The sequence below is a fragment of the Condylostylus longicornis genome, unplaced genomic scaffold, assembly GCF_029603195.1.
Source record: "Condylostylus longicornis isolate FDR11 unplaced genomic scaffold, ASM2960319v2 ptg000011l, whole genome shotgun sequence".
NCBI lineage: Eukaryota > Metazoa > Arthropoda > Insecta > Diptera > Dolichopodidae > Condylostylus > Condylostylus longicornis.
Genome location: NW_026577980.1, coordinates 5,537,146 through 5,608,787, shown reverse-complemented (window position 1 = coordinate 5,608,787; position 71,642 = coordinate 5,537,146). Strand labels below are relative to the sequence as shown.

The window sequence follows — 71,642 nt, the reverse complement described above, 5'->3', positions numbered from 1 at the left end:
AATATTTTTGCTACAGCCTATTATCATATATTGGCGGAATCTGTGAACTCCCAGTGATCTCAAAAAATACATAAAATCGCTCTTTCTCTTCTAGTTTAGCCAGAAAACGCGTTTAAAGTTTTGCAAAAGATTTTTTTAAATATCTCCAAAAATATTTTTGCTACAGCCTATTATCATATATTGGCGGAATCTGTGAACTCCCAGTGATCACAAAAAACACTTAAAATCGCTCTATCTCTTCTAGTTTAGGCAGAAAACGCGTTTAAAGTTTTGCAAAAGATTTTTTTAAATATCTCCAAAAATATTTTTGCTACAGCCTATTATCATATATTGGCGGAATCTGTGAACTCCCAGTGATCTCAAAAAACACATAACATCGCTCTATCTCTTCTAGTTTAGCCAGAAAACGCGTTTAAAGTTTTGCAAAAGATTTTTTTAAATATCTCCAAAAATATTTTTGCTACAGCCTATTATCATATATTGGCGGAATCTGTGAACTCCCAGAGATCACAAAAAACACTTAAAATCGCTCTATCTCTTCTAGTTTAGCCAGAAAACGCGTTTAAAGTTTTGCAAACGATTTTCGATATCTCCAAAAATATTTTTGCTACAGCTTATTATCATATATTGGCGGAATCTGTGAACTCCCAGTGATCTCAAAAAACACATAACATCGCTCTATCTCTTCTAGTTTAGCCAGAAAACGCGTTTAAAGTTTTGCAAAAGATTTTTTTAAATATCTCCAAAAATATTTTTGCTACAGCCTATTATCATATATTGGCGGAATCTGTGAACTCCAAGAGATCACAAAAAACACTTAAAATCGCTCTATCTCTTCTAGTTTAGCCAGAAAACGCGTTTAAAGTTTTGCAAACGATTTTTTTAAATATCTCCAAAAATATTTTTGCTACAGCCTATTATCATATATTGGCGGAATCTGTGAACTCCCAGAGATCTCAAAAAACACATAAAATCGCTCTATCTCTTCTAGTTTAGCCAGAAAACGCGTTTAAAGTTTTGCAAAAGATTTTTTTAAATATCTCCAAAAATATTTTTGCTACAGCCTATTATTATATATTGGCGGAATCTGTGAACTCCCAGTGATCACAAAAAACACTTAAAATCGCTCTATCTCTTCTAGTTTAGCCAGAAAACGCGTTTAAAATTTTGCAAAAGATTTTTTTAAATATCTCCAAAAATATTTTTGCTACAGCTTATTATCATATATTGGCGGAATCTGTGAACTCCCAGTGATCTCAAAAAACACATAACATCGCTCTATCTCTTCTAGTTTAGCCAGAAAATGCGTTTAAAGTTTTGCAAAAGATTTTTTTAAATATCTCCAAAAATTTTTTTGCTACAGCTTATTATCATATATTGGCGGAATCTGTGAACTCCCAGTGATCTCAAAAAACACATAACATCGCTCTATCTCTTCTAGTTTAGCCAGAAAACGCGTTTAAAGTTTTGCAAAAGATTTTTTTAAATATCTCCAAAAATATTTTTGCTACAGCCTATTATCATATATTGGCGGAATCTGTGAACTCCCAGAGATCACAAAAAACACTTAAAATCGCTCTATCTCTTCTAGTTTAGCCAGAAAACGCGTTTAAAGTTTTGCAAACGATTTTCGATATCTCCAAAAATATTTTTGCTACAGCCTATTATCATATATTGGCGGAATCTGTGAACTCCCAGAGATCTCAAAAAACACATAAAATCGCTCTATCTCTTCTAGTTTAGCCAGAAAACGCGTTTAAAGTTTTGCAAAAGATTTTTTTTAATATCTCCAAAAATATTTTTGCTACAGCCTATTATCATATATTGGCGGAATCTGTGAACTCCCAGTGATCTCAAAAAATACATAAAATCGCTCTTTCTCTTCTAGTTTAGCCAGAAAACGCGTTTAAAGTTTTGCAAAAGATTTTTTTAAATATCTCCAAAAATATTTTTGCTACAGCCTATTATCATATATTGGCGGAATCTGTGAACTCCCAGTGATCACAAAAAACACTTAAAATCGCTCTATCTCTTCTAGTTTAGGCAGAAAACGCGTTTAAAGTTTTGCAAAAGATTTTTTTAAATATCTCCAAAAATATTTTTGCTACAGCCTATTATCATATATTGGCGGAATCTGTGAACTCCCAGTGATCTCAAAAAACACTTAACATCGCTCTATCTCTTCTAGTTTAGCCAGAAAACGCGTTTAAAGTTTTGCAAAAGATTTTTTTAAATATCTCCAAAAATATTTTTGCTACAGCTTATTATCATATATTGGCGGAATCTGTGAACTCCCAGAGATCACAAAAAACACTTAAAATCGCTCTATCTCTTCTAGTTTAGCCAGAAAACGCGTTTAAAGTTTTGCAAACGATTTTCGATATCTCCAAAAATATTTTTGCTACAGCCTATTATCATATATTGGCGGAATCTGTGAACTCCCAGTGATCTCAAAAAACACTTAAAATCGCTCTATCTCTTCTAGTTTAGCCAGAAAATGCGTTTAAAGTTTTGCAAAAGATTTTTTTAAATATCTCCAAAAATATTTTTGCTACAGCCTATTATCATATATTGGCGGAATCTGTGAACTCCCAGTGATCTCAAAAAATACATAAAATCGCTCTTTCTCTTCTAGTTTAGCCAGAAAACGCGTTTAAAGTTTTGCAAAAGATTTTTTTAAACATCTCCAAAAATATTTTTGCTACAGCCTATTATCATATATTGGCGGAATCTGTGAACTCCCAGTGATCACAAAAAACACTTAAAATCGCTCTATCTCTTCTAGTTTAGGCAGAAAACGCGTTTAAAGTTTTGCAAAAGATTTTTTTAAATATCTCCAAAAATATTTTTGCTACAGCCTATTATCATATATTGGCGGAATCTGTGAACTCCCAGTGATCACAAAAAACACTTAAAATCGCTCTATCTCTTCTAGTTTAGCCAGAAAACGCGTTAAAAGTTTTGCAAAAGATTTTTTTAAATATCTCCAAAAATATTTTTGCTACAGCCAATTATCATATATTGGCGGAATCTGTGAACTCCCAGTGATCACAAAAAACACTTAAAATCGCTCTATCTCTTCTAGTTTAGCCAGAAAACGCGTTTAAAGTTTTGCAAAAGATTTTTTTAAATATCTCCAAAAATATTTTTGCTACAGCCAATTATCATATATTGGCGGAATCTGTGAACTCCCAGTGATCACAAAAAACACTTAAAATCGCTCTATCTCTTCTAGTTTAGCCAGAAAACGAGTTTAAAGTTTTGCAAAAGATTTTTTTAAATATCTCCAAAAATATTTTTGCTACAGCCAATTATCATATATTGGCGAAATCTGTGAACTCCCAGTGATCACAAAAAACACTTAAAATCGCTCTATCTCTTCTAGTTTAGCCAGAAAACGCGTTTAAAGTTTTGCAAAAGATTTTTTTTAATTTCTCCAAAAATATTTTTGCTACAGCCAATTATCATATATTGGCGGAATCTGTGAACTCCCAGTGATCACAAAAAACACTTAAAATCGCTCTATCTCTTCTAGTTTAGCCAGAAAACGAGTTTAAAGTTTTGCAAAAGATTTTTTTAAATATCTCCAAAAATATTTTTGCTACAGCCAATTATCATATATTGGCGAAATCTGTGAACTCCCAGTGATCACAAAAAACACTTAAAATCGCTCTATCTCTTCTAGTTTAGCCAGAAACCGCGTTTAAAGTTTTGCAAAACATTTTTTTGAATATCTCCAAAAATATTTTTCCTACAGCCTATTATCACATATTGGCGGAATCTGTGAACTCCCAGTGATCACAAAAAACACTTAAAATCGCTCTATCTCTTCTAGTTTAGCCAGAAAACGCGTTTAAAGTTTTGCAAAATATTTTTTTAAATATCTCCAAAAATATTTTTGCTACAACCTATTATCATATATTAGCGGAATCTGTGAACTCCCAGTGATCTCAAAAACACTTAAAATCGCTCTATCTCTTCTAGTTTAGCCAGAAAACGCGTTTAAAATTTTGCAAAACATTTTTTTGAATATCTCCAAAAATATTTTTCCTACAGCCTATTATCACATATTGGCGGAATCTGTGAACTCCCAGTGATCACAAAAAACACTTAAAATCGCTCTATCTCTTCTAGTTTAGCCAGAAACCGCGTTTAAAGTTTTGCAAAACATTTTTTTGAATATCTCCAAAAATATTTTTCCTACAGCCTATTATCACATATTGGCGGAATCTGTGAACTCCCAGTGATCACAAAAAACACTTAAAATCGCTCTATTTCTTCTAGTTTAGCGAGAAAACGAGTTTAAAGTTTTGCAAAAGATTTTGTTAAATATCTCCAAAAATATTTCTGCTACAGCCTATTATTATATATTGGCGGAATCTGTGAACTCCCAGTGATCTAAAAAACACTTAAAATCGCTCTATCTCTTCTAGTTTAGCCAGAAAACGCGTTTAAAGTTTTGCAAAAGATTTTTTTAAATATCTCCAAAAATATTTTTGCTACAACCTATTATCATATATTGGCGGAATCTGTGAACTCCCAGTGATCTCAAAAACACTTAAAATCGCTCTATCTCTTCTAGTTTAGCCAGAAAACGCGTTTAAAGTTTGGCAAAAGATTTTTTTAAATATCTCCAAAAATATTTTTGCTACAGCCTATTATCATATATTGGCGGAATCTGTGAACTCCCAGTGATCACAAAAAAACACTTAAAATCGCTCTATCTCTTCTAGTTTAGCCAGAAAACGCGTTTAAAGTTTTGCAAAAGATTTTTTTAAATATCTCCAAAAATATTTTTGCTACAACCTATTATCATATATTGGCGGAATCTGTGAACTCCCAGTGATCTCAAAAACACTTAAAATCGCTCTATCTCTTCTAGTTCAGCCAGAAAACGCGTTTAAAGTTTTGCAAAATATTTTTTTAAATATCTCCAAAAATATTTTTGCTACAACCTATTATCATATATTAGCGGAATCTGTGAACTCCCAGTGATCTCAAAAAACACTTAAAATCGCTCTATCTCTTCTAGTTTAGCCAGAAAACGCGTTTAAAGTTTTGCAAAAGATTTTTTTAAATATCTCCAAAAATATTTTTGCTACAGCCTATTATCATATATGGGCGGAATGTGTGAACTCCCAGTGATCACAAAAAACACATAAAATCGCTCTATCTCTTCTAGTTTAGCCAGAAACCGCGTTTAAAGTTTTGCAAAACATTTTTTTGAATATCTCCAAAAATATTTTTCCTACAGCCTATTATCACATATTGGCGGAATCTGTGAACTCCCAGTGATCACAAAAAACACTTAAAATCGCTCTATTTCTTCTAGTTTAGCGAGAAAACGAGTTTAAAGTTTTGCAAAAGATTTTGTTAAATATCTCCAAAAATATTTCTGCTACAGCCTATTATTATATATTGGCGGAATCTGTGAACTCCCAGTGATCACAAAAAACACTTAAAATCGCTCTATCTCTTCTAGTTCAGCCAGAAAACGCGTTTAAAGTTTTGCAAAAGATTTTTTTAAATATCTCCAAAAATATTTTTGCTACAACCTATTATCATATATTAGCGGAATCTGTGAACTCCCAGTGATCTCAAAAACACTTAAAATCGCTCTATCTCTTCTAGTTCAGCCAGAAAACGCGTTTAAAATTTTGCAAAAGATTTTTTTAAATATCTTCAAAAATGTTTTTGTTACAACCTATTATCATATATTGGCGGAATCTGTGAACTCCCAGTGATCTCAAAAAACACTTAAAATCGCTCTATCTCTTCTAGTTTAGCCAGAAAACGCGTTTAAAGTTTTGCAAAACATTTTTTTGAATATCTCCAAAAATATTTTTCCTACAGCCTATTATCACATATTGGCGGAATCTGTGAACTCACAGTGATCACAAAAAACACTTAAAATCGCTCTATTTCTTCTAGTTTAGCGAGAAAACGAGTTTAAAGTTTTGCAAAAGATTTTGTTAAATATCTCCAAAAATATTTCTGCTACAGCCTATTATTATATATTGGCGGAATCTGTGAACTCCCAGTGATCACAAAAAACACTTAAAATCGCTCTATCTCTTCTAGTTTAGCCAGAAAACGCGTTTAAAGTTTTGCAAAAGATTTTTTTAAATATCTCCAAAAATATTTTTGCTACAGCCTATTATCACATATTGGCGGAATCTGTGAACTCCCAGTGATCACAAAAAACACATAAAATCGCTCTATCTCTTCTAGTTTAGCGAGAAAACGAGTTTAAAGTTTTGCAAAACATTTTTTTGAATATCTCCAAAAATATTTTTCCTACAGCCTATTATCACATATTGGCGGAATCTGTGAACTCCCAGTGATCACAAAAAACACTTAAAATCGCTCTATCTCTTCTAGTTTAGCCAGAAACCGCGTTTAAAGTTTTGCAAAACATTTTTTTGAATATCTCCAAAAATATTTTTCCTACAGCCTATTATCACATATTGGCGGAATCTGTGAACTCCCAGTGATCACAAAAAAACACTTAAAATCGCTCTATTTCTTCTAGTTTAGCGAGAAAACGAGTTTAAAGTTTTGCAAAAGATTTTGTTAAATATCTCCAAAAATATTTCTGCTACAGCCTATTATTATATATTGGCGGAATCTGTGAACTCCCAGTGATCACAAAAAACACTTAAAATCGCTCTATCTCTTCTAGTTTAGCCAGAAAACGCGTTTAAAGTTTTGCAAAAGATTTTTTTAAATATCTCCAAAAATATTTTTGCTACAGCCTATTATCATATATTGGCGGAATCTGTCAAATCCCAGTGATCACAAAAAACACTTAAAATCGCTCTATCTCTTTTAGTTTAGCCAGAAAACGCGTTTAAAGTTTTGCAAAAGATTTTTTTAAATATCTCCAAAAATATTTTTGCTACAGCCTATTATCACATATTGGCGAAATCTGTGAACTCCCAGTGATCACAAAAAACACTTAAAATTGCTCTATCTCTTCTAGTTTAGCCAGAAAACGCGTTTAAAGTTTTGCAAAAGATTTTTTTAAATATCTCCAAAATTATTTTTGCTACAACCTATTATCATATATTGGCGGAATCTGTGAACTCCCAGTGATCTAAAAAACACTTAAAATCGCTCTATCTCTTCTAGTTTAGCCAGAAAACGCGTTTAAAGTTTTGCAAAAGATTTTTTTAAATATCTCCAAAAATATTTTTGCTACAACCTATTATCATATATTGGCGGAATCTGTGAACTCCCAGTGATCTCAAAAACACTTAAAATCGCTCTATCTCTTCTAGTTTAGCCAGAAAACGCGTTTAAAGTTTGGCAAAAGATTTTTTTAAATATCTCCAAAAATATTTTTGCTACAGCCTATTATCATATATTGGCGGAATCTGTGAACTCCGAGTGATCACAAAAAAACACTTAAAATCGCTCTATCTCTTCTAGTTTAGCCAGAAAACGCGTTTAAAGTTTTGCAAAAGATTTTTTTAAATATCTCCAAAACTATTTTTGCTACAACCTATTATCATATATTGGCGGAATCTGTGAACTCCCAGTGATCTCAAAAACACTTAAAATCGCTCTATCTCTTCTAGTTCAGCCAGAAAACGCGTTTAAAGTTTTGCAAAATATTTTTTTAAATATCTCCAAAAATATTTTTGCTACAACCTATTATCATATATTAGCGGAATCTGTGAACTCCCAGTGATCTCAAAAACACTTAAAATCGCTCTATCTCTTCTAGTTCAGCCAGAAAACGCGTTTAAAATTTTGCAAAAGATTTTTTTAAATATCTCCAAAAATATTTTTGCTACAGCCTATTATCATATATGGGCGGAATGTGTGAACTCCCAGTGATCACAAAAAACACATAAAATCGCTCTATCTCTTCTAGTTTAGCCAGAAACCGCGTTTAAAGTTTTGCAAAACATTTTTTTGAATATCTCCAAAAATATTTTTCCTACAGCCTATTATCACATATTGGCGGAATCTGTGAACTCCCAGTGATCACAAAAAACACTTAAAATCGCTCTATCTCTTCTAGTTTAGCCAGAAACCGCGTTTAAAGTTTTGCAAAACATTTTTTTGAATATCTCCAAAAATATTTTTCCTACAGTCTATTATCACATATTGGCGGAATCTGTGAACTCCCAGTGATCACAAAAAACACTTAAAATCGCTCTATTTCTTCTAGTTTAGCGAGAAAACGAGTTTAAAGTTTTGCAAAAGATTTTGTTAAATATCTCCAAAAATATTTCTGCTACAGCCTATTATTATATATTGGCGGAATCTGTGAACTCCCAGTGATCACAAAAAACACTTAGAATCGCTCTATCTCTTTTAGTTTAGCCAGAAAACGCGTTTAAAGTTTTGCAAAAGATTTTTTTAAATATCTCCAAAAATATTTTTGCTACAGCCTATTATCACATATTGGCGAAATCTGTGAACTCCCAGTGATCACAAAAAACACTTAAAATTGCTCTATCTCTTCTAGTTTAGCCAGAAAACGCGTTTAAAGTTTTGCAAAAGATTTTTTTAAATATCTCCAAAAATATTTTTGCTACAACCTATTATCATATATTGGCGGAATCTGTGAACTCCCAGTGATCTCAAAAACACATAAAATCGCTCTATCTCTTCTAGTTTAGCCAGAAAACGCGTTTAAAGTTTGGCAAAAGATTTTTTTAAATATCTCCAAAAATATTTTTGCTACAGCCTATTATCATATATTGGCGGAATCTGTGAACTCCCAGTGATCACAAAAAAACACTTAAAATCGCCCTATCTCTTCTAGTTTAGCCAGAAAACGAGTTTAAAGTTTTGCAAAAGATTTTGTTAAATATCTCCAAAAATATTTCTGCTACAGCCTATTATTATATATTGGCGGAATCTGTGAACTCCCAGTGATCACAAAAAACACTTAGAATCGCTCTATCTCTTTTAGTTTAGCCAGAAAACGCGTTTAAAGTTTTGCAAAAGATTTTTTTAAATATCTCCAAAAATATTTTTGCTACAGCCTATTATCACATATTGGCGAAATCTGTGAACTCCCAGTGATCACAAAAAACACTTAAAATTGCTCTATCTCTTCTAGTTTAGCCAGAAAACGCGTTTAAAGTTTTGCAAAAGATTTTTTTAAATATCTCCAAAAATATTTTTGCTACAACCTATTATCATATATTGGCGGAATCTGTGAACTCCCAGTGATCTCAAAAACACATAAAATCGCTCTATCTCTTCTAGTTTAGCCAGAAAACGCGTTTAAAGTTTGGCAAAAGATTTTTTTAAATATCTCCAAAAATATTTTTGCTACAGCCTATTATCATATATTGGCGGAATCTGTGAACTCCCAGTGATCACAAAAAAACACTTAAAATCGCCCTATCTCTTCTAGTTTAGCCAGAAAACGCGTTTAAAGTTTTGCAAAAGATTTTTTTAAATATCTCCAAAAATATTTTTGCTACAACCTATTATCATATATTGGCGGAATCTGTGAACTCCCAGTGATCTCAAAAACACTTAAAATCGCTCTATCTCTTCTAGTTCAGCCAGAAAACGCGTTTAAAGTTTTGCAAAATATTTTTTTAAATATCTCCAAAAATATTTTTGCTACAACCTATTATCATATATTAGCGGAATCTGTGAACTCCCAGTGATCTCAAAAACACTTAAAATCGCTCTATCTCTTCTAGTTCAGCCAGAAAACGCGTTTAAAGTTTTGCAAAATATTTTTTTAAATATCTCCAAAAATATTTTTGCTACAACCTATTATCATATATTGGCGGAATCTGTGAACTCCCAGTGATCTAAAAACACATAAAATCGCTCTATCTCTTCTAGTTTAGCCAGAAAACGCGTTTAAAGTTTGGCAAAAGATTTTTTTAAATATCTCCAAAAATATTTTTGCTACAGCCTATTATCATATATTGGCGGAATCTGTGAACTCCCAGTGATCACAAAAAAACACTTAAAATCGCCCTATCTCTTCTAGTTTAGCCAGAAAACGCGTTTAAAGTTTTGCAAAAGATTTTTTTAAATATCTCCAAAAATATTTTTGCTACAACCTATTATCATATATTGGCGGAATCTGTGAACTCCCAGTGATCTCAAAAAACACTTAAAATCGCTCTATCTCTTCTAGTTTAGCCAGAAAACGCGTTTAAAGTTTTGCAAAAGATTTTTTTAAATATCTCCAAAAATATTTTTGCTACAGCCTATTATCATATATGGGCGGAATGTGTGAACTCCCAGTGATCACAAAAAACACATAAAATCGCTCTATCTCTTCTAGTTTAGCCAGAAACCGCGTTTAAAGTTTTGCAAAACATTTTTTTGAATATCTCCAAAAATATTTTTCCTACAGCCTATTATCACATATTGGCGGAATCTGTGAACTCCCAGTGATCACAAAAAACACTTAAAATCGCTCTATTTCTTCTAGTTTAGCGAGAAAACGAGTTTAAAGTTTTGCAAAAGATTTTGTTAAATATCTCCAAAAATATTTCTGCTACAGCCTATTATTATATATTGGCGGAATCTGTGAACTCCCAGTGATCACAAAAAACACTTAAAATCGCTCTATCTCTTCTAGTTTAGCCAGAAAACGCGTTTAAAGTTTTGCAAAAGATTTTTTTAAATATCTCCAAAAATATTTTTGCTACAGCCTATTATCACATATTGGCGGAATCTGTGAACTCCCAGTGATCACAAAAAACACATAAAATCGCTCTATCTCTTCTAGTTTAGCGAGAAAACGAGTTTAAAGTTTTGCAAAAGACTTTGTTAAATATCTCCAAAAATATTTCTGCTACAGCCTATTATTATATATTGGCGGAATCTGTGAACTCCCAGTGATCACAAAAAACACTTAAAATCGCTCTATCTCTTCTAGTTTAGCGAGAAAACGCGTTTAAAGTTTTGCAAAAGATTTTTTTAAATATCTCCAAAAATATTTTTGCTACAGCCTATTATCATATATTGGCGGAATCTGTGAACTCCCAGTGATCACAAAAAACACTTAAAATCGCTCTATCTCTTCTAGTTTAGCCAGAAAACGAGTTTAAAGTTTTGCAAAAGATTTTTTTAAATATCTCCAAAAATATTTTTGCTACAGCCAATTATCATATATTGGCGAAATCTGTGAACTCCCATTGATCACAAAAAACACTTAAAATCGCTCTATCTCTTCTAGTTTAGCCAGAAAACGCGTTTAAAGTTTTGCAAAAGATTTTTTTTAATTTCTCCAAAAATATTTTTGCTACGGCCAATTATCATATATTGGCGGAATCTGTGAACTCCCAGTGATCACAAAAAACACTTAAAATCGCTCTATCTCTTCTAGTTTAGCCAGAAAACACGTTTAAAGTTTTGCAAAACATTTTTTTGAATATCTCCAAAAATATTTTTCCTACAGCCTATTATCACATGTTGGCGGAATCTGTGAACTCCCAGTGATCACAAAAAACACTTAAAATCGCTCTATCTCTTCTAGTTTAGCCAGAAAACGAGTTTAAAGTTTTGCAAAAGCTTTTTTTAAATATCTAAAAAAATTTTTTTGCTACAGCCTATTATCATATATTGGCGGAATCTGTGAACTCCCAGTGATCACAAAAAACACTTAAAATCGCTCTATCTCTTCTAGTTTAGCCAGAAAACGTGTTTAAAGTTTTGCAAAACATTTTTTGGAATATCTCCAAAAATATTTTTGCTACAGCCTATTATCACATATTGGCGGATTCTGTGAACTCCCAGTTATCACAAAAAAAAAAAACACTTAAAATCGCTCTATCTCTTCTAGTTTAGCCAGAAAACGCGTTTAAAGTTTTGCAAAACATTTTTTTGAATATCTCCAAAAAAATTTTTCCTACAGCCTATTATCACATGTTGGCGGAATCTGTGAACTCACAGTGATCTCAAAAAACACTTAAAATCGCTCTATTTCTTCTAGTTTAGCCAGAAAACGCGTTTAAAATTTTGCGAAAGATTTTCTTAAATATCTCCAAAAATATTTTTGCTACAGCCTATTATCATATATTGGCGGAATCTGCCAAATCCCAGTGATCACAAAAAACACTTAAAATCGCTCTATCTCTTTTAGTTTAGCCAGAAAACGCGTTTAAAGTTTTGCAAAAGATTTTTTTAAATATCTCCAAAAATATTTTTGCTACAGCCTATTATCACATATTGGCGAAATCTGTGAACTCCCAGTTATCACAAAAAAAAAACACTTAAAATCGCTCTATCTCTTCTAGTTTAGCCAGAAAACGCGTTTAAAGTTTTGCAAAACATTTTTTTGAATATCTCCAAAAATATTTTTGCTACAGCCTATTATCACATATTGGCGAAATCTGTGAACTCCCAGTGATCACAAAAAACACTTAAAATCGCTCTATCTCTTCTAGTTTAGCCAGAAAACGCGTTTAAAGTTTTGCAAAAGATTTTTTTAAATATCTCCAAAAATATTTTTGCTACAGCCTATTATCATATATTGGCGGAATCTGTCAAATCCCAGTGATCACAAAAAACACTTAAAATCGCTCTATCTCTTTTAGTTTAGCCAGAAAACGCGTTTAAAGTTTTGCAAAAGATTTTTTTAAATATCTCCAAAAATATTTTTGCTACAGCCTATTATCACATATTGGCGAAATCTGTGAACTCCCAGTGATCTCAAAAAACACTTAAAATCGCTCTATCTCTTCTAGTTTAGCCAGAAAACGCGTTTAAAGTTTTGCAAAAGATTTTTTTAAATATCTCCAAAATTATTTTTGCTACAACCTATTATCATATATTGGCGGAATCTGTGAACTCCCAGTGATCTAAAAAACACTTAAAATCGCTCTATCTCTTCTAGTTTAGCCAGAAAACGCGTTTAAAGTTTTGCAAAAGATTTTTTTAAATATCTCCAAAAATATTTTTGCTACAACCTATTATCATATATTGGCGGAATCTGTGAACTCCCAGTGATCTCAAAAACACTTAAAATCGCTCTATCTCTTCTAGTTTAGCCAGAAAACGCGTTTAAAGTTTTGCAAAAGATTTTTTTAAATATCTCCAAAAATATTTTTGCTACAGCCTATTATCATATATTGGCGGAATCTGTCAAATCCCAGTGATCACAAAAAACACTTAAAATCGCTCTATCTCTTTTAGTTTAGCCAGAAAACGCGTTTAAAGTTTTGCAAAAGATTTTTTTAAATATCTCCAAAAATATTTTTGCTACAGCCTATTATCACATATTGGCGAAATCTGTGAACTCCCAGTGATCACAAAAAACACTTAAAATCGCTCTATCTCTTCTAGTTTAGCCAGAAAACGCGTTTAAAGTTTTGCAAAAGATCTTTTTAAATATCTCCAAAAATATTTTTGCTACAGCCTATTATCATATATTGGCGGAATCTGTCAAATCCCAGTGATCACAAAAAACACTTAAAATCGCTCTATCTCTTTTAGTTTAGCCAGAAAACGCGTTTAAAGTTTTGCAAAAGATTTTTTTAAATATCTCCAAAAATATTTTTGCTACAGCCTATTATCACATATTGGCGAAATCTGTGAACTCCCAGTGATCACAAAAAACACTTAAAATCGCTCTATCTCTTCTAGTTTAGCCAGAAAACGCGTTTAAAGTTTTGCAAAAGATTTTTTTAAATATCTCCAAAATTATTTTTGCTACAACCTATTATCATATATTGGCGGAATCTGTGAACTCCCAGTGATCTAAAAAACACTTAAAATCGCTCTATCTCTTCTAGTTTAGCCAGAAACCGCGTTTAAAGTTTTGCAAAAGATTTTTTTAAATATCTCCAAAAATATTTTTGCTACAACCTATTATCATATATTGGCGGAATCTGTGAACTCCCAGTGATCTCAAAAACACTTAAAATCGCTCTATCTCTTCTAGTTTAGCCAGAAAACGCGTTTAAAGTTTTGCAAAAGATTTTTTTAAATATCTCCAAAAATATTTTTGCTACAGCCTATTATCATATATTGGCGGAATCTGTCAAATCCCAGTGATCACAAAAAACACTTAAAATCGCTCTATCTCTTTTAGTTTAGCCAGAAAACGCGTTTAAAGTTTTGCAAAAGATTTTTTTAAATATCTCCAAAAATATTTTTGCTACAGCCTATTATCACATATTGGCGGAATCTGTGAACTCCCAGTGATCTCAAAAACACTTAAAATCGCTTCTAGTTTAGCCAGAAAACGCGTTTAAAGTTTTGCAAAAGATTTTTTTAAATATCTCCAAAAATATTTTTGCTACAGCCTATTATCATATATTGGCGGAATCTGTCAAATCCCAGTGATCACAAAAAACACTTAAAATCGCTCTATCTCTTTTAGTTTAGCCAGAAAACGCGTTTAAAGTTTTGCAAAAGATTTTTTTAAATATCTCCAAAAATATTTTTGCTACAGCCTATTATCACATATTGGCGAAATCTGTGAACTCCCAGTGATCACAAGAAACACTTAAAATCGCTCTATCTCTTCTAGTTTAGCCAGAAAACGCGTTTAAAGTTTTGCAAAAGATTTTTTTAAATATCTCCAAAAATATTTTTGCTACAGCCTATTATCATATATTGGCGGAATCTGTCAAATCCCAGTGATCACAAAAAACACTTAAAATCGCTCTATCTCTTTTAGTTTAGCCAGAAAACGCGTTTAAAGTTTTGCAAAAGATTTTTTTAAATATCTCCAAAAATATTTTTGCTACAGCCTATTATCACATATTGGCGAAATCTGTGAACTCCCAGTTATCACAAAAAAAAAACACTTAAAATCGCTCTATCTCTTCTAGTTTAGCCAGAAAACGCGTTTAAAGTTTTGCAAAACATTTTTTTGAATATCTCCAAAAATATTTTTGCTACAGCCTATTATCACATATTGGCGAAATCTGTGAACTCCCAGTGATCACAAAAAACACTTAAAATCGCTCTATCTCTTCTAGTTTAGCCAGAAAACGCGTTTAAAGTTTTGCAAAAGATTTTTTTAAATATCTCCAAAAATATTTTTGCTACAGCCTATTATCATATATTGGCGGAATCTGTCAAATCCCAGTGATCACAAAAAACACTTAAAATTGCTCTATCTCTTTTAGTTTAGCCAGAAAACGCGTTTAAAGTTTTGCAAAAGATTTTTTTAAATATCTCCAAAAATATTTTTGCTACAGCCTATTATCACATATTGGCGAAATCTGTGAACTCCCAGTGATCACAAAAAACACTTAAAATCGCTCTATCTCTTCTAGTTTAGCCAGAAAACGCGTTTAAAGTTTTGCAAAAGATTTTTTTAAATATCTCCAAAATTATTTTTGCTACAACCTATTATCATATATTGGCGGAATCTGTGAACTCCCAGTGATCTAAAAAACACTTAAAATCGCTCTATCTCTTCTAGTTTAGCCAGAAAACGCGTTTAAAGTTTTGCAAAAGATTTTTTTAAATATCTCCAAAAATATTTTTGCTACAACCTATTATCATATATTGGCGGAATCTGTGAACTCCCAGTGATCTCAAAAACACTTAAAATCGCTCTATCTCTTCTAGTTTAGCCAGAAAACGCGTTTAAAGTTTTGCAAAAGATTTTTTTAAATATCTCCAAAAATATTTTTGCTACAACCTATTATCATATATTGGCGGAATCTGTGAACTCCCAGTGATCTCAAAAAACACTTAAAATCGCTCTATCTCTTCTAGTTTAGCCAGAAAACGCGTTTAAAGTTTTGCAAAAGATTTTTTTAAATATCTCCAAAAATATTTTTGCTACAGCCTATTATCACATATTGGCGAAATCTGTGAACTCCCAGTGATCACAAAAAATACTTAAAATCGCTCTATCTCTTCTAGTTTAGCCAGAAAACGCGTTTAAAGTTTTGCAAAAGATTTTTTTAAATATCTCCAAAAATATTTTTTGCTACAGCCCATAATCGTATATTGGCGGAATCTGTGAACTCCCAGTGATCACAAAAAACACTTAAAATCGCTCTATCTCTTCTAGTTTAGCCAGAAAACGCGTTTAAAGTTTTGCAAAAGATTTTTTTAAATATCTCCAAAAATATTTTTGCTACAGCCTATTATCACATATTGGCGAAATCTGTGAACTCCCAGTGATCACAAAAAACACTTAAAATCGCTCTATCTCTTCTAGTTTAGCCAGAAAACGCGTTTAAAGTTTTGCAAAAGATTTTTTTAAATATCTCCAAAAATATTTTTGTCACAGCCCATTATCGTATATTGGCGGAATCTGTGAACTCCCAGTGATCACGAAAAACACTTAAAATCGCTCTATCTCTTTTAGTTTAGCCAGAAAACGCGTTTAAAGATTTTTTGCAAAAGATTTTTTTAAATATCTCCAAAAATATTTTTGCTACAGCCTATTGTCACATATTGGCGGAATCTGTGAACTCCCAGTGATCACCAAAAACACTTAAAATTGCTCTCTCCTTTCTCGTTTAGCCATAGAATTCTGAGAACTCGTAGAGTCTACCAATATGTGATATCAAGTTGTAGCAAAAATAATTTTGAAAATATTTTTAATGTATCTATCAACATTAATACAAGCATTATACCTTATTTTTTTTAATTCATATTAATAACTTTGTTTACACAGTTGTTATTGATTATGGTAATTATATTTCAAAGCTTGGATCACATACTTTTTATTTAAATTAAGAAGATTAGTTTTATAATTTCATTTAAAAATAAATGCATTATTTTGTTAAGAGATTCCGGCAATTAAATTTTTTCCCTTTGGTCAATATTTTTTAGACAGCAGTATATTCAGTGGGAACTTACAAGTTATTATACTTAAATTGTAATTTAAAAAATAATCTTACAAAGTGGCATAGAAATTTCTTTAAAATTTTAAAATACTTTTGTGCTTTACCTTTCTAAAATGCTTTTAACAATGTTTTATTAATTTCCAAACTACGAAAATTCATGATTTAATCTGCCAGAATCGAATTGAAAACTGTATAGAAAATTTGTAATTAATTTTTGAATTAAATTGCCCATATAGAAAATAAAGAATAAAACAATAGGTTTGTTGATTTCTCTTCATGATTTTTTTAATTTTTATTTGATAATGATTACTGATTATAGTAATTATATTTGATCGACCGCGAACAACACCCATCTAATCTATCTTAATTAAAAAATTCACTCATATGTATATACATTTATTTACATATTTAAAAAATATAATGCTCGTATGAACTATGATAAATTAATTTAACTTAAGAAAGCTCTCTAATAACTTGTAGAACAAGGAATTTTAAAATATAAACTATAATAAATGATTTATAGGTAAATTTGTAAGTTCGATAGTGATAGTATGACTTTGCTAATTAATTAAGCAGAGCTTTATAATTACAAAATAGTAGAAATTTACTAAGTATATAAGTCTAATAGATAAATTGAAATCGATTCAGTTAAATAACAAGAAAGAAAGTGATCAAAAGTGCTCATAATTAAAATAATTTAATTGTTCAAAATGTACAAAATTTCAATTCTGCTAATAAGTTTTATATCTTTATGTTTATCATATGACTTTAAGGATTCGGCATTTAGTAAGACTAAATTAAATCGAATTTAATGTTTTTAATTTCAATGAACGCTTTTGTATTTTATTTTTAAAAGATGAATACCTAATTGATGAATTAAAAGATGTGAATTCATTTAGTGCACCAGGATTTCGATTTAAAAGAGATGCATCAGAGGAGAAATGTTCACATCATAAAGGAATGCAATGCTGCAAATCAGAAAAAAATAATCCATCTGACTTTGAAGAAATAAAGAAATTTAAAGCGGAATGCTACAAAGAAATTAAAGGCGATGGTAACACTTTTTATCATTAATATTTTAATTTATGTTAATAAAATATAAAATGTATATTTTAGAGGATTTAAACATAGATCCTTTCGATTGTGAAAGTGCACAAAAACTAAAACAAAATCTGATTTGTATGAGTGAATGTCTAGCTAAAAAATTTAATTTACTTAATGAAAATGGTGAATTAGATCGTGCTAAAGTAATTGAACATTTAAAAAAAAAATTTGCTGAAGAATCATGGAAATTGGAAAAAATTGAAGAAGTAACTGATAAATGTTTAACTGAATCAAATGAAAAACCATCAACTGAAAAGAATGATTGTAATGGTCAAATATTAAAAATGTTCCATTGCACATGGAAAGAATTTATTCAACATTGTCCAAAAGATTTACAAATCGATTCAATGAAATGTAATAAGCTTCGTGAAAAAATTTCTAAAAATGATGAAAACTATTTGAAATTGGCCCAATTTCATCGGCTAGTTCACTTTTTCCAAAAAGAAGAATAAAACTATGGAATTTGATTTTTAAGAAATTTTTGATATAAAATTATTTTTGTAGCTATCTCTATATAACTTTTAATATATTCTATGAAATCAAACATAAAATATATGATAAGTTCTACCAGCATGTAAAGTATTTTTTTGCTTGCTTGATCATACATTTATTACTTTTCAATTCTAAACTATTTTGGCTTAAAGTAGAACGAAGACTATAATGGACAAGCTATACTTAAATTACGGATATTTTTTTCTTGTGATTTTAAGACTTTAACAGTTACAGGCTATTTCATCACATACTCGTATACAAGTATACGAGTATGTGCAAGCATTAATATGAAAAAGCAGCATTTTTTATTAAAATATTAAATTTCTTACAGAATTTGAAATTTGTAATTTTTTATTTATCAAATAGTCCAGATAAGTAGTGTAGGACTACAACAAGCTGTAAATAATGTAATTTTTTAGAATTTTTAAGAGTGACTTCCCACTTCAGAGTATAAAACTCAACAAATTCTTTTAAATATTTAAATACACCATTTAGACTGATAAAGAGCAGAAGCTCTATAGTTCTATTAATTTTTAAAGTTAAGATCTTTGTGTATTTACTTTTGACTTAATTTTACTAAAAATACTATCATTGATGTACATACGACTATTATAATATGTAAAAGCAAAAGTAACAAAAAACTGTACGATTATGAATAACAAAAAAAAAAAACAAAAATTTAATTAACAAAACAGGAAAAAGAAAACGAAAACAAGTTGAGAAAATATGAAAAAAAATTAACAGTTCTCTAAAAATGTAATAATAATTTGATGGCAACACTGATAAAAAAAAATTCATACTGCAAAATATCTGATGAGGTCAGCACATGACCGAGCACAATGCACATTTTATCATTAATATAAACTCTAAAGAAGATTTGTTTTATTATTGGTGCAAAAGTGTTATACGAAATTATAAACATATTTTTATAGATCTTACTTTATATTTTAAGAAAACTTTACGAATCGCTTGTATAAATAGAAACACATAAACGTGGTTCTTACCACCTAAATTCTTTTACAAAAATAGGCAAAAAAAGGAAAATCAAAGAGTAGTAAAAATTCAATTATAGAAATCTGACACACAGCCCAAAATAATTATGAACTTGGAAAATATAAATTTAAATAAAAAGCGTGAAAAAATAGATTTGATAATGTAAACTCTATGATGCACATACGCACTTATTATTCCATATAAGCGAACAAATAAGCCGTAACTGAGTATGGAACAGACTATGACTTTAAATTGCTGTATTATCATATTATTTTATGCAAAATTTCAGTAATTTAATTTCAATAGTTTTTAAGATATTATGACCGAGCAAATATTGAAATAATAGCTACCACGAAGTCAAGGAATTTAAACAAATTTTATCGCACATAATAGCCCCAATAGTATATTTTCTTACGCAAAATTTATATATCAATTTAAATAGGGTTCCGGTATTAACTATTATAAACTATGAATATTTGGTGAGCTTATCTCAATTACTTTTTGAGTTAACATTAGGACAGATGATTAGGACAGGACATACGAACAGACATGTTTAAATCAACTCAAAATTCGACGCTGATCAATATATTTACATGCTTTATGTCTATAACTTAGACTATTATTTCTTAGGGTTACTTATTAGAGAATTTATGCGAGTGTACAAACAAATCGCTGAAAATAGTTTATTTATACTTCGTTCTCAAAATTCAACACATGGAATATATCGCCATTACAATACCTTTTTTATTGAATGTAATACGTTCAGCAAAAAGAAAAAATTAAAAATGTTTAGAAAATTGGGGAGGAAAGAAAGCTAAAATTCAATTCCAAAAATTTTAAATTTTTTTTCATTTTATTACTCTGTTTTTAGGGTCAAACAAATTACGGTAAAAGGTAAAAGAGGTAAACAGAGTGAAAAAGGGATTTTTAAAAAAAACTCTTTTGTTACCAAAAAATAAAAATTTGTTCTACTGCTTTTCATTGGCTTTTTAGAACTTTTCCAAAAAATTTTCGAATAAAAGTACTTATTAGTTTCACTCTGTCTGTCCGGCCGTCTGTCTGTCCGTGTGTCCGTTTACAAAACTTCTACACCCATGAAAATAGAAAGTGGAAATTTTATACGTATATAGATCTTTCCCAGAAACTTATTTTTGTAGAACAAAATTTTTACCTACCTCCCCCCCTCTAAAAGTTATACTCCTCCAAAAACCTAAAAATACCATTCTTCAACTATTTTTGTAGAATTTTGCAAATATAGCGGCTACCTTCTTCTATCACGGCATAACATAACTCAACTTTAAAAAAACAAAATGGTTGTTAAAATTTACCTTTATCTAAAGTCCATTTTTTCCAAATATTTGATCCCGTTTTTCTTCTACACAGTACTTTGTAGGAGTTTGAAATTTTAACAACTTTTATACACTATCAAATAGTTTATCTTGCGGGAAGAAAATTTTTTTTCACCTCCACCCCCTCTCAAGTTATCACCTTTTGAAATTTGTAAAATTTGAATATTTGGCGCCTTATATATGTGAAACCGCAAGCTTTTTCAAATTTCTATATAGTCTCTCATATAAATAAAAGTAATTTTAATATAGTAGTAGAAAATCGCTAGTTTTTTTTTAAAGCAATATTTTCACTTGTTGAAGGGAAAAGTGCTACAATACAAATCATTGGTTTGACTTAATATTATTTCATTCGCCTCTTATACGGTTATTTTAACATTGTTATCCCTTTCACCTAACCTATTGTATACCAAATATTACATTTGATCGGAGTTTACACCTTACAAATATGTTTATGTATTAAACTTTAGTATATGCATAAAGTGTTAGAAAAGGTAATACAGTACAGAAACCAGTGCTCAATGGAAATATGAAATTATGAAATTTATTTTATTTTTCATAATTTTCTAAATAATAATTTTTTATATGTATTACAGCTAGATCGGCTTAAGGATAAATCCGAAAAGAATATTATGAAAACCATAATATTAAATTTTTATTTAAAATTTTTTGTATATTTACTCTTGGTTTGGATAATAATAGTATAAAACTATAAAGGGTATATTAAAAAAGTGGTATACTGAAGGAGCGTGTAATTTACATTTTAAATTTTAAAATCTATATATACAAATAGAAATTATGATGAAAAAAAATTTCGTATTACGTTTATGAATGAGCAGAGCGCAAATTTTAAAAGAAAATAAATTTTTTTTTTTTAAATAGTTATAAGAAAAAAAAAATTCCTTTTTAGTTTTCAAAAAAAAATTTTAGTTTCTTTTAAATTTCAATTCATATTTAGGTAAACTGTACTGTAAACGTTTATAAAAACGCGGCCATAAAGAACGAACTGCGATTGCTGGCCATTTAATAAGGAATATATGTGTACCATCATAACGTGCCACAAAATTCTTTTAAATTACTTGTACTGTTATAAAGTAATTAGCATTCTGAAAGTACTGAAAGTAACTGTAATACATAAAGAAAGGTGTGAAAACCAATTTTTAAGTTTAATGTAATAGTTGAACTTAGCTTCTAAAAAAATTAAATATACACACAACAAGGATTAAACGACATTAAAAAATGTATACTTAACCTTTGTATAACAGTAAGTACTTTGTATAACAGTTAAAAATATATTTTGTCGAATTCTATTCAATGGTTTTAATCAAGTTATATACAAATCAAATTTTCTTTTTAAACTTAAAATTTACCCAATAATAAAGTTTATTTTCGTAAATTTTCATTAAGGTAGGTAACGTATATGTATTTACCTGCCATACATATAAAATATAAAAATATGAACGTATATATATGTAGGTATTTGTTGCTTTATACCGTAATATCTAAATATTATTTTGTTTATTTTTCTTAACAATCAACGTCATTAACTTACATTACTTTTTCTGTATAAATAAAAACAGTAAATATAAGGGTTATACGAACAGTTAAATTAAAAACAAAAACAAAAGCTTAAATATGTACATATGTACAAACATACACATACATATGTACTTGTATATATTTTTACTTTTAAATTTATACTGAAAATGAAATTTAAAATTTTAATGTTGGGTTTTATAATAAATCCCGCTGGTTATGCTCAATTAAATTAACTGAAAGGTAAAGAAAATTAAACGAAATATTTACTTTACTTTTTAATTTAGTAAATTTTGCAAAATTTTGGGAATAAAAGGTGATTAATTATTTTATTTTGTCCATTTGTATATTTTGGCTTGTTTTTATAAAAATTTTTAAAGATTTAAAGCTTAAATTTCTTATGGAACATATAAAGAAGATTAAGATGCTAATAAGGGGAATATTGAATAGATGACGTGGTAAACTCGCTTTCGAAAACGCTTAAAATTGTTTTTAGATCTATATATTTGTAGACTTGTTGTTGAAATATTGTAAAGATTCTAAATGGACCACCGGTTATTATAATTATGTTACTATTGAGAAGGTGAATATTTTCGCATAATTTAAATTTCCTGCCAATTAAATCACTAATAATTTTATTTTACGCGCTCTGCCTAAACTATTTCTTAAACAGTTCAACTAAAATTATTTTATTTATAAAATTAATTTTGAAATAAATGAAATTTATTCCGTCCTCTTATTTCTTTTTAAATTTTAGAGTTAGAAGAGTCATTATAATTGAAGTTTTCCATGGAATACCCAATAGACCGCTATTAATGTTCACACATTCGTAATATTTTCGCAGTAAACGAAAAAATCGGGCAAAATAGAGGGTTAACGGAGTTCACATTCAAGAGATTTCGTTTTTGTATTTTAATTTTCATTAGCTCTTTGTTTACGTTTCAGGTTTGTCAAATAATAAAAAAGAAAAGAAATATTGTTATATTCTTAAATATACATATGTATGTACATTTGCAATATAAAATAATGAAGATTTTATAGAATTTCCCAAAAACATATTGTAAACGTTTTTCTCTTGTGTAGTGATAATGTATGGGATTTCCGTAGCAGATTCTTATACATAAAGAATGTTAGTAATTTTCTAAAACTGTCACAGGAAAAATTCTTAATCCGTTATGTCACTTATGTCAATTTGTGGATTCGAATTCTTTTCTATGTCAAATTATGAACCTCTTAAGAATATTGGTGGTGCGATATTATGTTATTGAAAAATGTGCTTATTTGTAAACCATTAACTTTTATAAAACATTCTTTTTTTCCTTATTTCATTATTCCAAATAAAATATTTAATTAACTTATTACTACGATAATTTAATAAATAATTTAAATTATGTTTTAGTAAGGTTCAAATTATAATTTAATTATAAAAGGGAAGAATATTATTAGAAAATGCAGGTACAATTTTTAAGTAACCTTTATACGTTATTATATAAAACGTTCAAAAAAATTATTTTCATTATATTTTTGGGAAAAAAATTTGGTTGCAAAAAAGTAAGTTTAAGACAGGATTTGAAAACTATTTGTAAGTTTACTTTAAGTTTTCCCAATAATTATTGAATTAATATGAAGGGTTCCCAATAATTAAATTAATATTGAGGACAATACATTTTCTATTAAAAAATTTGTAATAAGACAAGACTAATTTAATTTGTAATAGAATGAAAATTACATAGTTTCCTTTATTGATACCAAAGTTTGCCTCAAATTTGCAGAGCACTACTTGCACTAAATTAACGCAAGAGCAATTCCAAAATACTATATAATGAATCTTAACACTGATAAATTATTTACACAATCCGGGATATTGTGAATTTTTACCTCCTGGACATTTACTAGCAGATGGTCCAGATAAATATATAGGTCTACTTAATACATTAGTAGATGCAAAATTACATGCAAGTAAATATGTGGTTCCTTTATCAGATGGATATTTGTTGAGAGCGCATCCAAGATAGTTATTATTGTCTTTGACCATAGCCGTAAAATGTCCAATCATATTACTAAAATTTATAATAAAAAAAATATTTTTGTTAACAAAGAAATAATGCTTATATTAAGAATATTAAAATACTTACGGTGAATTCCGATAATTATCAATATAAGACATATCACACAGTTTGTATTCATCGAACCAAGATTTAAGTCCATTTAACACAACACTACTAATATTTACATTTGATTTTGTACTCCACATATAATAAAGATTTTGACCAGATTGTCTAAAATTATTTGTATTACGGCATTTATCATGTTCAAATTTACATGTCATAACATTATATTTGGCCATTTGTTCTAATTCTTTATTCCATTTGATTGTTTGCATATTAACGGCCGGTTCATATCCTGTTACTTTGCCTAATGCAATATCATTACGTTTACTATTGAAATATTTAACTATAGCCTCATTATCCAATTTTTGTAATTGTCCTTTACATTTCATATTCTGTAATTTTTCCAATAACTTACTAGATTATTTCGATTTATGTGTTTCTAATACTTACAGCATTTGATTTATATTGACAAGCAATTGAGGTTTCCGATTTACAATTAACAGTTTTACAATAATTTTGAGCTACTTGAGTTGGATTTTGAGCTGAACATATTGCAAAACTTAATACACAAATTAATAAAATTTTAAACATTTTGGAAATTTGAAAATGATACGTTTGCACTTGATTAATGCAAGAATCCTTATGTCGCAGAGTATTTATACGGAATTCATTTTACACCGAAAATCATATTGAATATATTTGCTCAGGTGGAAGTTTTTCCTAATTAATTGTTTATATTCTACGAAAACTTATGCGAAAAATATTTAAGGTATAAGCTGAAAAAGCAGAAGGCTCTAAAATTACATTATGATTGTAAACGTGATGTAAATTGACATTGAGCTTTTCTTTTATTTGAATTTTGACTAATTGGTTATATTGTTCGACCGTTTTTTTTGTAATTATTTGCTACAAGGGAATTTTTTTAACTTAATTCTATTCAATTATTTAAATAAATAAATATCAAGTTCTGAATGCATATATTATTCGTTATACAGTATCGCTTAAAATTATTGTTACAGTTTACATTTTATTTTATTGTTATTGTTACATTTTACAATTATTGCATTTTTGAATATAATCCAAGGTCATATATGAAATTATGAGTCCGAAAAAACGAAGTTAGTTTTGAGATGACAAAGCTATGAAATGCAAACTTAAAATTATTAAAGATTCGTCAAGAATTGGAATAAGATCAAGCTCTAAATTTTAATGAAGAAAATTACTGCTGAAAGTTAGAACTTTTGCAGCAATTTTATTAATTTTAAGGATCAACATGCTCAATACAATTTCCTGGTGCGTCAGTGTTTTATTGTTTACGAGGAGTTATTGCTGAGTTTTACTGTTGAGCAGAACTTAAGAAATAAAGTGAAAAATAAATATTGTACCATAATATTTGCCAGAATTTTCCCTGTTTATGACTGGTTAATAAAATAAAAACGGCTTGTTTAAAATTTTAATTATTGCAATCTTTGTTTATTTAATATTTTTGTCGATATGAATCATTTATCATTTAAGAAATGATACGTCACTTACTTTGCCACATATTTTCTTTATAAATAAGAAATGTTTATTTTATTTTTTATATACAAAATTAATTTAAAAAAATGGAGTATATGGCAAAAATCTCTTGCTTTGAAATTTTCGAATGAACTTGAAACTGCAAATGTAGGGTAAAGTCTAAAAAGTGTAAGCGTTACAATCTTCTACTGACTGTTACTTCATGACGCAACAGACACTGCAAACTCTCCGTTTTCTCTGATTTTCTTTATCGATGAGCTATATCTTAACAGCATGCAGCAAAATGTTGTGACTATATTTACAATAAGAGCTCCTTAAAGTCTTTACAGCTTTTAAAGTCAACGTGTCGGCCGTACAATATTGGATATATCTATACTACATTTGGTCAATCAAAACTCTTTTCGGATTTTTGCAGTGGATTCAAATCCTAGGGGCCAGCAGGAAAACCTTTATACTCGTATTAGTCGTATTAACCATTTAGTAACCTTAACAGCTAGAATTTCTTATGTATTCTTGTGAAGAATACAGGTTGGAGCTAATTTTTAGCCAAATATGGGAGAATCAAGCAGCAAACATTCTCAAAGTTCTGTACTCAAGTTCCTTGCTTTGTATTTATTGTAACAAGTTTTCTTTGTAATTCTTTGTAACAAATTTATATTTTTGATCAGAACCAAAATATTTGCTCTCTTATCATTTAGAATTTCGAAAACAGCATCTTAAGCGTGCTGCAAAAATTTAGAATACACAAATACAAAATTATATATAAAAATATTAAAAAAGGATTATATATTTAACATCACATTTGAAAGAATCACAGATTTCAAAAAATAATAAAAAAAAATTCAAGAAAAAATTAAGGTGCACACAATCCATAATACTGTGGATTTGTACCTGCCGGACATTCGCTGGCAGTTGGCCCAGATATATAAATCGGTTCATCATATATATTAGTTGTAGCAAAATTGCATGCAAGTAAATAAGTAGTTCCACCGTCTGATGGATATTTATTTAGAGCACATCCAAGTCTATTATTATCTTCTTTCACCATTATAGTAAAATGCCCAATCATGTTTCTAAAAATATTAAAAAATTTTATAGAATACAATATTGCAATGATATTTGAAATAAATTCAACTTACGGTGAATTATGATAACTATCAATATAAGACATATCACAATCTTGATATTCATCAAACCAAGCTTGAAGTCCTTCTAAGACTACACCATCAGTATTTAAATTTGAATTTGTATTCCATTGATAATAAAGATTTTGACCAGATTGTACAAAATTATCTGTGTTACGACATTTATCATGACCAAATTTACATGTCATAACATTATATCTAGCCATTTGTTCTAATTCTGTATTCCATTCTATTGTTTCCATTTTAACAGCTTGATCATAACCTGGTACAATACCTAATGCAATATCATTACGTTTACTATTGAAAAAATCAACTATCAGATTTCTATTTACTCTTCTTAATTGACCATTACATTTCATATTCTAAATTATTCAAGTATTATAAAACATAAATGTGTTATAAAAAATTTAGTATTAAATTTATACATTTATTTGCATACTTACAGGATTTGATGTATATTGACAAGCGATTGATTGCTGAGGATCACAATTGACCGTATCACAGTAATATTGAGCCAATTCAGTTGTTTCTTGTGCCAAGCATATTGCAGAGATTAATATGAGAATTGTGAAAATTATGAACATTTTGGATGCTATAATCTTTTTTTTGCTAAAAGTAATTAAAAGTTTATTGGTTTGCACTGAATTGTTATAATAATCCAAAAATCATAGCGTAAGTATTTATATAAAATAGTTTTATATGCAAATACCTCATAAATCTTTTCCACTTGTGTTAATATTATTTATTCAGGTGGAATTCGTACGATTTCTTATTGTATGAATTCTGCGAAAAGTTTTGAGAAATGCAAATAAAACAAGGGGTCCCATTGTTTCCTTGAATTCGTTATGTAACTATCCTATACGGAGTTGTTAACTCTTTATATCAATTTATTATTTAATAGTAGAAACATTTTTACATATGCCTTTACAAAAGTTCATTTTTAATGCATGACCTAGTTCGAATTTTAGTTTAATTTTGATGTGAAAGTAAGGGTTCTGTAAAATACGAATATAAGCAGTATAAGGTCCACGTACATGGTACTAGTTTTGACTAAAAGTCAAAATTATGTAGAATTCATATGAAACGAATGTTTTCACTGTAAATTTATTACCTAGAAAGAACAAAATATTTTTGATGGGAATCGGGAATTTTATAGTATCAATAACAAAAAACAACAATAAAGAGAAAAATTGTTTTTATTGTTTTAATTTTTTTGTTTTATCACGAAGCACTGCCGATAAATAAATAATTACGAATTTAACCCATATTCAAAAAAAAATAATAATATTGGATGACGTTTTAAAGGTAGTATAATGATGAAAGTATAGAGTTCTGTTTGTTACTTACATCATTGTAATACTGAAATACGATTTATTGTCGTAACAAATTTTACGTATTAAAATTGTATTTATTTTTGAGATTTATCAGAGCCGGGATTGTACACCGTTTTAACGTAATGACTAGTGATTTATTGTTTATATGCACAAATTTTAAACAAACTTTCTAAAGGGTGTCCATAAATTCACGCAAGATTTGAATTTTGCGCTATTGTGCGGTAAAGTGTTGCCAACCAAAAAAAAAAATAGAACGTGACAGCTGACAGATCAGGGTTATTAAAAATGGAGCGCTACACAAAAGAACAACGCATTTTTATGGTTGAGCAATATTTTGTAAATAATGAAAGTTATCTGTAATGAAGCTCAGATTCATATTGACGGCTTTGTCAATCGAAAAAATTGTCGCATTTTGGGGTTCAGCAAGTCCACAAGTGATTTGTAAGAAACAAATGCTTTACGTAGTTTATAGAATTAAATGCTCTTCCATCTTGAGTGGACAGGAAAAAACAAAGAGCGCCTTAAAAACAATCTCGATATTTTTCTTAAAATTTCAGGATCCAGTGTTACAAGGTGCATTTGACTCATTTTAAGTTTTTCATTTACAAATTCGACCCCAGCAATTACCCCTGCAGAAATATCTACAATTAGAAATTACATACCTTGGAGTAGAGAATAACGTAGGGCTAAGTTTTGTATTCTATACCCATTAAAATTGAATTTTCAACTCTCTTTAAAGAATTAATAGTGGGTATAATATTTTCATAAGTCATAAGTTTAAACATTAAAAAAACATTGCTCTTTAGAAAGACTGAACTCTCTATAAACTCAAAATAAAAGATTTAAAATGTTTGAAATAAAATTCCAATAATTTAATTTGCTCAAAATATTCAATGGATAAAATGACTAAATACTTCTTTATTCGAACATAAACCCTTATAATTTTTATTTCGTCCTTTTTTACAACCGCTAGCAGCTCTCCCAGCAACATATGTTGGTCTTCCATAAATATTTGTTGATGCATAATTGCATGCGAAAACAGCTTTATTTCTACCATTCGATCTGAATTTAATCATAGCACATCCAACATAATCACTATTATATTTAATCATTGATGTAAAATGGCCAACTGGGTATCTACGTAAGCATTAGAAAATATTTAAAATATTGAAACTTAAACGATAATGAAAACCTACCTAGTCTTTTTCGGAAATTTTTTGATAATTTTCATATTAGCATATTTTCTTTCAGCAAAAAATGCTTTAATTCCATTTAAAGCTATCACATCTGTTTTCTTTAATTTACCTCGACTCCTTTCCAAATATATATTTTGTCCAGATTGAGGAAATCGTCTTGTATTACGGCATTTATCATGTTGAAATTTACATGTCATTACATTATACATAGCCATACGTTCTAATTGTTTACTCCATTTCATTGTACCCATTCTTTTAGCTGGCTTATATTTACTGATTTTTCCCAATGCAATTAAATTTCTTCGAGCATTGTGCCAATGTAAGATTTTTGCTTTATTTAATCTTAAAACAGCACCTTTACATTTTACACCCTTCAATACATTAAAAAATAAAAATGGTTGATATAAAGTTGGTAAGGTATAGATTATTATTAATAAATAAATTAAAAACACTCTTATTAAGCACAATATTTTAATAAATTTCAATATTTTTTTGGTGATAATTTTCTTAAAACCCCCCTGGGTATAAAATAGTAATATTAAGATTAATATTCACAATAGTTTATGAAAGTGATTTAAAGGATGTGTTTACACCGGATTCATTCATGCACTACTTTTTGTTCAAAAAATAAAAATTTTAGTAATTAATTGTAATGTTATTAAATTTTAACGTAATTGTAATGTTATTAATTTTAGGAGCAGTCTCTTGCTAGTCCGAAATCTCACACACTATAATATTATTTCGTCCGTAAAAAATGTTATTTTCGCGCACATTTAGATTTCTAATAACAAACAAAAAACACAAAACAACTTACAGGATTCTTTACATATTTACAAGCAATTGAACTACGATTGGGACAAACATCTGTCATATTACATAGTTTTCTAGCAGTAGATTTTAAGCTCGGTTGAGCACTTGTTACACAATATAAAATTAGAATTAAAGAAATTTTTAACATTTTTTTTTGTTTTTTAAAAAAAAAAAAAAGAGATTTAAAAATTAAAAATACCAAAATTTATTTTTTCATATTATTTTAAAGAAAAAAAATTTTAGACTAAACCTTTTGTACGGAAATCATTTGGTTTTTATTCATAAGAATTAGGAGAAAGTAAAAAGAAATTTGTAAGTATTTTGCAAAGTAAGTCAGCGAATTTTAGAAATTTAGGTTTATGTTGTATCTTAAATTATCTAAATAAAACTGTAAATACTATTTAAGATTGATAATATTTTATATTTGGCATCCCATACGCATAAATACATACACACATACCCATACTTTTTATGGCTTATCCCAACATTTTCTATTGGAAAAAATGAAAAAGAAAAAGAATTTTTTTCAAAAAAAAAAAAAACAAAATAGTTTTTATTACAAAAGCTGGGAATTTTTCTCAATTTAAAAAACTACAAAAATGTGCAGAAAAAATAACAAAGAAAAATAAAACAATAATTTCAAAATTTCAAAAGCTTTAAAATAGGTTATTAAACTCAAAACAAATCGATTTGTAGTATAAATCATTTCTAGAATATTTTAAAATGAAATTGTGTCGAAAATTATAATGCAGTGTCGACGCGTCAAATCTCGATTAGATAACAATCTTAATTCATATATGAGCTCATTTTAATATTAAGTTAAGTCGTATCTATCTTCATTATTGAATTTTACAAAGCTTATTAAAGTATTAAAAGGGAATATAACAAGCACCAAAATTTTTAGAGCCAAAGCAGCGCATGACATAATGTTGTTAAATATTTTCGACACAAAAATACAAACAACAAAACAAAATTTGGGAAGACTCAATACACTCAATTTTGCTTGAAATTTGCTACCGCAATTTAGTAATTAAATTTAAAGAGGATTTTTTTTATCGTAATCGCCGTTATTATGTATAATATTATTAAACGACAAATTTTCCGTCGAATTTACAAATTGATCTTTACAGTTCGCCATACATGATACCAAGCTTTGAAAATTTCCCAAATTTCTTCAAAAATTTGCAAATCATATAAACCTATAAATTTGCAATTGGACGAAACCGCCATACCTAAATTGTTTTTTTCAGTGACTTCATTAATTTCAAGTTAAATGTCCGTTAAAATATAATTTTTCCCTATATTTATGCAATATGAGTACGTATTATGACATTATGACTAATTTCATTAAAGAAACAACTTAAATGCTGTCACATTTGAAAAGAATGCTCAGTGCATAATTTTTGTTAGATTTACGTTCGTAAACAATACTCGTATTATATAAAAGATCACTTCGATTGCTTACTTCGTTCTGAATGCGATGATAATTTATCTACTTCATTCTATCTCTTATAAAATGTCACGTCACTGATTAAAAACTGTTCATTTTACTTTCAAAATTTAAAATATTAAAAAAAAACATATAAAAGCAAAATTATTTGTGGTATATAGTTTCACTCTATTTGAAAAACCTTTTCATGTAATATGAATCATAAATTCATCGCCTCTTGTATTAAATGTAGAATTTTACTAAAATTATAAGTTTATAGTTTTTAAGCGTGTGTCAAACATTTTGGTAGGAAATCATAAATAAATGTGTTTTTTGGAAAAATATTGGAGTTAAATACAAAAATAATAGGTTTTATTCTTTAAATTTTCAATAATTTCACAATAAGTGGGTGCTTACCATAATTTTCGATATGTTTGTTAGCTTTCATATGTAAATTTGATCAAATTTATTATACATACTGGTATTTTAATGTTCACTATTCAATTTAATTGTAGAATTATTACCTGTGGTTATTCATATCAATTAAGTTGTTGTGACTGAGTATAGTTTTAAACAATTTAGAGAAGCTAAAATGTTGGTCAGCAAAAAGCTATTGTTGAAGTTTCTAATAAAAGTAGAATTGACCTTTATATCACGATATTTATATTGAAAACTTCGCTATATTTGTGTTAATTCATAAATAAATTTTTCAAATAAGGTTTATTCTTAAGCACTTAAATTGTCAACGATAACGCGAAATTGTTATGAGTAATGCAGTTATTGTTATGAGTAATGCAATCATATAAACTGCATTACTCATAACAATGAATATTTGCGTTGTGCGAAAATCTCTAATATTTAAAATTTTGAATGAGTCTTGATCAATTAAAAGAGTCTATTTAAAATAGAATCTTACGTCCAAGTTATAAAAATACACAAGGACATTGTTCATATTATTTCATTTTTGCATCACATTTCAATATTATTCCAATTCGGTTATTACAAAACGGATTTGTGATGAAACTTCCCATGTCAAAACATCAGACTCTCGTAAGCTTGTTTACAAATTCTTAAGAGAAACATATTAATAAATTAATCACTAGCTTGTATCTTAAATGCAAAAGAAAATGGAATGGAAATGAGAACAAAAAAAACAAGAAAAAATTTAAAACGCTTTGTCCGATAAAATGCCATTTTCGACATATGACATTATTAAATTTCAGCGTACAATATTTGGAATACTCGTCTAAATTGTTTTGTTACCAATGGCATTTGGATGGAAGATTGTCAAACCTTAATAAAACGCAATATTAACATATTTATTAAATAATAAGTATAAAGAAAAAAATTTTTCCAGAAGATAGGTTTAGCTATTTTATAGTAAGGTTTAGCTTCTTTATAGTATAAGATTACAAAGTCAGTATTAAAAAAATACAAGACAAAAAAAGTATTTTTCATGTTAAGAAACAAAACAATTTAATTTATTCAACCGCTATCAATCAAAAGTCTACCAAATCACGCAAAAACCCTAGCAAGATTTTTATGACGAAATACATATATAGAAATTCGAAGAGCAAAATACTCGTAACTTATAATTTGGTCAGAAATACATCGAAAAAATTCTGCTATTTCGTAAATTCAACCTTAATATTTAAATAAAGCTCAATAGCACAAATCAATTTAGGTATAGAGTAGGAAAGTCTTTAGCACGGAACCTTTCTTTTATATATAAATATTAGACCCATGACTTAACTGAAATTAATTATATTGTTGTAATTATTTAATTAAACCCAAAATTTATGTCTAAATAGGCCCCAAAACCACGTTAATAACTTCATTTTCATATTAGCCATATTAACAAATATTTAAAAAGAAAACGTGTTTACTATAGTATAAGAAAATCATAAGACATCTGAATCAACTATTTTTTTTTTAAATATTTTTTTAAGAATTATTTAAATAATTACGTTAAGAATATAAAAAACAAATAACACCAATACCATTACGATTTGTATTTTGAAATATCAGTAACAATTGCGATCAACATCCATTCAAATAATAAAATATTTGAGTGAATGGCGCAAAAATTAATAAAATATTGAAAATAAATTTAATTACAAATAAATATTTAACGTTTTCTAACACGCTTACAAGAGCCAAAACAAGAGAAAATTTTTTTTTGCCTACAGACTGTAAGCGTGTATATGTACTGTATTTGTATTTTGGTTTTATATTTTTGCATGTAAACACATTGGCATTTCATCGTAAGTACGTAGACGCCTAAAGTTAATTAATCAAATTTCTTTCCAAAATATAAACAGAGATATTTGTGAAATAAAGTTTGTAAGAACAATAATAAAAAAAATCAAATCTTCGTTGGGAGGCTATAGAGGGATATCATCATGAAAAAATTATTCCTTCCATTTTGCTCAAGGAAGTTCTCCTCAGAGCTGCTTGGGATGGACCGAAATCGGGTTCGTGCATTTACTGGTTTCTTCACTGGTCATTGTTCAGTGAAATATCACTTGCACAAACTGGGTAAATCAAACTCCCTTTTGTGTAAGTCCTGCCGGGACGGTGAGGAGATAGCCATGCACATTCATTGTGACTGACCTCCTCTGAGTATCAGAATGTGGAGACGGCTTGGGCGTAGGTTTCTCAATGTGGGGGAAATCAGATCTGCCTTTCCGAGGGATATCTTCGGGTTTTTGGATAGGACCGGGATAGTTTAAGTGGGAATTCCTCTACCCATGCCTTTCTTCGGCAATAAAAAAAAAGAAAAATCATATTCTCTGAAGCTTTACATAAGATAAATAAAAAAGGGTTTGCGTCTTCGCAACATCGTTTTTTTTTTTTTTTATATCCTTGTTATTCCCCTAGGGAACATAGGGCTTCAACATAGCCTCTCCATTTATCTCTCTTCTGTGCCAGTCTCTTTATTTGTGCCCATGTTTTGCCTGTTTGTTCTATTTCTTTGTGCACACTTCTTTTCCTAGTCTCTTTTGGTCTTTCCACATTTCTTCGACCCAGGGGCCCCCATTCCAGAGCTTCACGTGCAACCGATGTTATTGGGCGTCTTAGAATGTGGCCAATCCATCTCCATTTTTTCTTTCTTATTTGTGTCTCTATTGGTTCTTGTTTTGTCATCAGCCATAGTTCTTGATTCATAATTGTTCTTGGCCAGAATATTTTATATATGATTTTGAGGCATTTGTTAACGAAGACCTGTATTTTTTGCATGTTAGCTTTGGACACCAACCATGTCTCACTTCCATAAAGCAGCACTGATTTAACACATGCGTTGAATATTCTTATTTTGGTTCCGCGTGCTATTAGAGTTGACTTCCAGGTTGCCCATAGCCTGCTAAATGCGCGCCTAACCTTAGCGATCCTATGTTCTATGTCTTTAGCAGTTCCTCCATCTGTTGTAATTGTACTGCCTAGATATTCAAACTCTGATACCTTCTCTATCGGAATACCCTGTACGTATATGGGGGCCTGGCTAGTATTATTAATTCTCATTAACTTAGTTTTTTCCTTGTTTATTTTGAGACCAATTATTTCTGTTCTTTCAACCAATTTGTTTATGATGTGCTGCATATCTTTGGCCGAGTGAGCCAGTAGAATGATATCGTCGGCATATTCCAGGCTTTGTAATTTATGTGTGAGCTGCCAGCTGATTCCCTTTCGTAGTGATGCTGCTTCTCTCATGCATTTATCTAGTACTGTGACGAACAGCAATGGAGATAGCGGGCATCCTTGTCTGACACCAACTATTGTTCTGATTGTGGAACTGATCTTGCCATTGTGTAGCACCACTGATTCGGCCTCGTTGTAAAGCGCCTTAATTAGTTTTATTAGTTTGGTAGGAATTCTATTTTTCTTAAGCGCACCCCAGATTGCGTCTCGCCTGATCGTGTAGAAGGCACGTTCGAAGTCGACGAAAACTGCATACAGAGGACTGTTCCATTCCGCTGACTGCTCGATAATTAGTCTTATATTGTTTGTGTGTTCGGTACAGCTCCGGTTCTGGCGAAAGCCCGCTTGTTCCTCTCTTAGATTCTTTTCTAATTTATCCACAATCCTGGCATGTACTATTAGGGCTATTATTTTTGTTACATTATTTAGCACACTTCGCAACATAGTAAATATAGTAAAAAATATAGTTGATAATTCGTTTTCATTTCATTCGTTTATATTTTGAATCTATTAAATCTGTTTAAAAGTATGCTCTTCAAATCTCCAAGTGTAGGGAGAATCGGGAATACGTCATTTTTGAAATTACCTCATGTACTCAACTTCATTTTGCATTAATTTTTCATATTTTTTAATTATAATACCTAGCTTTACATTATCGTAAATATTCTCTCGTTAATATTCAAAACGATACAAAAACAAAATCATTAGAAGTATTAATTTGAAAATTAATACTTCTTTTTCTGAAAGTAGGCTTTTGACATTGAAATATTTTGTCAGATGTAGGTACATACATACCTTAAAAATTATAATTTCTACAAGTTTATTGTCATTTAAATGTTATAATTTTCAGTTCTTTTCACCATCTGATCAAATAAATTTAGAATTTCTACCCTATTACGTTCTTATAACTTTTATTACCGTATGTTTTTATTTTATATTACAAAAATAAAATTTTTATTTGCTAACAGAGAATTTAGAAAAAAATTAAACAATATTAAATTAATTTGAATATTGAAAAAACTAAATACAATTTTCTTGAGCAAATTCTAATGATAATTCTGCTTGCATTAGGAGTAATATAAAGTCAAAGAAGTCACTCTTGAGCAACGAATTCGACATTCACCTATAGGTAGGGGAATAGCTGGGTCCAAAATTTGATTTCACATTCTATTTTTACCGTTAATATTAATTTTATATTAACTGTGCAGTTATGATTTAGAAAAAACTACAATTTTAATTTTCATTTACCTCAGCTTCCGCCTTTGCCTCATCTTCTGCCTAAAACTCTAATTGAACATAGAATTATATTTCATGGGATATTTTCACAAATAATTTTAAAACACCATTATCTCATGTTTTCCATATATCTGTATTTTGTGCACATAATGTAATAATATAGAATTGTTCTTTTGTGAGTTTGTGTTGTACCTCGTTTTTTATTTTACACACTATAAAAAACCCAGATTCAATATTGAATTTAAATTAATTTGTGAAGACTTCTTAAGTAAAACATATTATTATTGATCACTAAGTTACAGGCTGACATTACAATAATTTCAATAACTATTCAAAAATTTATACAATACACCCGTATTATGGAGATTTGAGCCACTTTTCAATTCTATTAAAATATTATCTACTAAATTCCATTATAAGATCTTTAAATAACTTTAACTATTATAACCGGATGTATTTCACGTTTATTTTAAAAATTAAATTAATTTTCAAAAATTCTCTGCAATTGAATTCTGAATTCTTAAAATTTTTGCAAAATTACCAATTCGGCTCCGTCCGATTCTTTTTATTTTTCGGGTTAAACTGAATTTGCAAAAAATGAAATTCAATTTATATTATGTATGCGTTGACATTTTTCCAATGTTAGTAAATACGCTTAGAATTTCTAAAACAATTATTAAAATTTTATTCATTACTTAATTTTTTTCAAATTTGCACAGGTGAAAAGTTTTCTATTAATGCTTACCCTTATGTTTAATTTATTAATCGCAAAAAATTTTTTGCAAAATATGCAAACAAAAAATAATGGTTATCTACAGCAATGTTAAGAACCATTTTGAATCGTAAATATTCAAAATGATGAAAAGGTTTCTGAAAGGTTAATTTAATTTGATCATATGTGAGGCAATCAAGAACAATATTGCCTTTTCTTTCCATACCAAACAAAGGAATGACTGAGAAGCACAGAAATACAAGTCCATACATAAATAATTTTTAGGGGAATTAACCAGTTACAAACTGAATTTCGTTTTGGTTAGACCAATAATATTTTGTTTATTTTAATTTAATTGTTAGAAAAACTGTTATACCAACAAATAATTTCGCAATATTGCTAAATTTATTTCATAATAATATTCCTGACTAATCTCAACAGGGTGTTTACTTTACTTTTGAAATAAGAAAATATTTAAATTTAATTTTTTAAGAGTACAACGTAAGAGATTCTTTTAAAATTTTCCAAATTTTTCATAAAATGAGTACAGAATATTTGAGAATTGCCATACCATTTCTATTTGACAGCACACCTTAACACAACTTTATGTATAAGTTTTATTTAATAGTTATTTAACAGTATAATTATTAAAATTAAAATTAAAAATTTTTTTTTATTCACGTTCATTTTATTGTACTATTATTTTAGTTTTTCCATCACTTTCAAATTACATTTAATATGAATAAACTTCATTTTGAGAGCATAACCCAGGGAAATTAATATTTTTGCCACTTCTACATTTAGATGCCGTTGGGCCAGAGAAATATGTTACTCTATTTCTGAAATTTGTTGTAGCATAATTACATGTAAATATCAAAATATCTTTTTTTCCTTTCTGGAATTTAGCAGCAGCACATCCAATAAAATTATTATTATATTTAACCATTGCAGCAAACGCTCCAGTTTTACTATAATTCACAATAATCAAAATTAAATTAAATTATAATAACATAAAATTGATATTATAGAATATACAATAATTTTTTTCACAAACTTACTCTGTTGGCTTAGTATATGAATCTATACATGATGACATTGTACAATAATTCTTTTGTCTAAACCAATTATTAACAGCTTTCAAAATTAATTGATTAACACTTAATTTTGAATTTGTTGCTTTGAATATAGTTTGGCCGGAATTAACAAATTGATTTGTATTATGACATCTATCATGACCATATTTACATCTCATAACATTATATTTAGCCATTTGTTCTAATTGTGGACTCCATTTCATTGATGCCATTCTTAATGCCGGATCAAAACCTCTTACTTTACCTTGTGCAATTAAATTACGTTTCTTATTATGTGATACTGTAACTTTTAATGCTGGAACATAAATAAGTTTTCCAGTTTTACATTTAATGCCCTATATATTTATTAAATTAAAATGAGAAAATAATAATTAATTTTAAGAATTTATTAATTATGATCCAATCTATGTAAAACTTACCGGGTCATTAACATATTTACAAGCTACTGATGTACGGCGTGGACAAACATTTTTCATATTACAAAATGTTGTGGCGGTCATCTGATGCTCAGAGAGTGTAATTAAAGAGCACAGTAATACTATAATTTTCAAAAATTGCTTTAACATTTTTAAATTTTTTGAAAAACTTTAAAAAAGAAATTTATTTCGAGGCCAAGATAATGGGCGGTGTAGTTTCGTTAACAAGAGTTATGAAAAAACTAAAATTTTCAAATTAAATTTCAATTATTATATTAGGTCGTTAATTAATAAATTTTAGTTTACACATTGAATATCAATTATTTATTTTTCGTTTAATTGAACACTTGTTTTAATATTATTAAAAATCTTGTAAAAATAATGTTATAAAATATTTTTTATTTAAAGTGTAAAATATTTTTAAAAATTTAATTAAAATACGATAAAAAAATAAATAATATTTAATAATTTTACAGAAACCAATTTTTAAAAAACGAATGGGTGCTTTGAATTTTAAGTGGTTCTATGGAAGTCTCTTCCCATTTCCTATTCGCGAATAGTAAAGGACGGAAATTGACATACAGTTTCCTAAAACATCTTGCTTTTTATGTCTAGTGATATTTTGTATATATATATATATATTGTAATAACCGTGTAAACCCATAAAATCTAAAAGCATTCTACTGAGAATTCGAAGGGTTCTTGTAGCTTCAATAGTTTCAGAGCAATGAACAAGTAGCTTATGAAGTTGTATGGCAACCATCACAAATGCTCATGAGATATCAACAACTTTTACTGAATACAGTTGCCTTTTTACTACATTTGTTTATACAAAATTTCAGTACTGTTAGTTGAACAGTTTTTGAGATATAGCCAAATAACTTTTCAAGTTGTATGGCAGTTACTAAAGCAAAGCAATTTTAACGTGTTTCATCAAACACAATAGCCATAATAATGTATTCGTTTGTGAGTAATTTCCATACTATAGCTTCTGTAATTTCTGAGATATAGCCAAATAAATTTTAAAGTTGTAAGGCAGCTACACGGATCAGTACCAGGATCATATTCACTTTGAATATTGTTCTGGCATGCATTTACTGTGATAAATCATTAAATGGTTAAATCGACTCAGAATTCGACGCTGATCAAAAACATACGCTTAAATCTATATCTCAGTAAGACCATTATTTCTTCGCGTTACAAACGCTAAGAATATTCGTGTGGGTATAAACATATTTCGAAAACGACATCAATGTTACTGCATGAATTTGTATTTTTCAGCTTGTTTCCAGTTAGAATAATACAAAATTGAATATTTCTGGTAACACCACTAGTGTTACCCGGTTTAATAATACCTATTTATTAATATTTTCTACTTTATTTGTGTATGGGCGTAAATTTACAAATTAAATCATAAATTTTTTGGGAAATAAGGTCATTATTAAAAACAGATTTTTGAGTTTCATAGAAAAAAGCTTATACAAAATTATGAGTTATTTGCGTAGGATGATGTTTATTGATTTAGTCAAGAATATTTTTTTATGGAATAACCCAAATTCTAAGTTTTATTTATAGAATATTTGCCAACAATATAAAACCGGTTTAATTCATTTGATTCAACAAAAATTCTATTAAATTAAAAATACCCTGTAACAATAACAGATAAAAGTTTTCTCATGTATTAAAATAAATAAAAAAAACTCGTATTATTTACAATGTGGTACTTTTATTTGCAAAATATTCTATTGTTAAATGTTAAACACCTACCTATACACGAATTAATGTAATTAAATACACATAATATTTTTATAAGATCGCACGCAGTCTTGTATTGCTAAGATTAATTAGAATGAGTTTGTATATAGATGTTATAAGAAATTCGGTGTTAAGTCGATGTCTTGTAGGTATGCAAACTAAATATTTATACTAAGTAAATATTTACTTTTGTAATATTTAAACAGTTTTGAATAAAAACAATCTCTAGAAGGCGCGATTAAATTTTTAAATTTAATAAAGAAAAATTTAATTGTTTTAGTACATTTTGGCACGTGTTTAAAACTGTAAAATTAAGTGTATTTAAAAATTATAGTAAATTCTAAGTATAAATGACTATAGTATAAGTGACTAAATAATAAGCTATAATGAGTACTAATTTTATCTACTGATAGGCTAGTCTGTTCAATTTAACTCAAATATATTTAAAAAAATTTTCAATTTAACAACGAAATTTATTTATTACTCAAGATAGCACTCATATATTTCCCTTTGCATTTGGAAACCAATAAATTTTGAAAACCCATCCTAGTAATTTAGAACAATATGGAAAAAGTAGGGTGAAGAAACTAAAATCTAAAGAATTTGTACAAAATAGAACACGATTGAATTCTCTTTAACTTAATCATTTAGCTCATTACCGACCGTATTGTGTAAACAATAGGTAGGTTATGTGATGGCAACAAATTTTGCATATCGAGTTTTCGGTGGAAACGTACTTCTCCATAGTAGGGAAGTGTAAATAAACTATTTTTAGCAACCTGTCGGTCGGTCGGTCTGTCGGTCTGTCGGTCTGTCGGTCTGTCGGTCTGTCGGTCTGTCCGTCTGTCGGTCTGTGTGTGCACGCGTGTATCTCAAGTTCGGCTGAACCGATTTTGATGAAATTTTATATGTAAGTTTGTTTCCACCATGGCACGGATCGATCAACTTTTGGTATATATCAGGCTTCGGGAACTGCACTTTTTTGCGGGCCTGTTTTACATTTTTGAACATTTTGAAGAAAATATTCAACCGATTTACTTGAAATTTTATATATAAGCTCAGCTCAACCGTCCGCAAAAATTCGTATGTTTTGGAAGAAATCAGGCATCGGCAACTAGACGTTTACTACGGGCCAAATATACATTTTTATGTATATAAAGAGAAATAATCAACCGATTTCATTGAAATTTAATATATGAACTCCTCGTATTAAAACAATGAACATATAAATTTTTTGGAAAGATCAGGGCTCGAAAACGGATTTGCGGGCCGATTTTACATTTTTCACCATTTTGAAGAAAGTATTCAACCGATTTACTTGAAATTTCATATGTAAGCTTTGCTCGATCATACGCAAAAATTCCTAACTTTTGGAAGAAATCAGGCATCAGCAACTGGGCGTTTACTACGGGCCAAATATACATCTTTGTGTATATAAAGAGAAATAATCAACCGATTTCATTGAAATTTAATATATGAATTCCCCGTATTAAAACAATGAACATGTAAATTTTTTGGAAAGATCAGGCATCGGCAACTAGACGTTTACTACGGGCCAAACATACACTTTTGTGTATATAAAGAGAAATAATCAACCGATTTCATTGAAATTTAATATATGAATTCCTCATATTAAAGCAAAGAACATATAAATTTTTTGGAAAGATCAGGGCTCGAGAACTGATTTGCGGGCCGATTTTACATTTTTCACCATATCCACAGAACAAATTGATGGAATTTGTTGAAATTTGATATTTGAGTTCTGGTTGTTACCCAAACTAACTGGCGAGCATTTCAGGGAATTCGGGTAGCACAAAGCGAAACTCTACTAAGAGCCAAATTTACATTTTTCTAAGTATGTTAACTATAAGCTTACTAATGTCCTAAAAATTGGAAAGAAGTATTTAACAGACATTTTTATAATATTCTGTAACACTTTAATTTAACTAGACAATACACAATGCGGTCGGTTATTTGCTGACCACATCAGATTTTTTTTAATTATTTTCGAATTTGTAGAAATTTAATTATAATAAAACAGTAATTGTAGAATTTTAATATTATATTCGAAATCACATGATCTAAATTGTTAAATTGAAAATTTTTCAACAAAAATATTTTATTTGTACAGTTTTCTAATCTGTATAGGATAAGATTACGATCATCTGCATTCAATTTGATAGTATGTAAGCCTATTATGCAGACGAAATATAATTATATTTATTAAATGCTTCCCTTCCTTTATCGCTTACCCTTCGCTTCACAATTGGGATTTAAATTGAGTGAATATTTAATTCTGAGTAGAATAATATTTTAGAGATGTGTTTTTCCTAGTTTAGTTCATCATACTGAAGTATTCAGGGTCTAAATCTTGAAAAATATTGAGAATAATATAGAACGGCATCAGTCTGTACATACTGTTTATTGCTGTTTCAATTTCGATTCATTATATAAAGTGAATATATTTGACATAAAATCATTACTTTTAATATTCACTATTAATTATTTGAAAATGCTTTAGGTATTCAGGCTTTTGTATTACGAAAATTTAAAAATATCTTAAAAGTAGTAAAAAACTTAAACGAGATTAAAATTTTTTTATTTGCATATTTTTAGGAGAGCTTTTTTTTTTTTTAAAAAACGATAACTTTTAATTTAATTATTTCTTAAATAATCATTTTTATCGTTACTTTATTCTTAATACAAAATTCAACAAACATGGCTATACAATCGTGCTGAAAATATTAGTCGATATTGGACTACTCGATATTGGACTTCAAATAAATTCTAAACTTATTATAAATTCCATAATTTTATGCCGAACATAAAGCACTATAGTATCTGCTTCTTGAAATACATTTACTTGCTGGTGGTCCTCGTGCATATACAGGATGTGTTATAATATTTCCGTATCCATAATTACAAGCAAATAAAAGATTATCTTTTCTATTCTGTTCATAGAAAAATAATTCACAACCTATATGTTGGCATTTATCTTGAACCATTTGTAAAAAATGTCCTGTTGTATCTCTATATCGTACATAAAAAATATTTTAAATAATTTTATTATAAATCTATTTTTAAGTAATAATTTTACTTACGTACTCCATGGTAGTTTATTTATCATATTCATATTAGCTATTTTATATTCACTAAACCAATCGTCAATAAAATTTGATATATAAACATCAGCATAGCTGGCATCAAATGTACCTAATGGCAAATAAATTATTGCAAGGTTTTGTCCTGAATGTGGAAAATTATCAGTTTCAAAACAACCATCATGATTTATTTTACATTCTTTAACATTATACAATGCCATTTGGGCTAATTCATCATTATAAATTATTTCAGACATTGCAGAAGCTGTTTTATATTTTGGATATTGTCCAGATGCTATTGCTTGCCTATAATCATTATGTTTTTTGACAATAGCATATTTATCAAATGGTATCGATATTCCGTCACAAAGTGCTTTCTAAAAAATTAATTAAAGTAAAATCTCACTTTCTTTATAAAGTTATTATTATAATTAATACCGCGCTTCTAGTATAAAAGCAAGCAACTGATTTCGTTCCTTTTCTACACGAATTTTTCATATTACAAAAATATTGTGCTGTTCTTGTTGTATCTGGTAATGAATGAACAAATACTACAAATCCGAATAAAATTAAGAACAACATAATTTTTAAATATATACAAGACGCAACTAAATATATTTGTTAAAGTTGAAACCTTTTATAGCAAAAATTTTGCAATGCAAGTTGCCGACATGTAAGTCGTTATTAATAAATTGTTTGCAAAACTAATAAATTCTTCATAGAATGATTACAACTAAAAACAAAATGAAAACAATAGCATTAAATAGTAGATACAAAAAGAAAAAAAGTCTAAATTGCGCGGCTTATTTCTACAAGAACTTTACTACAAGTTCAATTATTTATCTCATATTAGAAAATTGCTTCATTACTATTGGTATATATCTTAGAATGTCTAAGGCGGATCATGCTATTTATACCTTCTACCTTATATTTATTCATACCTTCTTCTTTCGTCCTTTTGCAATACCAAATGTCCAATTAATGAATAAACAGTTTTTAAACAGACTTCTTACATTTGTTACTATAGTTCCAATTACATTTTCATGAATTTTATATATTAATTGAAAGCTAAAGGAAAATCTTGCTCCAATTCCCTCCCGAAAAGGTGAAAAGAATTGCTTGTAGTTCTGAGTTAAGGGCACCAGCAATATAAATTTCGGCACTCAAAGTAATTTCAAATAGTCTAGAAAGTAATTTCAAATAGTCTAGCAAGTATTTCAAATAGTCTGTAAAATAACGCAATATATGCTTGTACAGGTATCTTGTTCTTGAAAATATTACTGATTCGTCATTTTGTAAGCAAATCATCACATCATAAGAGCAAATCATCACATGTCTAAAAGTTAAGTGACAAATTTTTATTAGCTGAAAGCAGGTTATATGAGTAAATAAGCTACCGACTAGCTCATATTTCCCATTTTATGCGACCGTACTGCCACAAAAAAAAATAAAATGCTTAAGTATAACTATTTTGAAAAAAAAAGCCGGTTAAATTCGGTCTAGCTAACGAAATTTACAACTTTGATCTAATTTTTGAACAATTCTTAAGTTTGTTTAGATTTTCATCAATGACTTCTATCCATACCAATTACAGTTTGTTCATGTTAACTCATGAACTTAAATGAATATGACGAATTGGATCATTCATTATACTTTCAAACTTTCGTATATTATGAATGGAAATATACTCCAAGAACAAGATTTTTTTTTTAATTAATTTGTTTATTTAAGAAATAAAGTCTAATTTTGACAATTTAATACCAGTTCCTAAAATTTCAATTAATATTTTACTAATATAAGATACGCATGTTTTATTTTAGAGAATAGGTGTGAATTGTTAAAAGCACTTCTAAATTCACTGACTATAGAGTATCATTTCAAATGCGATTTTGACGGTTTAAGCTTTAAAATACTATTAAATGAGGTAGTTTCCTATTATTGTTTATGTAATAATAGTAAAAACGAAAATTTAAATACTTTATTTTAAATTAATCATTAAACCATTACAAAAAAATCTGATGTAGTCAGCACATAACCGACCGCAATGTTTTTAGGACATTAGTAAGCTTATATAGTTAACATACCTAGAAAAATGTAAAAAATAATAGTAGTTCCATATAAAATCGCCAGTTAATTTCTGTAACAACCAGAACTCAAATATCAAATTTCAAGAGGTGCCATCAATTCGTTCCATAGATATGGTGAAAAATGTAAAATCGGCCCGCAGATCAGTTTTCGAGCCCTGATCTTTCCAAAAAATTTACGTGTTCATTGTTTTATTTTATTTATTTTTTTATTTTATTTTATTTTATTTCAATAATTTCTCAAAAGAGCTTTAAGCTCGAATAGAGTATATAATTCAGAAATTTACAAATGTTATTAGTAAAAATTAGCCTAAAGTGATAATATAATAATATCGTAGGATAAACCATTCAACATTCGAAAAAAGAATATAAAAAAGATAACATAACTACATTATAAGTAGTAAACAAAGATTAAAATTAATGTAATAAAAAATTAACAATTAAATTAAAAACTTAAAAATAAGGATTCAAATTGTAAAAAGTAAAAATTAAAATTTGAAAAACTAAACAGAATTCAAAAAAAATCAAATATTTAAATATTTAGAAAAAAAAACAAAAGATTAATTGATTTTAAAGATATTTACAATAAGTGACAATGACATAATTAATATTTTTCTAAGTATTGTTTTTTCAAAGCATTTTTCAATACTCCTATTGAAGATTTTTTTAGTGTTGCTGGCAACCTATTGTAAGATTTGACAGCTGAGTTAATGACTGGCTCAAGTCCATTTAGATTATTCACTGAATGACTGCGCATGTGAGTTGCCGTTCTGGTACTATAATTATGAAAATTGCTGTTGAGGACAAGCTGCGTATTGGGTTTTATATTTTTGTTTAGTATTTTTTGAATATGCATTGTTTGAGCTAGCTCTTTGGAGTCCATTAATTTTAGAAGATAGATAGATTTAGTACGAAGAATTTAAATATCAAATTTTAATAGAATCTTTAGATTAAATTTGAATAGAATCGGTTGAATATTTTCTTCAAAATGGTCAAAAATATAAAACAGGCCGGCTAAAAAGTGCCTGATATATGCCAAAGGGTTGATCAATCCGTGCCATGGTTGAAAAAAACTTACATATAAAATTTCATCAAAATCGGTTTAGCTGAACTTGAGATACACGCGTGCAAACACGGACCGACATACTGACAGACCAACAGACCGACAAACCGAAAAATCGACAGACCGGCATTCCAACCGAAAGCTCGATATGCAAAATTTGTCGCCATCACATAATCTACCTATTGTATACACAATACGGTCGGTAAAAAAAACACAGAAAACAATCCACGCTTCTAGTTCCTAAGTCGCTCCTTTTATTATTATAATTTTGTATTTGTACACCTCACAATTTCAATAAATTGTTTGATACGTGGTAGAAAAATCATTTGGAAAAAGAGCGAAGAATCTTTTATAGAAAAACAGAAATAAATTTACTGAAAACTGACCAGCGCCATCACAACGGGGCCATGTTGCCTAAGTGTATCCTTGGATAGCCGCGTCAACCTTAACTTAAACCTAGTGGAAACTGTGCAAGTAAAAATGAACAGAAAGTATAAACTGAAAAAAGGGTATAAAAATATAAGGAAAAAGCTTTTAAAGTCCTTTTAATTAAAATTGGAATATGTAAGAAAAAGTATAGGAAATCTAGTGTGAGAAATGGGTGGAAATATAACCGAAAATTCATTTGATTCCTTCTGTGAATGATACATGCAACAAGAAAAATTCAAGTTCGTTCATTTATAAATTAATCTTTTGATTCAGCTTGCTTATCTAGTTCCAATTTTTTCAACAATAAAATTCTATGTTAGTACTCGTGAAGAAAGTGAAGCTTTCACAAAAAAAACAAGGTTTAGAATTTCGATGGGGTTTTTCTGAAATTTATAGAGCTGATGCTTAATGCAATTTGAAATTCAATTAAAAATCTCAAAATAATTGGTCATACAGAAAAGTCTTTTATCAAAAGTAAAGAAATTTACGATATTTTAAATAATTTTATCATAATTAATGAGAACTATGCTAAGATGTTAAATTTAAAGAAATTTTATCATACGTGATAATCATCTTAATCAAAATTAGGAGCTGTTAATAGTTTAATTTAATTGCATATTCTTTATGTTTCTTCATAGTTTAAGTAATGTTTTGACATAAATTGATTAATGAACCCCCTACGAATTTCAAAATTATGGTCGAAAGTATAAAAACCTATTGTTAATATCAGTTTAAGCTACTGTGCCAAAGTAGAATTTTTTCTAACAAATAGCTTAATTAGAAATTCGATGGCAAGAAGTCAAAAGACCGCAGTAAAGAAAGAACTATAATAATTAAATCACATTATAATATTTCTAATAATTTCTTGTTTTTACAAACATCAAAACTGTTTTAAGCCGAGCATAAAGCACTATAGGATTTACTTTTTGATGCACATTGACTTGCAGGTGGTCCTGTAGTATAAACAGCATCATTTAGCATATTTCCATATCCATAATTACAAGCGAATATTACGTTATCTTTGTTGTCTTCTACATAAGAAATAAAAGCACATCCTACGTGCCGGCATTTCTCCTGAACCATTTGCAAAAAGTGACCTGTGCTGCTCCTAATACATACGACATATCAATGTAAATATTTCATTTTGTTATTTTTCATTAATAAATTTTCACTTACATATTTGGCGGTAAACTTTTAATTTCATTCATATTAGATTCACTATATTCGCTAAACCAGCTATCAATAAATTCAGAAATATAAGAATCAGTTTTTGCAGCATCAAACACTCCTAATGTCATGAAAGCCATTGCAATATTTTGTCCAGCATTTGGGAAATTATTAGTTTGATGACAAGCATCATGTTTAAAATCACATTTCTTAACATTATACAAAGCCATTTGAGCTAATTCATCGCTATAAACTAATTCGGGCATTGATGCTGCTGTACTAAATTTTGGTGAATATTTTCCAGAGGCAATCGCTTGTCTATAATCATTATGTTTTTGAACAACAGCTTTTGTATTAAATGGCAATATAGTGCCATTACATGCAGGTTTCTATTATATATAAGTGTAATTTGTATTTAAAATTTTTGTGTTTTGTATATTAAGGATGAAAATTTTAAAATTACATACCGTGCTCGAAGTATAAAGGCAAGCTATAGATTTTGCTCCATTATAGCACAAATTACTCATGTTGCAAAATTTTTTTGCTGTATCCACAGTATCTGACAAAGAGTTTGCCAAAGACAATAATCCGAAAAAAATGAACCACCTCATAGTTAAGAATTAAATATAAATTATTAGACTAAAGTTTAATTTTTGAAAAGAATCCCTTTTATACTTAAATTTTTGGACCAGATTACATTATTTACCTATAAAGAGTAAAAAACTTGCAAATATTTGAATTCAATATTTCCAAATACAATACAAATCAAAAGTTATTGCGAATTCCCAAAAAAATTGTGCTTATTAACTTTTCTCAGTCCAGCCCTCTTTGTTCGTCTGCCCTCCTTGTTACAAAACTTTTACACCCCTTAAAACAGAAAGCTACATATTTTTATATAGAAAATTTTTTATATACAAGTGGATCTTTGCGAAACATATTATATTTAGAGAGCTTTTTACCCGTCTATAGAATTATGACCAGCCACCCTTCACTGAAATGTGGTGTATAAGAAAATTATGTTGAAATATTCAAGAAAAATGTGCTACTTTTCAAACCATTGGTTTATCCGAGTTTATTAGAATAAATATTTAATATTTAAACACATTATGGTTAATTAGTTAAAACAATGAGAACTGAAAACTTATTTTATCTCCAATTTCAAAACAGTTTCTTTACTGAACTGTATTTTATAAAAAGAATAAAATCTAAAATTTAAAAATTGGTAATTTGATAAATTCAAATAGGCTATATCAATCAAAATCTTTCCATTTTTAAAATGTGATCCTATAAGAGAAAATTTGTTCCAATATTATCTCTTAACCTTATTCAAAGTATGGGGTACTAAAAACGGTTTTTTACAATCTTATATTCTATATTTAAATTTTTTTTCCCGTTTTTATTCCTAGGAGGAGCATAGGGCTACTGCATGACATCATAGATAGTCATGCCCCAGTTTCATTGCGTCATAGAGTTTTTACTAGGTAAATGACTAGCCTATCGTAGTTGTTTTCTTTATATTAAATGTTTAAGATTATTAATATTTACTGTTTATTTTTCTAAGTTTTAATATAGAATTATGAATGTATGAAAACTACTTGTATTGAAGCCATAATATTGAATATAATTATAACCGGACCGAGGTTTGAACCAGATATAGAGACCCTTAGGTTAAATGACCGGTGCCATAACCCCTTCACCGATGCTCAGATTCCATATTATAATTACGAAGTAAAATTAATGATTTTTCTTCATTGGTCATAAATGAGCAAAGAAATTTATAAGGTCCACCCATCTATTTTTATGAGCATTCATGTTCGTTAACTGATGAACTGCTCTTTTGAGAAAGAAATCTTAAGATCAAAATTTAATTTTTTGCTTGTTAATTAGCTCATTTGCCATTTTGCTGCTACATAAGATTAAACATCTCAAATAACTATGGCATTTATTTAGAGCATTTTTTAAATTACTAGAAGTACTTATGTACCAAAACATTAAATTAAATATTTGAAACAATGATTTATGTGACTGGTTTGTGTTCCGTTCAAAACGCCATATTTGAACAAATACACGAATTGTATTAAATAATATAAAATTAAAATTGAATAAACAGTTCAATAAATAAACATGAGTTTCAATTTTGGTTTAACACCTGTTTTAACGATTCTCCAATAAATGAAGTTCAATATTTGAATTTTTGTATTCAAATGCGTGAATTCGATATTTTTAAAAAAGATTCCATTCTTGATCATGATAAATATAATTTAATATAAAATGAAGGTGAGTATGAATGGTTTATAATTATAAAAGCGAATTAATACAATATTTTCATAACCATGAATAAGAAAAGTTCGTGATTATATAAATAATAATAAATAATATTATATATATACCTACTTCTGAGGTATGGAGAAGTACGGGTACTTCTAGAAGGACTAGAGACTTAGGACAAAATGCATTAGGTAGGATTTTGCGGGTAGGGTCCCAGAAAAGGCAAGAATGAATTCCACCCGCTTTCCTTCTTCACCTCCTCTCAAGATGGTTTATGTGATCGTTTTTTACAAAATGGTCCTACATCTTATATGAATATTTGTATTTATTTTTGATATAGTATAAATATTGTATATAAATTAGTTTCTGGAAGTGTGAGTTATAACAAGAAGTGAAAACTTCCTTAAGAGATCTCTTAAAGTTCATTTATAAATTTCGCTATTTTTCTTATTTTCAAAATGTCCACTTTTGGAGAAAAAAATAAATCTGTTCTTTGTCCGAAGTTCCTATTTAAAATTTAAATTTAATATTTTATAGTTGATTTGTAATTTTGTATTGCTTGTACATGCAAGGTGCAACAGTTTGTCTCTTTATGAAAATTTTTGTAGTACGAAGCATTCTCAATCTAGTTGATTGTTAGACATTCGCTTAGAAATGAAAATTGTGTTGCTAATAAAGCATAAATTTAATAAAACGTATAAATAAATTATTTAAATTTAATTTAAAATAAAATGTAATATTAAACTAGGTTTCATAAACCAAAGAACTTATTTTAAATTAAAATTCTTTAATGTTAACAAATAACCTGAGTACAAGCTAATATTAAGCTGCACATAAAGCTGGATATTTTTTACTTCTTCTGCGACATGCAGTACCTGGAGATCCAGCAACATAAGTTGGTTCATCTAACATATTTGTATAAGCATAATTACAAACAAGTAACAATGTATTCCAACCATTCTCTACATAACTACTTGCTGCGCAACCTACTTGAACTGCTTTATCTTTAACCATTTGAGTAAAATGACCAATGTCTAAACTGTACCGAGAAGACAGAACTGTTAAACTTTAAATTTGTTGAAAAAACAATTATACTCACGTCGTCTTGTGGTAGTTATCAATGAAGCTCATATCACAATCCTTATATTCAGAAAACCAATCATCCATCATCTCTTTTATATCTGCTTTGGTATCGATATCAGTATTCCATTTTTGAGCAATGGCAATATTTTGGCCGGCATATGGGAAATTATTAGTTTTACGACAATCATCATGAGCGAAAACACAGCGCCTAGCATTATAGCTTGCCATTATTTCTAATTCTTCACTGTATTTCATTTCAGCCATATTTGTTGCACCTTGATATTGTGGAGCATATTCACCATTAGCAATTTTTTGACGGTAACCATTATGTACTGATAATATTAAGTTTTTGTCTATAGGTACCATGTTACCAACACATCCCATACTCTTTAAATAAAATATAATTAACATGTAAGAATATAATTAATGAAAGAATCAAAATATTATTACAAGATTTGATGTAAACGAGCAAGCTATTGATTGTGTTCCTGGTTTACAGAGGCCACTCATAGCACAAAAATCTTTGGCTAAATCTGTACTATCTGATAAAGAATTAGCTAATGAAATTATTCCAAATAAGATAAACAACTTCATATTGAAAGATTATTCTGTTTTTTTTTCCGAACACGATCAATCCTTCTACTATAAAATGTTATAACTAGGTGTTTTAGGTATTGATTGAGACCTTATATATGTAGAAATATGACGCTTACATAATCGTAGAAAACATAACTGTATAAATATTTAATTATAATCATTTGTTAGTAAAAATAATATTATTTAAATTAAAACAATGGTACAGTTAAAATTAAGACAAACACACATTTTCGTAGATTAACAGAGAACTTTGTAAAAAAACTGTAATGTTAGTTTAACAGTAGAATACTGATAATTGATTATTGAGTCGAATCAAATATATAACAAGTGAAAACACACAGTCGATCTTAACCGACTAAATTGTGCTCTACACTGCACTCTACACTATGGCAATGTGTTCTGAAAGCTATTTAAAGGTGCTGATATTGTTATAATCTACTGAAAAATTATTGGTATAATCTGATAACGACTTACGTATTTTGGACAGTATTATATGAACTGTCGAGTGCATTTTGTGCACACCGAACTACAGATCAGGTGATTTCAAAAATGCTACTCATATTTCGCATAAAATTAATAAACCTGTGTTCGTTTGTTGGGGTCAAACCCATTTTGTTGTACAAAAATTATTTTCACTTTTTTGCCAAAATCAGGAAAATAGCGATAATCTTGCATTAAAGATAAAATTATAGATTTCTATTAATTTTTTTGGGATATAATTAATAACAGTTCTGTGTATGATAATATTGTCTGATTCAGTAAAGGAACATTATGATTTTATAGATATAATATTATATGTATATATGTAGGTCTTAATTTTGATCTTATGCTGTATAAAATAATTTTAATGAGTGATTTTCTAGTATTTTACAGCTGACAAACTCGTCAAAAATTACACTAGGCGGTTATTTTATGTGTACTCCCAAAAGTATGCAAATTTTTGTTTCATCACAATTCCACTAGATGGCAATATGTAATACTGTTTATGAATTGTATAGTTTTTATAATTTATAGTACATACTTATATACTCAAATAGAATTTATATAGAAATTTTCTACTTTACGTAAAATTTTCGAATAATTCTATTTAAAGTAGAAAGCATTAAGTAGCTGTTCTTGAAGTTGAAATTTTGAAATATTTTCTTTCCGATATTTTACTAGCAGAAATTTCAAATAAAGAAAATTTAACAAAAATATTTTTTTTTTCAAATCTTATGCGGTGAGCATAATAACCGACCAAAAGGTGTATTATTTATATTTCGCGAAAACTTTCCACAAAATTGTGGAAATAACCTGTAAACACTTCATTCAAATTTTAAGGTTTGTGTAGAGATTAACATTACGTAGAAAAACGTAAATTGGGCTCCAAGTAGGGATTAATTTCACGCTATCCAAATTGCTTGCAAAGTAGTTAGTTAATTTCGGTAGCAAATAACTCAAATATGAAATTTCAAGAATTCCCAAAAATATTCTAAGCTTTTAACATCATGAATTCAAAGAAATTGGATGATTATTTCTTTGCATATGGGCAACAATGTAAATTCGGCCCGCAAAAGTACATTCTTATGATTTTCGCAACAAGTTAGGTGACTTCTTGTACTGTTAAAAGAAACTTATATATTAGTAAAGATCCAGTTTCCAAAATTTCCTTATCACGAAGAAGTATAAGCTGAAAACTCGACATTTAATACCATCACATTATCTCCTTTATTGTATGCAATGCAGACGCTTCAATTATTGTCTCCAATTTAAATTAACCAAATTATTTTGGAAAAATAAAAGAATAATCATCTAGTCGTTGTTCGTCTAGGGGTGCTGTCCGAAATTTGTTATTTATTATAAAAACGGCGAGATTTTCATAGTTATCAGACATGGAAAAGAAAAGGGATGTATAGAAAGTAGAGGCGAAGCAATACCAGAATAAAACAGTAACCTGCTTAATTGCGAGCAAAATTTTTGCTTTTCAATATTTTAAAGTAGGTATGTAGCACTATATAAGTACTTTTAAGACGAACACTGGTAAATGGGTAGGCAGATTAAAAAAATAAAACCCACAGGCAATTGTCTTTCAATTTCTTAAAAATTTCTTAAAAATTAACTAAATAAAAATATTGTTTTCATTAAAAATATTTTGTTTTTTCATTTTGTATATATGTATATACATATTATAATATGTACATATAGCGTTGTATATGAGAGAATAATTCACGAAATTCACACGAGTTTAAAAAAGTTTATTTTTATTTAACAGCTGTGTTAATAATGTCTATAGTGAATCTAATTATATTCAATATTTGGATTATTATTCACAATGTTAGAATTCCAGAATTTTCAAACAAAGCGCAGATCTTGGATTCTTCTAAAGAGAATTGATGTTAAACAGAGTTAGTGGTCCAAAATATTTATAAACTTTCTCGTCAATTTAAAAATAGTCGTTAATTTTTTTCCGAAATTTTTCATCTTTTTGATTTTTTTAGAGGTTATGGGAGTTTAAGACAAATGAGTTTTGTTTGTAATCGACTGCCAGGCAGGAAAAGAAAATCAGAGAATCGCTGTATATCAAAGTAACATTGTTTATTAAGACTATTTCATTATTTGTCAGAGAATTTTCTATAGAAAGTAAGAATTTAAATAAAGTTACATTGAATTTTAAACTTACAACTTTACAATTATAAAAAAAAAACAAATATGGTGCTGAGTACAAATTATGATGCGCATAAAGCTGGATATTTTCCACTTTTCTTTTGGCAATCAGCACCTGGTGATCCAGCAACATAGATCGGCTGATCTAACATATTTGTATAAGCATAATTACAAACAAGATACAATACTTCCCAATCGTCCTCCATGTAATTACTTGCCGCGCAACCTACTTCAGTTGCATTATCTTTAACCATTTGAGTGAAGTGACCAATATCTAGACTAAAATAAAAAATTAGCAGTAAAGTTTATACTCGAAATTATAAAAAAAAAATTTATTTATACGCACCCTATCTTATGATAACTGACGATAACACTCATATCACAATCGGTATATTCATCAAACCAACTATTCATCATTTTCGTTATATCCGCTTTTAAATCAATATCGGAATTAAATTTTTTAACATTGGCAATATTTTGGCCAGCATATGGAAAATTATTGGTTTTACGGCAATCATCATGAGCAAAAACGCAACTTCTCGCATTATAACTAGCCATTATTTCTAATTCTTCACTGTATTTCATTTCAGCCATATTTGTTGCACCTTCATATTGTGGAGCAAATTCACCATTAGCAATTTTTTGACGGTATTCATTATGAACTGATAAAATTAAATTTTTGTCTATGGGTACCATTTCACCATCACATCCCATACTCTTTAAATAAAATATAATTAAAGTGTAAGAATGTAATTAATGAAAAAATCAAAATATTATTACAAGATTTGATGTAAAAGAGCAAGCCACTGATTGTGTTCCTGGTTTACAGAGGCCGCTCATACCACAAAAATCTTTGGCTAAATCTGTACTATCTGATAACGAATTAGCCAAGGAAATTATTCCAAAAAAAATAAACAACTTCATATTGAAAAATAATTCCGACTTTTTTTTCTCGAATAAGATCAATCTTTCTCCTACAAAATAAAATAACTACTGTTTTTAAGAACTAATTAGAACCTTATTTATGTAGAAATCTAAGAAGCTTCTGTAGGCAGTAATAGAAAACATTTCTGTGCAAATATTTAATCGGATTCATTTATTTCTAACAATTATATTATTAAATAATGGTATTTAATACTAAAAAAAACATATTTTCGTAAATTAAAAGACTCATCCGTGTCAACTCTGTCATACGTGAGCGAATTCATTCGAAAGTTATCTCAACAAAAAAGTTTAATGCTTGTATTTTTTATAATGGCAGTATTACTAAACCTGGTTGTCGAAATTGATTATATTGCGATTCCTATATGGTCGTACTTCTATTGCCGAATTATTCCATTCATTTATTTCCGAGACAATCAAATTATTTATTGATTTGTTTGGCGGGTATTCTAAGAATTTAAGTAACCACAACTAAATTGTACAAAAATGGTGGTGTTATTCAATTTCTAGTAGTCTTACAAACGGGATGGTAAATTTATAACGTGGTACAACCTTCGAGCATTTGTTCCTACTATTATTGAAAAGACACAATACTCTTACATTTAATGAATCATGTTGTTTATGGAAATCTTATAGTAATCGAAATATTGAGGTGTAGAATAGTATCTGAGCTATAATTTGAGTCTGAAACATTTAGCAATCAACCAAAGGAAATATTTTTATTTTCAATTATTCAAGCAATTAGTGTTTTAAGAAAGGCTGTGTTTATTTATTTTTTAAAAATATCCCCCAGTTTTGTGTGTAAATAGCAAATTATTAATTGACTAAATTATTCATTTACCTAACAATTTGAGATAAATTGACGTAAGCATGTTATTCAATCTAAATTAGGAAAACAAAATAGAGAGGAAGTTCAATAACTTAAGTGACGTTATCAGAGTAGTGACACCACGCTGTATTTTTTATGACGTTGGACGTTCTTAGATAAAGATTTAAGGAATATCAAAACAGCTAGAAGAAAATTCCCTTTTGGAATTAGTCTGCTAATATTTTTCATTAATGTTGATGATTTCAAGCTTGCAATCTAGAGAAAAAATTCGTTCAAAAGGAAAAATTTAAAGGAATTATTGGGAATTGAAGCTGATAAGACGATGTACACATACTCCTCAATTATTTCATTAGGTTTAACACCGAATCTGAGTCATAATTTTTTTTGCGTTTAAGTATTACCAGATTGTTACTCTATTGTAGTCTTGTATATGACAAAGCAGCTTATTATCAATAATTATTTTTTAAAACTAATAAATTGAATTTAAGTGTAATTTTTGTAATAATTTTAAAGATAAAGTTTTATTTTTGTCCATTAACAATTATTTATTTTTAGAAAAAAAAACAAAAGCTTTAAGAAGCACATAAAGCTGAATATTTTTTGCTTTTTTTTTTGCATCCAGCACCAGGTGGACCAGCAATATAAGTTGGTTCATAATTAACATTTGTTACAGCATAATTGCAAACAATATACAAATTGTCCCATTCATTTTCCATATAATTACTTGCTGAACAACCAACACGATTTGCAGTAGATTTAACCATTTGAGTAAAGTGACCAATGTCTGCACTAAAATTGTATTAAATTTAATTATGAACGCAAATTTTTATTTTCATGTAAAATTCATCAAATTTTTAAATTAAAAGAAATTTTAAACCTTGTAGAATATAAATAAAATGCATTAATTGTTCTCATATCAGTGTCTTTATATTCACTGAACCAGCCGTCAATCAAATCTTTTATATGTTTTTTAGGATCTGTAATTGGTGCTCCTGTTATAGAAGCTGTAGCAATATTTTGGCCAGCCAATTTAAAATTATCTGTAGATCTACAAGCATCATGACCAAAATAACAACCTCTAGCATTATAACTAGCAATCATTTCTAATTCATCACTCCATTGCATTTCTTGCATATCGACTGCTGATTTATAACCTGGTGCATATTCACCGGCAGCAATCTTCTGACGATAATCATTATGTAATGACAAAATCCAATCTTTATCTAATGGTATCATTTTACCATTACAGCCCATACTCTTAAGTATAATAATAATTGTATTTTAGTAATATAACATTAAAAATTATAAAATACAAATTTAAAATATATTTACAAGATTTGAAGTGTATGAGCAGGCAATTGATTTTTTTCCTCGAGGACAAAGATAACTCATATCACAGAAATGTTGAGCTGTTTTTGTAGTATCCGGCAATGAATGTGCCAAATAAATTACTCCGAATAAAATAAACAACAATTTCATATTAAAATTATACGCTTTTTCTTCTAGACTAGATGTGAAATTTAATCAAGAGCTTCAAGGAAATGCGATAACTATTTAATTTAAAAACAATAATGAAAGTCTTTATATATACAAGAGAAATTTTAGATCTAGAATCATTGAAAATTTTATACTTTGCAAATATTAACTAAGGATTTTATTACTATTTTTATTGTTCTATTGTTATATTTCATATTTTTGCTTTTTCTAAATTATAAGTTGATTTATTCTCAATTTCCATTAGCGGTGATTATTGTTAAAAAATAGATAAAAAACATAGTTAAACACAATACACAAAAATCAATGTAGTTAATTTTTTTTTATTGCCTTGCACAGAAGATGATAAAAGTTGCGATGAATCACATAAGCTCTTATACATCTATATAACAGACACAAATCTTGTTATACATAGTTATAGTATGAATTATTTAAAATTGCTTATCAGCAGAGAAATTTAGAATATTGTGCAAAAAACAATCATAATCGCTAAGCACATCAAAATTGTATCACATACGCACACACATGAGTTTCACTTTCCTTTTAATTATCTTAAAACTACGGTACCTACAGTTAAAAGCAAAATACAAATGAGTTTGATTATCTTAAAACTTATCTCGACCTCAATTGTTTTCAACTTTCTAATTTAAATTTTTTCTCTTTTAAAATAAAACGTGCTAAATGTTTGAGAACGTTTTACCATTATTTTAAAAATACAGCCGGAACAGAACAACTTACATTCTGATCTGATGTGATCAGCACGTAACCAGACGCAGTGTGTGTTGTCTAGTTTAACGAAATTGTTACAGAAAATTGTTATTTGTATGAAGCTCGTAAGCTACTTGTGTATGCTTTTCTGCTAAAACAGATATTTGACGAACAGTCTGGTGTCAGAATTGCAGTTATTGCTGCATATTTAACATACCCAGTTTGCCAGTTAGTTCTTATGAAATCAGAAGTAATACCTTGAAATTCCCTTGTCAAGTAGGATTCTAAAATGCAGGTTTGAAGTCAGTTTTAATACCACTGGAAAATGAGAATTGTAAGAAACTGTCAAACTATGCTGATACCAAGGGACTCTTTGTTTCATGATTTCATAAAGAAGAATTTGAAGGACTAAGGAATACATACATGCACATTGTAACAAAATTTGTTCAACTATTGTTCTTGACGGATTTTCAAGTTCTCATTTTGTTAAATTTCTGGTTGGATTCTTCAGAAAATTTTAAAAATTTTTATTTAAAATTCAACAACTCTAACTCTAAATTTTATTTCATTCTTTGTATTGGTAATGAAAGATTACGAAAAAATTTTAATCTTTTAATGTTGGATTATTCTTATATCATACAATAAATATAGAAATATCCAACTAGATAAGGGGATAAAAAAATTATGAGATGTCTGGCAATAAATTGTCGGCATTTCGAACAACTCAAAATTTTTAAAAGCTTAGTCTTAGCGACCGCATTACATACAATAAGGGAGGCTATGAGATGGCACCAAATTTCGGATGTAGATATTTCGTTAAGAGCGCACTTCTCCATAGTAGGGAAGAGTAAATAAACTACATATAGAGAGAGATATCGGTCTATTGGTTGGCCGATCTGTGTGTATACACTTCTACTCAAGTTAGACTCAATGGATTTTCATGAAATTTTATATGTGAGTTTATTTTGGCTATGTCAAAGATTCATTAAATTTAGGCATCTGTCCAAGCTCGGGAACTGAGCTCGCTTTTTTACTCGCAGATTTTACATTTTTGAACACACTCAACTAATTTATTCCTTGAAATTTAACATTTGAGCTCTGGTTGTTACCGAAATTAATTGGCAAATATTTCAAAAAGTCAAATTTATGTTTTACTAGGTTTATTAACCCAAAGCTCACTAACTTCCCTAAAATTGAAAAGAATTGTTTAAAAGTCATTTTTTGTATTGTAAATAATTGTAAATAATCCGATGCTGGTGATATGATCAATTTAATATAGTTAGTCATCAAGAGCAAGAATTATTTTCACAATTTTTTCGCACAGCATATTTAAGGGTCGTTAATTCTTCTCAACTGTTTTTAAGCAACCACAAAAATATGAATTTTTCATTTGAAAGAGTGATTTGATCAAAATCTGATGTAATCAGCACATCACCGAGCGAGAAGTGTGTATTGTCTAGTTTAGCGAAAATGTTTGTGAAAATGTCCTTAAAAAACTTATTTCCAAATTTAAGGACGGTAGTAAACTTTTAATTAATATACCTAGACAAAATGTAATTTTGAGGAATACAGGAAGCTCACTTTATATCATCCGAACTCCTTGCAAAGCTCGTCAATTTGTTCTGAATTGTACTGAAATATTCAATTTATAGAAATTCCGTCAATTATTTTTTTAATTTTGTCCCCGACTCGGTTTCTAAGCGTTAACATTCTGAATTTAGATATCAAACTTCAACGTTATTTCTCCTTGTATACGCAAAAGTTCAGTTGTGACAAACGATTTCTTCGAAAAGTTAAGGTGGTTTCTCTTACTCGTACAGACGAAGATAATGTATAAAATTTTTAGCTTATGTGTTCTAAAATTTCTTAAAAATGATCAAAAATGTAAAATCGACCCATAAAAAAAAGACAATATAACCATCCTTACCGTGTGAATGCATGCGGTCATTAAATATATTTAATATTTTTGTACTTACCAAGTTTGAATTTCAAATATCAAACGGGTCCATCATCCTCATCAAAATAATCTAAATGAAAACTTAAAATCAAAAATATTTAAAGTAATAATTTTGGACGCTCCTACCTCATTTTAAATAGAAAAATTTCACTTTAGTTCTCTTTAATTTTTTACTTGGAAGTACATATGGAACATTTTCCATACAGTCTGTAAAAGTGTCAATATTATAGCAATCTAGTTTAGTCATTATGTAAAGTAAAATTTTAATTTTAATTTTTACGAAATTAATTGTTTTAACCTTTTCATCCTAAATATATGCAAAATTCTAATATAATAAGAAAATTTTCAATTCAATGATCATTTTAATTGTTTGGACATAAAGTAATACAACTAAAAGTTCAACATAGTTACATTGTTAATTAGGAAATTTGTCAGTCTAGTCAACCCATAAAATATGAAGGTTTGAATAACACTATTTTTTTTTAAATTCTACCAAAAATCACAACATCTTAACACATAATAATTAATTAAAACACTTAAGATACCTTTATAATTGAAATGACCTTTGCGGTCAACAAAAACATTATAATCTTCATTTTAAATACGTTTATTACGTAAACGGATAATAAGAATTTTTCCCGTATGAGCGTATATTCGAAGGGAATACTAAATTTGCCTTATCGTTTGTAACGCTAAGAAATAATGGTCTGAGATATTGTCTCAAGTATATGTTTTTGACCAGCGTCGAATTCTGAGTCAATTTAGCTTTGGTTGTCCGCCTGTCCCAACGATAACTCAAAAACTAATTGCGCTAAGATTTTCACAAATAATTTATTATGATAATAAATGCCACAACCCTATCTTAATCGGATATGATCGAGATATTGGATCGGTAGCTGCCATACAACTTCAAAATTTATTTGGCCATATCTCAGAAACTATAAAAGCTGTGACAATGAAATTTCACACAAACGAATATATTAGTAGGGCCAATGTGTTTGATAAAATTCGTTGAAATTGCTTGGCTCCTTCTGGTAGCTGCCATACAACTTCAATAGTAGTTTGGCCATATTTTAGAAAATCCAGTACTGAAATTTTGCATAAATTAATACGACAACTTGAAGTTTTAGTTTGTCCCATAGTCAGCTATGACATTTTTATTTGCACATAGGATAACAAATTAGTACGGGTATCATAGAGTTGATACGGTCAACTCTATTTTTTCTCGTTTTTAAATAATATTACAATATTTTTATTAATCAAAAAATTATTATTGATATTCCTTAAATCGCTTGCGCTATTTGTTATTTAAATTTTTTTAATCATACATAGCGAAAAATTTCTAATTTCACACAACGGGCGCCGCCTTCTTTCTAAATTTTATTAAGTACATACATATAGGTATACAAATTACTGTGAATGAATTTTGATGTGAAAAAAAACAAAGATTTTCAATATTCATAATTAAAATGTGAACTGCAATAAAAATAACAGAATTGATTTATAAACGTATCTACATAATATAGATAATCTTATCAATGTGTACATTATTATTATAATACATGTATGTGTGTATGTATGTATTCAAATATATCTTATCAAACAGTTTGTTATCAGTAAAAGTAATTTATTATTATAGAAGTAGATCTAATTATTATTTGAACACTCTCTTCTATAATTGTGTTTTGATTGCAAATTAAGTTGACTGGATTTACTGGTTAACTAGATTTTTTCTTTATTCTTTTACCTTTTTTTTTTTATTTACTTTGTAAACACCTTAAGATATAAAATAAAAAAAAATTAAATTCATGCCAAAGAACAACATTGAATAAAAAATCATAATAATTTTTGGATTCAGACTAAAGTGACGAATGAGTCGTGCCACTGTTGAATAAATTCGGAAGTTTTAATGTGAATTTTTTGTTTTTTATTTTTTTTTTTTTTTATTTTTCTTTTTTTTCTGTATAGTGTTGTAATTGTGTTAAAATAGATTTCAATGAATTTAATACAATTGTGGATAATTGCGATAGCAGCTGGTGTCTTTTGTAAGTGTGATTCTGTGTACTTGTTTGTCAAGTTACAAGAAAATCACTGAATTTAATTTTATTTATTTTTCTCTTTTAATTTTATATTAAAATTAGGTTCAATTCAATCAAGTGCACAAAAGAATAATATTAATGAAAATTTTGAAGAAAATTTTCAAAATTTAAAAAAATTAATTAGTGAAAATGATGAAAATATTGAATTATATAAAAATTTACGAAATATTAGAAAAAGATCATTATTAAAAATTAATAATGAATTTGGAATATCCGAAAATGAAAATCTAAATATTAACGATGGCGATTATCAAAAACAAAATGATGTTAATTTAGAAAATCATAATAGTTCAAATGAAATTCAAATGAATATTGGAAAATTTAATGGAAATATTTTATCACCTGGATACCCGAAACCATATTCGTTGCCTAGCTTTGAAAATTATACGTAAGTAATAAATTAATAATATCCGAGTGTTTTTAATGATGCAAATTGTAATTTGAATTTGATTATTAAGAATTTAATTAATAACCCTAGTCCGAAATAAAATATGTCGGCCAAAACTGCAAATAGCTGACAGTCACATCGTGTCAGTTGATATGACTGCAAAACTGCAATAATATTTGTAGAAAAAAGTTATCGCAGTATAAGGTTAAAGCTGAAAATTATATTATCATCTATTAATTGCTAGAATATTTTTTTCCTTTCTATTTCAACCTTTTTTTTATATACATTGCAGTTAAAATCAAAGGCACTGTGATTAATATTTAAATTCATATTCATATCTCTATTCACACGCACACAATTGCAACATTTTTTCTCTTTATTATTACATTCATGCCCAATGCTATATTCCTCCGCACAGTTACCACAAATTTTTCTTACAGAAGTACATTTCAAAATATCATGTCCATAACCCAAACATTTAAAGCATCTCTTAATATACAGACCATCAAATATCTTACATACATCCCATCCCACTTTAACCTTGCCTACATTCATTACTTTATTATAAGATTCTATATCTATTTCTACAATAGCAACATATGGGTTAAATTTATACTTGTTTTTAAATAAGGCTTTCATATTTATATCACTATTTTTCAACACCTCATTTTGCATTTTCAACTTTCTAACTAAATCTTCCTCTTCTATCTCATCAGCTATGCCTACAATTTTTATTCTAGGTTTTCTACCACTGGCAATTTTTATTTCATATGCATCTTTCAATTTCTCTTCAGTTACAGACTTTAATTTACTCACAGTTTCATTGTTTTCACATGCAACTACTACAGCTCCATTTTTCGCATTCTCAATACTAGACACAGATAAATTATTTTCTACAATATCAATACTTTGCCTAATATCGTCTTTGGTTTGCTTATTATTTTGTTTTTGTTTTGGCTTAATTATAATATTCGAACATTTTTTTGTTATTTCTGCATAAGAAGGCTTAAGCGAATTAATGCATACTTGCTTAACTCGTTCGATCATTTCATTAGAACATTCATTATTATTACTACTCTTTAGTATTTGATTAAAAGATTCTCTTTGCTTATCAAAACCATGTTTTAATTCACCAATGCTCTCCTCTATTGCAGCAATATGTAGTTCAATTATTCTTATTTTATTATTTCTGTCCTTACAATCATTACACATTAATACAACATACTTGTTAGTATTTAATAAATTGATATCATATGCTGCTAAACCCACACATTTAACATGAAATGATAAACCACATCCACCTTTACACAATATAGACTCGGGTTTCGATCGTGAAAAAGTCTCATTACATATTATACAATTTTATCTCATTATAAATATACATTCAAAAATTTTCGAAGTTAGAAAATCATGCTGTAAATTTATTGTCTTTCTCCAAATACAAAATAAATTTAAAAATGGAGTGTGCAAAATCGAAGAAACAAAATTTTATTTTCACTTTTTTACCTTCTCAAAACAGGTTTCAAATGTTGTTCTATTTTTCAATTTCAGTACATCAAAACGTGCCGCTGATTTTATATTGTGTTCTTAACTTACTTCTCGCAGTTTGTGTTATAGTAGAAATTAGCTGAAAATTTAGTATTAATTTAAAACTAAATTGTGAAAACCATCCATTTTTTCCATATTTCCATTTCAATTGAACAGCCCACATAAACAAGTAGGAAGAAATAAACATTATTTTAGTTTGGGAATGATTCAACTACACTATTCCGAAATTACTCCATCCGTTATTCACTTACCTCGCATTGAAATTCTTAATTTCTTTGGAAGAAATTTCACAGTACCATCAATTTTGATGTTTTTTTGAATAAATTTATGAAGTATATAATTTGTGTTTTATTGTTCAGAATTGTTCATCATATTGTAACTTCTTTTTTATAAGGTCCAAATAATTTTGTATAAATAACGAGACTCGAATCGGATTACTTCCTTAACTAACTCGGAAATTTAGTTTGAGCGGCTCACATCATGACTTCATGGTATTCACCATAACTATAGGTATCTTTATAAATTTGCTTTTCATAATATTTTGTACAAGCACTCCAAGGGCCAGTCTAGAAAGATTTTTAAGAAAATGTTAGATGCATCTAAAATTTTGTTGTTTTTTTTGTTAGCATATGAAATTTTAGTTGAATAACTTTGTTAAAGTCTTTAAAGTATAATATTTATATGCACTCGGTATTGCTTAACTGCATATACTTATGCGATAAATTAAACCCCAATAAATTATCATTTTGATATCAGTCGATAACACCGTATGATAACAGTGGCTATTTTAATTTCAATGTACGAATATTTCAAAATCGAAAGGGTTTCCTAAGTATTTTATTTAAAGAATTGTTTAATAAAATCTTCTACGTTGCAATGTTTTCATTCAATTTTAATCAATATGATTTATTGCCAAAAAAAATTATGAAAAACAAAATTGGTATTTTTCCGCTCCTGCATCATCCACCGCGCTACTTTACTCTATTAAATACGTCACAGTCCCCCTAATTATAAAGAAAAAATAACAAATCGATAATTCCGTTATCAATACAGCTATTGTTAAGTTTTAACATGCTCGGGCCCGAATTACAATTTATGTAACACTTTTCATATAACCCATCTAATTTTGTGTTTTAACAATAAAATTGATTTGCCACAGAATGCTTCCATCTTGAATACTTTCAATTTTAAAAACCATTCTAACATTTTATAATGTTTTTATTTCAGAATATCTTTAGATCCAACATTAGATTTGAAATTAGTCTTCTATTTATTGGATACAAGATATCAAAAAGATTATATCAATATAACATTAGAATATTTCGATGATAAACAAAATATAGTATTCGAAAATTCTAGTACATTACTTTTAAGTGGAACATTTGAACAAAATTTAAATTTTTATGCTAGAAACTATCATCGCCTTAAAATAGAATTTCGTACATCAAGAAAATTTTCCAAATATCAAAATTCAAAAGGATTTTTCTTAAATTACAATATTTTAAAAATGAATCTCAGTAATGTAGATGGACTATTATTGCCAGGAACAACAACTATATTTACAAGTAAATTGGTATCAATCCCAAAAAATTTATCACCGCAATTAATAGTATCAGATGAAAATATTAAAAATTTAAAAATATCATTTTGTGAAGCTATCAATGCAATTAAATATGACAATGAAACTTCAAAATGTGATATTGATTTAGTAAAACAGGATATTATCGTTGGTTTAACTGCAATCAATTCGAATTCAAGTGAATCGGATGGTTTACAGACATCAATGCAAATTATTTGTTCTACTACAATGGATTATATGAGAAATGCTAAAATGGAAATAATATATCGTAATCCTTATGAAACGGTACTTATGTGGTTAGCTGTATTTTTTGGAAGTGCAGTAGGTTTAGCTGTTATTATAGTCGCCATTATTCGTTCTAATATTTGTGGATTTAGAAAATCAAAAATTAATAATAATTTAACAGAAATTAATAATCATAATAATATTATACCAACAATTGCTATTAACGGCAGTAGAGATGTTGAAAGAAATGGACATATTATTGAAAAACCTTATGATACATGTAATAAGGCTGCATTTCAAGGACAGAATGAATTGCAAGAGGGTACCTCAGGTAATTGTAAACACGTATTTTTTATTTTAATTAAAAACTCTTGCTCACATTGAATTTTTCAATTTCTTTTTGTTTTTTTTTAGGAACTTGCACTTGTCGAATTCAATTAAGTGAAGATGAAAAAGAAAAATTTTAAGATTATCATTTAATTTTAATTATATTGTAATTTTAAGGATAAATATATAGGATATTTGTATATATTATTATTAAGCTATGAATCGTTTTTTACAAGTTCTTCAAGGTAATTTTAAATTTCAATTCATGTTTACTGTAAAAAATTTCCGTGTAAAATAATTACTACAATAGTGACTCTAAACAAATGTAATTAAAAAAAGTCTGTGAAAGGTGAAACAATTGAGTAAATTTGCTACAAATAAATTATATTGTACAATACGAATTACACATATAAGACTAATATTACAACAGGAGAGTGTAAAATTGCCCTCTAAAGAAATGTCCTTATTTTTAATTCAAATAAGTAATTCCAATTGAGAGGACTGAAAAAATCGAGTAACATTTACGCTGTTGTAGTAAAATTTCTGTATTGTTCACCTTTAACATCATTTTATCAGTATAGATTATGGTATGCTATCAAATTTATGATCTTTGGGATGAATTTTAATTTTTTTTACTGACATTGATTTTTTTCACTTTGTTCCCCTATATACCCTTTCCAAGAGTAAAGTAATTTTCTCTTTTATTTTATTATTTATTTTATTATTTCTCTATTATAGATTCTTCTCTCTTTAAATTCTCAGTTACAAAATACCAAATTCTTAGCTAAAAAATTTTTAAGAGTAAAGCTAACAGTAGCCGGTAAAGTAGGCATTAACTTTTATACTCGTATGTTAGTGTAAATAACTTTAAATAAAAATTTATACTCGTATGGTCAATGATAAATAAACTTTAATTCTATTAGTGTAGCTATTGAATTATGTTATCTAATAGAGATCAAGTGAATCAACTACGAGTAATAAATTTCATATAAAATGTTTGCTTATAGTTTATAAAGTTTAAGGGCTATTGAAATAATATAATTATGTTCTACAAACCTGCTGTTCTACTAATATAATTACCTCACGTGTTTTAAAATAAATTGCCGGCATATAATATATAAGCTTTATAAACTCAAATGATTATTTTATGGCGCGTAATAAAATTTTTAATAGGTTGTGTGGGTAATTTAAGCCTGGATAATAAAATCGATTAATAATATTACTGCTATTATTGTGATTAATAATTTTAATTTTTTTATTTGCAAAACTGGTGTCTCTTTTACTTTAGTTCGACTCAAATGAAATTCTAGAATATAATACTGTAACCAGTTTAGAGTAGGTTAATTTAGTATATAAATTAGTTATCTTGAACTTTATTTCATAATTATATTTAATTACGTTTTCAGAACAATTTTGTGTTCATCTATTACAAAAGACAGTTGTATTTGTTATTAGCCGGCTTTTGACTGAAAAAATATTTTAATTATAACAATAAAAATGAAATATGGCTAGGGTTTTTCATCATATTTTGTCTTTTTTTAAATAAAATAAACAATCGTAAAGTAAATAATTCAAATATATACAAGAAAAGAAGCTACCATTTATATTTTTATAAGGGTTAATAAAAAAATTTTATTAAAATAATCGTTCTTCACAATCTTGTACAACAGACAAGATATGAGACATCGTTTTTGTAATCTTTATACATTAGTGCGTGTATTTTTAAAGTACCTACTTAAGATAACTAACTTGTTTGCATTTTTGTGTATATTCTACGGTTATTGTTAATATTGCTTAACTTTAATTAAATTTTTGATATTGAAATCGATTGAATTATTTAAAATTTCCCAAGTATGAAAAAAAAATTATTATTCATCACAAAATTTTTGAAATTCTATAACCATCAGAAAGTTTTGCAAATCCTATTAATATGTTAAAAGAAGTTGACATATTAATCAGTCAGTAATAGGAGTGCGTTATATAAAGACTCTACTGTAATTATAATGAACAATAAATTTACATATACTTATAAAGCAATATTATGTCATAAAATATTTGAAAAGTAAGTATAATTAATTTATTCATTTAAAAACTAAATAAACTTAAGTAGCAAACAGAAATTTTTTAAATGTGACAAAATTTTACCTGCATACATATAAACACCTTTAAGTGCGAAATTTTCATCTTTAAGTGAGTAATTTTAATTTTCAAGTGCTTGGTATTTAACAATTTAAAGAAACCGCTATGTTAATTTGTGATATTTTAAATAAATACTAAGTCTATTTTTTACTAAACTCAGTGGCGGATCAAGGTTGAAGCAAGTCCTCGCCAAAATTATGGCTAGGGCCCGCTTTAACGAAAAAAATAACTTCTATTTAGTTATCGGTAACAAAAATCAATTCCTAATTGAAAAAAATTGAACTAGAAACTCAATTGAATTAGTTTAATTATGAAAAACAAAAACAAAACATTTGACAATAGGACAAGAATACAAGATTAAAAGAGATAAGAAAAAATTTTAATACTCACGTACGATTTCATTTTACCAATTAATAACAAAAAATTTGTTATAAACAAGCGCACTTAGGCTCTTGAAAAAATACAGTATTGTGCGAATCTTACAAATCAGAAAAGAAGAAAAAAATATGCTGAGAGAACAAGTTGTTTTTTATTTTATATTATGTATGTTTCCTTCTGATATTTTGTTTTGGAGTATTCAGCATAATATGGAAATATATGCGCTAGTTCCCGTACCTATGGGCAGCTTTACTTGTGGGGAGTGTTGTATAGCTATGTTGTATATAAGTATAAAATATATACTTATCTTATAATGGTGTCGAGTTCCAGAAAGCATTTTTTTAATTCCATAATTCCGTTCTTCTATCAATTTCTCGCTGTAAAAAAGTGATTCTCACACGAGTCACATTGAAGAACAAATTTTTTTTTTGTTCCACTGGAAATGCAACTCACCCTATATCCAAAGTTTCATTTTTTAAATCAGCTGCTTACAAAAATGCCAAGACTTTTTGTCGTACCTGTGCATATTTATTCGTGCCTGTAAAAAATTGCAACTTAAATTAAAAGTTAAAATATTTTTTCTAATAAATTTTATCATTTAGAAAACAAAACAAACGCGTAAAAATTTTTATTTTTTTTTTGCTATTTTAAACAAATTCAAGTTTTTGTTTTATAAAGTTCAAAAATTTTGTTAGTGTGTTTATTTATAAATATTATAACGAGAAGATTAACTTGCATTAGCAGATTATTCGAACGCTATCTAGTACTACATACGAAAATAGAAAAAGTAGCTATAACTATCACTTTTCTACTGAAATATACATTGTTCTGTACATGTACATATTATGTAGATTTACGAAACGTTCTGAATTTATACAAGTAAGAAAAATTTGTTGGTTTAAAAGTGTTATAAGTATTATTAAGTATATATTTATTTTGATACACTATGAAAGTGTGACCCGAAATTTTTAATTGTATTTGGGGTACAATCTCGTGGAATTGAAGGTTAAGTAGCACTAAAACAACTTTTTTTTTCGAAACATTAATAATACATATTATAATATTATATTGTTGTAACTGTTATACCTAGCCGGCATTTAAATTTAGCTCTTAAACTCTTTAAATTCAATTTACTTGTGAATTTTTAATATACAGCCCTAAAACTAAAATTTTATTCTAAAGGCAATCTGAATGAATATAAAATTTTTAAAAAATCTAGACCTTGATTTGATTAGAATTTATTCACACAATATTTACGGTAAACACAATTAAAAATTTTCTAATTAGAAAAATTTTAAAATTTATTTTTTAATGCAAACGTATTATAATATTATCAGCTGAGGTATTTTTGTAGCAGCGATTCCAAAATAAACTTTATTTTATTAACTTTGAAATTAATTTTGCATAAATTCGGGCGGTATACAAAATAAGATTTTACGATATTACGATACCATAGAATTAATTCATAAAATTGTCTTTGCTAAATTTTGTTAATATTTTTAAAAAATTCGAAATTAGTCGCGATTTTTACTAAAACGTAGTTATTAAATTTAAAAGTGAGTAAACGTTTAAAAATTATCATGTATTTTTTGCCATAATATGATTAGCAATAAGAAATGCTAAAGCAAGAAATCGACAACTAAATGATTTGCCGGAGTGATTACTATACTGTGTTTAATTAGATAATAAGCTAGATACACAGCCAATAACATAAATCATTGGAAATTTGCCCTCCTGATCGTCTTATTAAAATAACTACACGAGAGGACAATAAAAAATTAATGATATTACAAAATAAATTATCATTCATGTTTACTTTTAAGCAAAACTTGAATCTTAAATTTTAAGTTTTATGTTTCATTGGCATTGATGTTTTATATGGCAAACAGGTGGCTTATACAGCATGGA

General features: G+C 28.2%; 8 protein-coding genes across 8 annotated transcripts; 2 read left to right on the top strand and 6 right to left on the bottom strand.

Annotated features, from left to right (window-relative positions):
* The first annotated feature begins 17,403 nt into the window (after positions 1–17,403).
* On the top strand, positions 17,404–18,437 carry LOC129619247 (uncharacterized). Its single transcript, XM_055534401.1, has 3 exons — positions 17,404–17,546; positions 17,617–17,814; positions 17,877–18,437. The coding sequence occupies exons 1-3, from the start codon at positions 17,471–17,473 to the stop codon at positions 18,314–18,316; spliced, it is 714 nt and encodes a 237-aa protein (XP_055390376.1). The 5' UTR covers positions 17,404–17,470; the 3' UTR covers positions 18,317–18,437.
* Positions 18,438–23,781: 5,344 nt separating this feature from the next.
* Positions 23,782–24,942, bottom strand: LOC129619300 (antigen 5 like allergen Cul n 1-like). Its single transcript, XM_055534488.1, has 3 exons — positions 24,793–24,942; positions 24,367–24,734; positions 23,782–24,291 (listed from the first exon to the last, which is right to left on the bottom strand). The coding sequence occupies exons 1-3, from the start codon at positions 24,931–24,933 to the stop codon at positions 24,075–24,077; spliced, it is 726 nt and encodes a 241-aa protein (XP_055390463.1). The 5' UTR covers positions 24,934–24,942; the 3' UTR covers positions 23,782–24,074.
* A 1,771-nt stretch (positions 24,943–26,713) lies between these two features.
* On the bottom strand, positions 26,714–27,589 carry LOC129619337 (antigen 5 like allergen Cul n 1-like). Its single transcript, XM_055534579.1, has 3 exons — positions 27,449–27,589; positions 27,000–27,367; positions 26,714–26,933 (listed from the first exon to the last, which is right to left on the bottom strand). The coding sequence occupies exons 1-3, from the start codon at positions 27,587–27,589 to the stop codon at positions 26,714–26,716; spliced, it is 729 nt and encodes a 242-aa protein (XP_055390554.1).
* A 1,640-nt stretch (positions 27,590–29,229) lies between these two features.
* LOC129619336 (antigen 5 like allergen Cul n 1-like) lies at positions 29,230–30,406 on the bottom strand. Its single transcript, XM_055534578.1, has 3 exons — positions 30,350–30,406; positions 29,536–29,906; positions 29,230–29,476 (listed from the first exon to the last, which is right to left on the bottom strand). Exons 1-3 carry the CDS (start codon positions 30,404–30,406, stop codon positions 29,230–29,232), a joined length of 675 nt encoding a protein of 224 aa, XP_055390553.1.
* Positions 30,407–48,254: 17,848 nt separating this feature from the next.
* Positions 48,255–49,141, bottom strand: LOC129619335 (venom allergen 5-like). The gene is made up of 3 exons (XM_055534577.1): positions 48,998–49,141; positions 48,540–48,919; positions 48,255–48,471 (listed from the first exon to the last, which is right to left on the bottom strand). The coding sequence occupies exons 1-3, from the start codon at positions 49,139–49,141 to the stop codon at positions 48,255–48,257; spliced, it is 741 nt and encodes a 246-aa protein (XP_055390552.1).
* A 2,479-nt stretch (positions 49,142–51,620) lies between these two features.
* Positions 51,621–52,475, bottom strand: LOC129619334 (venom allergen 5-like). Its single transcript, XM_055534575.1, has 3 exons — positions 52,332–52,475; positions 51,898–52,268; positions 51,621–51,837 (listed from the first exon to the last, which is right to left on the bottom strand). Exons 1-3 carry the CDS (start codon positions 52,473–52,475, stop codon positions 51,621–51,623), a joined length of 732 nt encoding a protein of 243 aa, XP_055390550.1.
* Positions 52,476–55,183: 2,708 nt separating this feature from the next.
* LOC129619333 (uncharacterized) lies at positions 55,184–58,424 on the bottom strand. The gene is made up of 6 exons (XM_055534574.1): positions 58,225–58,424; positions 57,770–58,149; positions 57,509–57,681; positions 55,902–55,993; positions 55,466–55,838; positions 55,184–55,395 (listed from the first exon to the last, which is right to left on the bottom strand). Exons 1-6 carry the CDS (start codon positions 58,369–58,371, stop codon positions 55,184–55,186), a joined length of 1,377 nt encoding a protein of 458 aa, XP_055390549.1. The 5' UTR covers positions 58,372–58,424.
* A 4,425-nt stretch (positions 58,425–62,849) lies between these two features.
* Positions 62,850–67,435, top strand: LOC129619299 (uncharacterized). Its single transcript, XM_055534487.1, has 4 exons — positions 62,850–63,096; positions 63,193–63,538; positions 66,314–67,221; positions 67,305–67,435. The coding sequence occupies exons 1-4, from the start codon at positions 63,048–63,050 to the stop codon at positions 67,355–67,357; spliced, it is 1,356 nt and encodes a 451-aa protein (XP_055390462.1). The 5' UTR covers positions 62,850–63,047; the 3' UTR covers positions 67,358–67,435.
* Positions 67,436–71,642: the final 4,207 nt, after the last annotated feature.

Excerpts from the sequence above, each read along its gene's own strand:
- LOC129619247 (XM_055534401.1), top strand. The coding sequence starts at position 17,471 with ATGTACAAAATTTCAATTCTGCTAATAAGTTTTATATCTTTATGTTTA. Across the intron at positions 17,547-17,616 it reads CTTTAAGGATTCGGCATTTA|ATGAATACCTAATTGATGAA; the intron begins GTAAGACTAAAT and ends TATTTTTAAAAG. Across the intron at positions 17,815-17,876 it reads CAAAGAAATTAAAGGCGATG|AGGATTTAAACATAGATCCT; the intron begins GTAACACTTTTT and ends TGTATATTTTAG.
- LOC129619300 (XM_055534488.1), bottom strand. The coding sequence starts at position 24,933 with ATGTTTAAAATTTTATTAATTTGTGTATTAAGTTTTGCAATATGTTCA. Across the intron at positions 24,735-24,792 it reads GTCAATATAAATCAAATGCT|AATATGAAATGTAAAGGACA; the intron begins GTAAGTATTAGA and ends GAAAAATTACAG. Across the intron at positions 24,292-24,366 it reads GATAATTATCGGAATTCACC|TAATATGATTGGACATTTTA; the intron begins GTAAGTATTTTA and ends TATAAATTTTAG.
- LOC129619337 (XM_055534579.1), bottom strand. The coding sequence starts at position 27,589 with ATGTTCATAATTTTCACAATTCTCATATTAATCTCTGCAATATGCTTG. Across the intron at positions 27,368-27,448 it reads GTCAATATACATCAAATCCT|AATATGAAATGTAATGGTCA; the intron begins GTAAGTATGCAA and ends TGAATAATTTAG. Across the intron at positions 26,934-26,999 it reads GATAGTTATCATAATTCACC|AAACATGATTGGGCATTTTA; the intron begins GTAAGTTGAATT and ends TAATATTTTTAG.
- LOC129619336 (XM_055534578.1), bottom strand. The coding sequence starts at position 30,406 with ATGACAGATGTTTGTCCCAATCGTAGTTCAATTGCTTGTAAATATGTA. Across the intron at positions 29,907-30,349 it reads GTAAATATGTAAAGAATCCT|GGTGTAAAATGTAAAGGTGC; the intron begins GTAAGTTGTTTT and ends AATGTATTGAAG. Across the intron at positions 29,477-29,535 it reads AAATTTCCGAAAAAGACTAG|ATACCCAGTTGGCCATTTTA; the intron begins GTAGGTTTTCAT and ends ATGCTTACGTAG.
- LOC129619335 (XM_055534577.1), bottom strand. The coding sequence starts at position 49,141 with ATGAGGTGGTTCATTTTTTTCGGATTATTGTCTTTGGCAAACTCTTTG. Across the intron at positions 48,920-48,997 it reads GCCTTTATACTTCGAGCACG|AAACCTGCATGTAATGGCAC; the intron begins GTATGTAATTTT and ends TATATATAATAG. Across the intron at positions 48,472-48,539 it reads AAAAGTTTACCGCCAAATAT|GAGCAGCACAGGTCACTTTT; the intron begins GTAAGTGAAAAT and ends CGTATGTATTAG.
- LOC129619334 (XM_055534575.1), bottom strand. The coding sequence starts at position 52,475 with ATGAAGTTGTTTATCTTATTTGGAATAATTTCATTAGCTAATTCTTTA. Across the intron at positions 52,269-52,331 it reads GCTCGTTTACATCAAATCTT|AGTATGGGATGTGTTGGTAA; the intron begins GTAATAATATTT and ends TTTTATTTAAAG. Across the intron at positions 51,838-51,897 it reads GATAACTACCACAAGACGAC|TTTAGACATTGGTCATTTTA; the intron begins GTGAGTATAATT and ends TTCTCGGTACAG.
- LOC129619333 (XM_055534574.1), bottom strand. The coding sequence starts at position 58,371 with ATGAAATTGTTGTTTATTTTATTCGGAGTAATTTATTTGGCACATTCA. Across the intron at positions 55,994-57,508 it reads TGGTCCACCTGGTGCTGGAT|ATAGTACAGATTTAGCCAAA; the intron begins GCAAAAAAAAAA and ends ATTCGTTATCAG. Across the intron at positions 55,396-55,465 it reads CAGTTATCATAAGATAGGGT|ATATTGGTCACTTCACTCAA; the intron begins GCGTATAAATAA and ends ATTTTAGTCTAG.
- LOC129619299 (XM_055534487.1), top strand. The coding sequence starts at position 63,048 with ATGAATTTAATACAATTGTGGATAATTGCGATAGCAGCTGGTGTCTTT. Across the intron at positions 63,097-63,192 it reads GATAGCAGCTGGTGTCTTTT|GTTCAATTCAATCAAGTGCA; the intron begins GTAAGTGTGATT and ends TATTAAAATTAG. Across the intron at positions 63,539-66,313 it reads CCTAGCTTTGAAAATTATAC|AATATCTTTAGATCCAACAT; the intron begins GTAAGTAATAAA and ends TTTTTATTTCAG.